The sequence below is a fragment of the Oryctolagus cuniculus genome, chromosome 10 (assembly GCF_964237555.1).
Source record: "Oryctolagus cuniculus chromosome 10, mOryCun1.1, whole genome shotgun sequence".
Taxonomy (NCBI): domain Eukaryota; kingdom Metazoa; phylum Chordata; class Mammalia; order Lagomorpha; family Leporidae; genus Oryctolagus; species Oryctolagus cuniculus.
The window spans coordinates 54853571-54925659 of NC_091441.1; the positions used below are offsets into that span (position 1 = coordinate 54853571).

General features: G+C 41.4%; 1 pseudogene; it reads left to right on the forward strand.

Annotated features, from left to right (window-relative positions):
* The first annotated feature begins 44222 nt into the window (after positions 1–44222).
* LOC100344826 (eukaryotic translation initiation factor 1A, X-chromosomal-like) lies at positions 44223–49135 on the forward strand (annotated as a pseudogene).
* The last annotated feature ends 22954 nt before the right edge of the window (positions 49136–72089 follow it).

The window sequence follows — 72089 nt, forward strand, 5'->3', positions numbered from 1 at the left end:
CCTAGGATCTTTGAGTTTATCTTATTGAGCATCCCCAATTGAAGAAATTGAGGTCCAGAGAGATGAGAACTTGCTTGAGTTGAACCGTGTGAAACTGCTATTTTTATTTGTTAAAAATGGTCAATTTCATTTGTTGACATTTAAAAAAGTGTACATTACATATTAGGATACAGCACCCCTCCTAAGGGTGATAAAAACAAAAGAATTAATGTCTAGTGTAAAAATTAAAAATTAAACACCAAAAGGGCTAACTACCAAGTTGTAGAAGAGAGATTGTGTTCTTGTGGCTTTACCAGTTACACATGATCAGGGATTACATTTGATTTTTTTTTTTTTTTTTTTTGACAGGCAGAGTGGACAGTGAGAGAGAGAGACAGAGAGAAAGGTCTTCCTTTTGCCGTTGGTTCACCCTCCAATGGCCGCCGTGGCCGGCGCACCGCGCTGATCCGATGGCAGGAGCCAGGAGCTTTTCCTGGTCTCCCATGGGGTGCAGGGCCCAAGCACCTGGGCCATCCTCCACTGCACTCCCTGGCCACAGCAGAGGGCTGGCCTGGAAGAGGGGCAACCGGGACAGAATCCGGCGCCCCGACCGGGACTAGAACCCGGTGTGCCGGCGCCGCTAGGCGGAGGATTAGCCTAGTGAGCCGCGGCGCCGGCCGGGATTACATTTGAATCATAGGGGAAGATATAATGGCTTGCACTGAATATCAGGTTGGGAAGCTTGTAAAGAAATAATGGATTGATTGTGTTTTAAATCAATGAACTATGAACATTTCCTTACTGAGCTTTCAAAAAACTTGGTTTTAGAAGCTCATGCCAATTTAGCTGCTGTGGCTGTGTTTCAAAAGGCTAGAATTTCTCAAAACATTCTTGTTCCCTGAACCTTCTAGATCCTACCTAAAATAAAGAAATGTAATTAATTGAAAGTGAGGATTATTTTGTTTACTCTGTCCTGTCTTCATGGGAAGCTAGCCTTACCATGGAACTGCATTTCATTTTCAGAATGAGCTTTCAACAGGAAGCCGTGTGCTCATGCATGCATGACAGGAGAGGAATGTGCCTTGAGATGATATTTGCACCCAAGAAAGGGTTTTGGCTCAGGGATTTCTTTGGGAAATCTCATTATGATATTTTCCCTCTTGACACATGTGGTACAGTTGGCATTTTTCTTCAAACATGCATGCAATTCAACCCAAGCCACCCAGTGACCTTTTTCTCTTTTTTATCTCTTGTTTCTACAGTCTTCCCATCAAAAGAAATGTGACATTAGGTTTGGGGTCAGAGAAATTATCATGACTTGAGAAAATTCAGAGGTTTCTAATTTTAGAATCAGGGCCTATGAAGAACCACCCATAGATGAAATGGAACACAAATGCATTTTCCTGGACAGAGTAAAAGTGTTTTTCTTTGTTCTTTACTTTTGGATTATTTAATTAGTTCAGTTCTTACCTTTGCCTCAAATGCTCAGTTAATTGTTTCTGCTCACTGTTTTTCTTTATGTTTACTGAAAAAAAAAATCAATACTGAGAAATGCTTTAAAAATGTCTCATGTTTCTAATATTATTTTTGTTGTTTTTTTCTTTTATAAATTTCTTTTTATTTAAAATTCACCCATAGTAGTTGTTTATCTTTGTGAGTTTACATATAACATTTCAATACATGTATGCAATATGTAATGATCATATCTGGGTAACTGGCATACTTATCATCTCAGACATATATTTTATCTATTTTGGGAACAGTCAAAATCCTCTCTACTAGCTGTTTTACAATATTCAGTTAGTGATTATCAATCATAGCTTTCATAGTACTCTATAGAATATTCCTATTATCCAACTGTATCCCTGTATGCATTAAGTATCTTCTGTCCGAACCTCCCCAGACTGTAGTAACCGCTAATCTCTTCTCTACTTCTGCTTCAGCTTTTCAGTTCCACATATAAGGGAGAACATGTGGCCTTTCTGTGTTTGGCTGATTTTACTTTACAGGGTTTCCTCCAGTTCTATCCATGTTGCTGCAAATGACAGAATTCCATTTTTTTAATAGCTGAATAATATTTCATTGTATTCAAATACCACCGTTTCTTTGTCCATTCATCAGAAATGGGTATTGGCTGGCGCCGTGTCTCACTTGGCTAATCCTCCGCTTGCGGTGCCCGCACCCCGGGTTCTAGTCCCGGTTGGGGCGCTGGGTACTAGTCCTGGTTGCTCCTCTTCCAGTCCAGCTCTCTGCTGTGGCCCGGGAGGGCAGTGGAGGATGGCCCAAGTGCTTGGGCTCCTGCACCCACATCGGAGACGGGGAGGAAGCACCCGGCTCCTGGCTTCGGAATTGCGATTTGTGCAGTGCTGGCCGTGGCGGCCATTTGGGGAGTGAACCAACAGAAGGAAGGCCTTTCTCTCTGTCTCTCTCTCACTGTCTATAACTCTCTCTCTGTGTCTTTCTTTCACTGTCTAACTCTGCCCGTCAAAAAAAAAAAAAAAAAAAAAAAAAAAAAGAAAGAAAGAAAGAAATAGGTACTTAAGTTGATTCCACTTCTTACTACTGTGAATAACGGTGCAATAAACATGCAGAAAATGCAGAGGTTTCTTCAACACTGATTTCAATTCCTTTGAATATATACCTACTAGTGGGCTTGATGGATTATATGATAGTCCTATTTTTAGACTTCTGAGGGAACTCCATAATGGCTGAACTATTTTACATTTCAAGCAACAGAAAATTCCCTTCCCTCTGCTTCCTTACCAGAATTTAATTTTTTGTGTTTTCTAAATGTCATTCCAAACGAGGAGAGATGATGCTTCATTGTAGTTTCGTTTACATTTCCCTGATGATTAGTGATACCAAACAGTTTTTTCATGTACTTGTTGGCTAGTTGTATATTTCTTTTTGAGTAGTGTCTGTTCAGGCAATTCACCCATTTTTAAATTGAATTATTTGTGAGGTTTTTTTTTTGTGGCTATTGTTTGATTTCCTTATCTGTCTCTCTCTCTCACTGTCTAACTCTACCTGTCAAATAAAGAAAGAAAGAAATAAACAATTCAAATAATTAAAACAAAATAAAAATATTAATAATTCTAATCCATGAGCATTGGAGATCTTTTTTGTGTGTGTGTGTGTACTTTTCAATTTGTTTCTTTTTCTTTTTTTTTTTTTATTTGACAGGTAGAGTTACAGACAGTGAGAGAGACAGAGAGAAAGGTCTTCCTTCCGTTGGTTCACTACCCAAATGGCTGCCATGGCCGGCGCTGCGCTGATCCAAAGCCAGGAGCCAGGTGCTTTTTCCTGGTCTCCCATGCGGGTGCAGGGGCCAAGCACTTGGGCCATCCTCCACTGCCCTCCCGGGCCACAGCAGAGAGCTGGACTGGAAGAGGAGCAACCGGGACTAGAACCCGGTGCCCATATGGGATGCTAGCGCCACAGGCGGAGGATTAACCAAGTGAGCCACGGCGCCAGCCCCTCAACTTGTTTCTTTACTATTTTATAGTTTTCAATGTAGTTATTATTTACTTCCTCACTTAAATTTATTCCTAGATACTTTATTTTATTTTTTGTAGTAAGTATGAATTAGATTACTTTCTCAGAAATTTTATTAGTTTTGTATAAAGAAGCACAAATAGTTACATGCTGACTGTGTATTTTGAAAGTTTATTGAGTTTGATTCTCAGTTCTGTTTTTTTGGTGGAGTCTTTAGGTTTTTCTATATATAAAATCATTTTGTCTTCAAAGAGGGCCAATTTGGCCTCTTTCTTTCCTATCTTGGTACCCTTTGCTTGCACTTCTTTTTCTTGTCATACTGTTCTAAGACTTCCAAATACTATATTGAATATGGATGGTGAAAATGGACACCCTTGTTTTGTTCTTTTTTTTAAGATTTTATTTATTTATTTGAGAGGTAGAGTTACAGACAGAGGGAGAGACAGAGAGAAAGGTCTTCCATCCGCTGGTTCACTACCTAAGTGGCTGCAATGGTTGGAGCTGGGCCCTTCTGAAACCAGGAACCAGGAGCTTCTTCTGGGTCTTGCACATGGGTGCAGGGACCCAAGCACTTGGGCCATCTTCTGCTGCTTTCCCAGGCCATAGCAGAGAGCTGGATCAGAAGTGGAGCAGCTGGGACTAGAACCGGCACCTATATGGGATGCCAGTGGGCAGGCGGAGGCTTAGCCCACTAAGCCACAGTGCCAGCCCCATTGTTTTCTTCTTGATCTTAGAGAAAACCACTTCAGCTTTTCCTCTTTTAGTATGATGTAGTCTTTAGATTTGTTGTATATGTATGGCCCATGTTGTGTTGAGGTACAGTCCTTCAGGACCTCATTTAAAAATTATTACTTTTTTTTATCATGAAGGGATGTTGAATTTTACTGACTGCTTTATCTTTTGATTTGAATGTGTCATTTTTATCCTTCATTCTGTTGATATATTAAGTTTTTGATTTGCATGTGTTGAACCATCCTTGCATCCATGGAATTATCTTTTTGATGTAATACTGGATTTGATTTGCCAGTATTTTATTGAGAATTTTTGTATCTGTGCTTCTCAGGAATATTGGTCTGTAGTTTCCTTTTTGTTGTCATGCCCTTGACTGGTTTTGGTATCCTGGTAGTAGTGGAAGAATGAGTTTGGAAAGATCCTCTCTCTTTCATAGCCTTGGAAAAGTTCGAGAAAAATTTGCCTTAGTTCTTTAAAAGTTCAGTGACATTCAGTAGTGAAACCATTGAGTCTTGAGCTTTTCTTTGTTGGAAACTTTTTGTTACTGATTTAATGTCTTTACTTGTTGTTGGTTTGTTTCAGTTTTCTATGTCTTCATTGTTCAGTTTTGGAAGGCTATATGTGCCTAGAATTCCATCCATTATCTCTAAGTCTTCCCATTTGTTGATATATAGTTGTTCATAATGATCCCTATGAAACCTTTACGTTTTTGTGGTTGTTTATGATTTTATTAAAGAAACTCAGATTTACTGGGCAGCCTATCTGATTAATTTTAAAGACAATAAAAAGGAATGTTTTATGGCTTCTTGCAAATATAGTCTATGTTTGTATGCACAATTTTATGTTCCAATAGTGCAGAACTTTCTGTTTTGTTCACTGGCAAATCCCTAGTATCAATATTCTGCTCGAAACAGCAGGGGCTCAATAAATACTGATCAATAAGTATGGAAATAGAAATATTGACCTTGAGCTCTTTAAGAGGTAGCTACCTAGATTTATAAGAATTAATTTATGAAATATTCAATTATGGGGAATAGAGAAGACATAAAAAATTCTTATTCTGATGTAAAACAGAGAGGCAAATGCCTATGGGAAGATTTAACCCCAAGTCTGGCCTTTCAAATATGGGTGTCTTTCAGCCTTAAAATCTGAAGGAAATTGTAGAGCTCATTATAACAGGTGAATTACTTTTTGGCAAAAGGTCATCCAGCCTTCAATTAATCACCACTCATATGGTGGTTAAAGAATTCTTAGTAGTGAATAGTCTATTTTATGGGAAAATTCTGATTGCTAGAGTGTTTTTTCTTTCTGAGCCAGACTTACTTGTCTGTTATTTCCATACACTGGCATTGATTCTTCTTTCTGAGACTGCATGTGATATGTCTGATGGGGGACCAAGCCAGACCTGATTTAAGATCTGATATCCTTTATGTTGGCACTAGTGTAGATTTATTTTGGGATAAGGCTCAAACTAAATAATAAACCTTCCCAATTTTTGCCATATGATGTCTGAATTAGTATGTTTAGCACCACCTAGTGTTTTTATCTCATTGTTTATGGGCATATAAACTGATAACACTTCTTTCCAGAGCTGTTTGTCCCTACATGTGAAATTGGCCTGTTGAATCCAGAAATTCCATTTTTAGAAATTTACTTTGGCCGGCGTCATGGCTCACTTGGCTAATCCTCTGCCTGCGGCGCTGGCATTCTGGGTTCTAGTCCCGGTTGGGGCGCCAGATTCTGTCCCGGTTGCCCCTCTTCCAGGCCAGCTCTCTGCTGTGTCCCGGGAGGGCAGTGGAGGATGGCCCAAGTGCTTGGGCCCTGCACCCGCATGGGAGACCAGGAGGAAGCAGCTGGCTCCTGGCTTCAGATTGGCGCAGCATGGCAGCCGTAGTGGCCATTTGGGGGGTGAACCAATGGAAAGGAAGATCTTTCTCTCTCTCTCTCTCACTGTCTAAATCTGCCTGTCAAAAAAAAAAAAAAAAAAAAAGAAAGAAAGAAAAAAGAAATTTACCATTAAGAAATACCTCCAAAATTGTACAAAAATAGAAAAATAAAGTGCCCATAGATGATCTGGGATACCCATTACAATTTTTTTAGGAACTTTCTTTTTATTGGTTAACTCATTTTTCTTAGGAACATGTATAGGTTTAGTATTTTTTTAAATTTATTTTTCAAGGAATACAAATTTCATAAGTAGAACTTTAGGAATGTAGTCATTCTTCCTACCATACCCACCCTCCCATCCACACTCCCACCTCTCGTCTTCCTCCCTCTCCCCTTCCCAGTCCCAGTCTCCATTAAGATTCATTTTCAATTACCTTCATTACAAAAATTTAAAAAAAATTTAAGTGTTCATCAATAGGAAATATCTAAAAAATTGAATATATTTACTCAATGGAAGAGAGTCATGAAAAGTAATGAGATAGAGCTAGGTATGATTATATCCAGTTGAACAATGTCCATGTTATATTATTAGTTCTTTGGGAAATTTTTTAAATTTCAAAAGTTTTAAATTTACATAACAAAAATTACAGTGTTGTACAAAGAGTTTCCATATACACCACACCCAGCTTCCTCTATTATATTTGTCACAATCCCTAAACCACTCTCAACTTCCCCTATATTTTAATCCAAACTCCCTGTATCCCTTCCACCACTCCCAGCCTCTAGTAATCAACATTATGTATTTATACAGATTTTTTTTAGCTTCCACATATGAGAGAGAATATGGGGTATTTGTCTTTCCATGTCTGACTTATTTCTCTCTCTTTTTTTTTTTTTAGACAGGCAGAGTGGACAGTGAGAGAGAGAGACAGAGAGAAAGGTCTTCCTTTGCCATTGGTTCACCCTCCAATGGCCGCCGTGGCCGGCGCGCTGCAGCCGGTGCACCGTGCTGATCCAATGGCAGGAGCCAGGTACTTATCCTGGTCTCCCATGGGGTACAGGGCCCAAGTACTTGGGCCATCCTCCAATGCACTCCCTGGCCACAGCAGAGAGTTGGCCTGGAAGAGGGGCAACCGGGACAGAATCCGGTGCCCCAACCGGGACTAGAACCCGGTGTGCCGGCGCCACAAGGCGGAGGATTAGCCTAGTGAGCCGCGGCGCCAGCCCTGACTTATTTCTCTTAATGTGATGTCCTCTGGTTCCATGCATTTTGCTACAAATGACAGGATTTCATTCTTCTTTATGGCTAAATAGTATTCCAGTGTGTATGTGTGTGTGTGTGTGTGTGTGTGTGTGTGTGTGTGTGACATTTTGTTTATCCATTCATCTGATGATGGACAACTTCCTTGATTCCATATCTTGGCTATTACAAACAGTACTGCAAGGCTGAAGGCATGGAGAGAGACAAAGGACTAGAAGGCCTTTTTAATGAAATACTAGCAGAAAACTTCCCAGGTTTGGAGAAAGAAAGAGACGTCCAAGTACAGGAAGCACACAGAACTCCCAATAGACATGGCCAGAAAAGATCCTCACAACACACATTGTAATCGAACTCACCACAGTGAAACATAAATAGAAGATTCTCAAATGTGCAAAAGAAATGTCAGATTACTTTCAGAGGATCTCCAATTAGACTCACAGCAGACTTCTCATCATAAACACTGCAGGCTAGGAGAGAATGGCGAGATATAGCCCATGTCCTAAGAGAAAAAACTGTCATCCAGAATATTATACCCTGCAAAGCTCTCATTTGTGAATGAAGGTGAAACAAAGACCTTTCATAATAAGCAGAAATTGAAAGAATGTGTCACCACTTGTCCAGCCCTGCAAAAGATGCTTAAAGATGTGTTACACACAGAAACACAGAAACACGGTCATCAATATGAAAGAAGGTAAAGGAAGAAAATCTCTCAGTAAAAGATCAAAGGAAGTTCAAAGTATAAATTAGGGATATCTTTGGAAAAATGGCAGGGCAAAGTCATTATTTATCAATAGTCACATTGAATGTAAATGGCCTCAACTCTCCAGTTAAAAGACACAGACTGGCTGAATGGATTAAAAAAAAAACCATCGGCCAGCATCGCGGCTCATTAGGCTAATCCTCTGCCTGCGGCACTGGTACCCTGGGTTCTAGTCCTGGTTGGGGCACTGGATTCTGTCCCGGTTGCTCCTCTTGCAGTCTAGCTCTCTGCTGTGGCCCGGGAAGGCAGTAGAGGAGACCAGGAGGAAGTACCTGGCTTCTGGCTTCTCATCGGTGCAAGTGTGCTGGCTGCAACGCACAGTAGCGGCCACTTGGGGGGTGAACCAACGGAAAAAGGAAGACCTTTCTCTCTGTCTCTGTCTCTCTCTCTCTCACTGTCTATCTCTGCCTGTCAAAAAACAAACAAACAAAAAACTAGTGCTGCAGTAAATACAGTGGAGCAGGTATCTCTCTGATACAATGATTTCATGTCTTTAGAATATATATAGGAGTTCTGGGTTGCATGCTGATTTCCATAGTGACTGTACTAATTTTACATTCTTACCAACAGGATATAAGAATTTCCTTTTATCATTTCCTCACCAGCATTGTTTCCTTTTGTCTTTTCTGAGAATAGCCATTCTAACAGGGGTGAGGTGATACTTCATTGTAGTTTTCATTTGCATTTCCCTGAGGTTAGTGATATTGAGCATTTTTTCATATATCTGTTGGCCATTTGTATTTCTGTTTCTGAGAAGTGTCTACTCAGATGTTCATTTCTTAACTAGTTTGGTTCATGATATATTACTAAATGAAAAAATAAATATCAGAAAAGTATGCATGACATTATTTAATTTTTTTAATTAATAGCATAATAATATGAGAGTACAGGGCCAGCACAATGGCACAGTAGGTGAATTCTCCACCTTTGTTGCCAGCATCCCAAATGGGCACTGGTTCTAGTCCCAGCTGCTCCTCTTCCAATTCAGCTTTCTTCCGTGGCCTGGGAAAGCAGTAGAAGATGGCCCAAGTCCTTGGGTCCCTGTACCAACATGGGAGACCAGGAAGATGCACCCGGCTCCTGGTTTCGGATCGGCACAGCTCTGGCCATTGTGGCCATTTGGAGAGTGAACCAGCGGATGGAAGACCTTTCTCTCTGTCTCTTCCTCTCACTGTCTGTAACTCTACCTCTCAAAAAAATAAATAAAATATTTTTTAAATTATGAGAGTACTTCATGGAATGTAGAATTAAAAGTTCATGGAAAGTAGAATTAAAAGGTACATTTTTTTGATACAAAAAATTTTATGGTTTATTTATTCGAGAGAGAGAGAGAGAAAGAGAGAAAGAGAAAGTGAGAAAGAGAATCTGTTATCTTCACTTCCCAAGTGTCTGCAATAGCCAGGCTCTGCCAACCAAAGCTGGGAGCCTGGAACACCATCCAGGTTTCTACGTGTAGCAGGAACACAAATACTTGGACCATCATGTGCTGCCTTCCCAGGTACATTAGCAGAAAGCTGGATTGGAAGCAGAGTAGCTGATATGGCATGTGGGCTTCCCAAGCAATGGCTTAACCCACTGAGTCACGATGCTGATTCCTCCAAAATATCTTTTTTTTTTTTTGACAGGCAGAGTGGACAGTAAGAGAGAGAGACAGAGAGAAAAGTCTTCCTTTTTCCTTTGGTTCACCTGCCAATGGCTGCTGCAGCTGGCACACTGTGGCTGGTACGCTGCGGCCGGCACACCGCACTGATCTGAAGCCAGGAGCTAGGTGCTTCTCCTGATCTCCCATGTGGGTGCAGGGCCCAAGGACTTGAGCCATCCTCCACTGCACTCCCGGGCCACAGCAGAGAGCTGGACAGGAAGAGGAGTGAACGGGACAGAATCCGGTGCCCCGACTAGGACTAGAACCTGGGGTGCTGGTGCCGCAGGTGGAGGATTAGTCTATTGAGCCATGGTGCCGGCTCCCAAAAAATCTTGAAATCCATGCATATTGGGTATTCAAAAGTTCATGGAAAATATGTATTATGGAAAAACGATGCTGGGATTTTAAAATTATTATTTTTAATAATAATTTAAAAAATTTGTAAAAATTTTATTTATTTATTTGAGAGGTAGAGTTATAGACAGAGAGAGGTCTTCCATCCTCAAATAGCTGCAATGGCCAGAGCTGGGCCAATCTGAAACTGGGAGCCAGGAACTTCTCCTGGGTCTCCCATGTGGGTACAGGAGCCCAAGCACTTGGACCATCTTCCACTGCTTTCCCAGACCATTAGCAGAGAGCTGGATCAGAAGAGGAGCAGCTGGGACACAAACCGGCACCCACATGGTATGCCAGTGCTGCAATCAGAGGCTTAGCCCACTACTATGGCAGAGTGCTGACCCCTAAACTTATTTTGCACCAAAATAAACTTATATTTTAATTCCATTTCCTATTAATTTCTTGAAGTAAGTTTTTGTTGTCCATGTTGGAATATCATAGACAATTTTGAAAACTTGTATACCAAATGATTAATACTAGTGTCTGAGGGATAGCATTATGATGGACTCCTAATTTTTACTTAATATATTTCTGTATTCATTAAATATTTTTAAATGGGCAGATGTTATCTCTATATAGAGAATAAAACCAGACATTTAAAAATGTCACTTGAGGGGCTGGTGCTGTGGTTTAGTGGGTTAAGCTGCCTCCTGCAGTTCTGGCATTCCATGTGGGTGCAGGTTTGAGTCCTGGCTGCTCCACTTCCAATCCAGCTCTCTGCTAATGCAGCCAAGGATGGCCCAAGTCATTGGGCACCCACATGGAAGCCCTGGAAGAAGCTCCTGGATCCTGGCTTTGGCCTGACCCATTCCCAGTTATTGTGGCCATTTAAGGAGTGAACCAGTGGATGAAAGATCCCTCTCTCTCTCGCTCTCTCTCTCCCTCCATCCCTCCCTCCCTTTCAAATAAATAAATAAATCTTTCAAAAAAAATGTCACCTGGGCCGGCGCCACGGCTCACTAAGCTAATCCTCTGCCTGTGGCGCTGGCACCTCAGGTTCTAGTCCCGGTTGGGGCACCAGATTCTGTCCCGGTTGCTCCTCTTCCAGTCCAGCTCTCTGCTGTGGCCTGGGATGGCAGTGGAAGATGGCCCGAGTGCTTGGGTCTTGCACCCACATGGGAGACCAGGAGGAAGCACCTGGCTCCTGGCTTCAGATTGGCTCAGCGCACCGGCTGTAGCGGCCACTTGGGGGGTGAACCAACGAAGGAAGACCTTTCTCTCTATCTCTGTCTCACTGTCCACTCTGCCTGTCAAAAAAAAAAAAAAAAAAAAGTCACCTGAAAGAATTGTAGATTATTAAGACTGGAGTAGACCTTGAATTAAGTAGGAAGAATCTTTAAAATTAATATACTCTGGCTCCTTAATTTTAGATTTTTAGTTTTTTAAAAATATTTATTTGTAAGAGTTACAGAGAGAGAGAAAGAGATCTACCATTCACTGGTTCATTCTCTTAAAATGATTGCAATGGCTAGGGTTGTGCCAGGCCAAAGCCAGGACCCAGGAGTTTCATCTGGGTCTACCACATTTGGGCCATCTTTCTCTGCTTTTCCCAGGCCATTAACAGGGAACTGGATTTGAAGTGGAGCAGCTAAGACTTGAACTGGCACTCATATGGGATGCCAACAGGGGTTGACTTTACCTGCAGCACCACAACACTGGCCCCTGACATCTTAATTTTATAGATTAGAAAACTGAGCTCTACGAATGTAAAATAAGTTACCCAAAGCCCCATGGTGGTAGCAAATCCATTTTAAAACCCCGATTTAGCACTCTGAATTATACCACAGTGCCTTTAAAAACTAAAGATTTTGAGAAGAATCAAGTAGAAAAGTATTTACTTATAAATATCTATACTTTTTCTTTTTAAAAAATGTCTCATCTTTAGAGTGATAAAATCTCACAAATTGTGTTTTTAAAATATGGAATATTAGAGATGATTAATATCAGTGTACTCAATCTCAGAAGAAGGCATTAAAGCTGAGTGATTTGTAGAAGATTGTATAGTACAATAGCAGCACAGCTGGAACCAGAACCCTGGTCTTTGGATTCCCAATGACTTCATTAATTTTGCCACATTGCTTTCTACTGCATTAATTAAATATCTATTAGGTACTGCTGCTAAAAATATAGTAAGTGCAGTCCATACCTTCATAAAAGAAAATAAAACGTGCAATAAAATGTACATCCAAGAGACTTCAGCATAGAGAAGACCAATTAAGCTAAGAAAGCTTAATGAATTAACTCTCAAAATTTGATCAAATTCTTTCACCTTACATTAAAAATGGTACATAGGGGAACTTTCCTCCCAATCCTAATTAAATATATCAAGGCATTCTATATAGTTATATAGAATATCACAACCTTCTCAAAGAGAAGTGTTATTAATTCCTTAGGAAATGAAGACACAGAAGCATTAAATGGTTTGTGCATTAGTCACCATGAATAAGAATAACCCCAGAATGCTTTAGTTCTGCATGATTCCCAGAAAACCACACCTTTCATGGATCCAAATTAACTTTGGAGCACTCCTAGAAATGTGGACGTATCTAAAAAGTGAATAGATCATTGCACTTGATTTTAGGTTAAGTCAACCACAAATCTGACTGACTTGACTCATCTGAGCAGAATCCACCAAACTATGGCTTCTAATGTATTTTTCTTCTACCAGAACTGGGGAAACATTTATTATTCTGTGGGTGAGGCTGCCTACATCAGCAGCCAAGTCTACAACAGTTGAATGGAAACCACAAAATTAAAGGTGTTACTGGCACCAAGACCCAAACTAAAAATGCTGATCCAGGAATGACAATCTCTGAACACTTTCAGACAAGTTAGTAACACAATTAAGACCAGCTCCAGGCAGATCCTGTTTGTGTAACTGGCACTAGCACAGAACTTACTGTACAGTGCATATTCACTGACCTTGGCACTGGGGCTGTGTAAGCCCCTTTGTGCCCTGACTGTATTTTATGCAAATTTTAAGACGCAAAGCCATTTTTGTTCCTGGTTTATTTTCTTAATAATCATTAGATTATTCTTCCCTTAGCAGATTATCTTCATAGTAATTAAAATAAAGAAATAAGTAAGTATTTGATCCACTGGTATAGCTTTAAAACATTTTGATTCCTGGAAGAAATGCAGATCATTTCTTCCATTGTCTTCAGGTTTTCAGGTGTTGTAGTTTGGGTCCACCAAAAAGCAGGTTTATTGTGGAGGGAGCAAGAGGAGATAGGGAGAGCCTTAACTCACCAAGAAGACAGCAAAGAAAGGAAGTTTGGGTAGATGGAGTCTCAGTGCAATGCCAAGAAAGATTCGGTCAGTGCAATGGTTTGAATACTCCTAAACTTATGCAGCTAAATGCCAAAGTTATGAGTTGATGGTACTAAGAGAGTGGAAACTTAATCTGATTATGATGTTTAGGAGGTGGGTCTAGTGGGAGGTCCTTAGGTAACTGGGGGTGTGTCCACAGAAGCTAGTTCTTGAAAGAGTATTGGTTATATAAGCCTGAGCTGGGCCTAGCCATTCTTTCTCTGCTTTTTGGCTTACCTAGTGATACTTCCTCTACCTTTGCTCCTTCCTGTCATGTGATCATCTGTGCTGCCTAGGGATGCTACCAGTAATAACACCACCACCAAATATTGAACCAGTGGGACTGCTGAGTCTTGGACTTTGAGCTTCCAATACTGTGAGCCAAATAAACCTTTCTTCCTGAATAACTTGCCTTTGATATTTTATTGTAGTGGTGAAAAACAGCCTAGCATAGCCAGATTCACAGGAAATCCTAGAATCAGAGTCACTGAGGAGTCCTGCAATATTGCCGGAATGGGCTACCTTCATACCTCTGCTGGGCTTGTGATAGGTAGGAGCAGCCCATGAGAAGTATGGCCTCAGGGCAAATGTAGCACTGGATCCGGAGGGACGGGCTCTGAGGCTATTGGTCAGTTATGTTGTCCATATAAGGGGATTTGACATGAGCATTTCCATGACTGCCATAATCTAACTCTTGTGTCACACAAATCTACTTTTTCACATAGGTTTGGGGAGCAACCCCTCCATAATTTCTTAGACCTTATATTTCTGTGAGTGAAATGGGATAAATAGGCAGGCAGCTAGATAGGTTTGTGCGAGCTGGAAGTACCAGCAAGCCACCCCTGCAATGTAATTGTATCCCCATACATGTCAATCAAAATGCCCCCTTCCTGGGATGCCCTTGCTTCATCTGGGACATAAGGGGGATACCATGAAAATGTGCATATTAAGCTCCACATGGGACTTGTGAAGGTAGCATAAAATTCTCAAGTGTCTTCCTGCCTGTAGAGGTACCATCTATCTCATAAAAGGGGCCAAAATTGGGCAGGTGCTCTCTGTCTTTTGCTGGGGGCCACGGCTGGATATGCTCCATAGCAAAGCTCTCACCTCCCTCATCCCTCCTCCCTTTGGGCAATCCTCTGGCCCACTGTCCACTCATGATGAATATTTCTCTGTGTGTGGCAACCCGCACTCACACATGTATGAAAATTCTCTTTCTCACTTTTTGAATAGATTTTCTTATCACCTTGTGTACCTTAACATGTCTGCACTTAGAATGCTTATCTTTTTGCAAAAACAAGAACCTCCATGGCATAAGATTAATACACCTGTGCACACATCAAGAGGACACTTAAAATAAGGATAGTGGCACCATGTTTGGCAGAGTAGCCATGGTCACGGATACGTCACTGAGCTTGTGATTGTCCATGAAGATAGCCTTTCTCCAAGATGATTTTTCAGGGGTCATATTGTGAACTAAATGAAAACGTTATGGAACCACCATCTTTAGATCTTTAGTGATAGCACTAATTTCATCTTCTCCATGAGTTTCATCATCTTCACTATGCAATATTGTTTTTGACTCACTGTGTTGGCTGTGAGGATAGACAGTTTTAAAGATTTCCACTTGGCCTTACCCACTACTATTGCTCTTACCCTGTAGGCCAAGGGCCTAATCTTGGAATTACTTCAATGCCAAGTTGCTGTGGCTGGTATCATAGGAATAATTATAGTATATACTCTGTGGTATTTAGTTCCAGTTCTGAAAATCTGCCCATGTCTGGGAAGGATTATATATGTCACAAGTGTGACTGCCCTTGGCCTCTCACTCTCGTTCTTGCCCATTTTAAAGAGATGTTAAATAGCACCCTTGCTGTGTAACTTTCTTTATTGCTCCTGGGAAAATCATGCTTTATCAACCATCTCCACAACTCTCTTAGAGCAAACCCCTTGGCTGCTTTGATCTAGCAAGTCACGATGTACTTGCAGCTTCCCAACTTCTGCAGTTAAGTGCTGTCAGCTGGTCACTGTTATGTTGGAGTACTTTGTCATCTCCAAGAATATGAAAGAGCCTAGCTCTGTAATGGCTTCTACAATCGTTCCTAGTTAGCAGAGGAGCAGTTATTGAACTTCTTAGTGCAGCTGCCCTTCTTAGTGCATCCCTGATGGTTTTGATGGATGATGTGTGTCTTCTGGGCCTTCTTGGTGTAACTTAACACTCTGGGGTGTCTTCTGGCCTTTCATAATATATGCATTATATCATGCCCACTTCCAAGACCAGGACTACTGTGAAGCAAGAGACCTGATCTTGCATGACCCTGAGTGTGAGTGGCTCCTTGAATGTTGCCTTCCAGATTGATCCCCTGTCTTTCTCTAGTTTTGGCCTTTCCCACTTCCCTTAGCTTCCTTATTCTTTCCTCTAGCATCTAAAGGATGATTTGGATGTTTCAACTTTTCTGTGTGTTGGTTATAATTTTTTTAAAAGTTTTATTATTTATTTGAGAGGCAGAGTTACAGACAGAGAGGGAGACAGCGAAAAAAGTCTTCCATCTGCTGGTTCACTTCCCAAATGGCTGCAATGGCTGGAGCTGAGGCAATCTGAAGCCAGGAACCAGGAGCTTCTTCCAGGTCTCTCACATGGGTGCAGGGACCCAAGCCCTTGGGCCATCCTCCACTATCTCCCCAGGCCATCAGCAGAGAAATGGATTGGAAGAGGAGCAGCCGGGACATGAACCAGTGCCCAGATAGGATGCCGGTGCTGCAGGCAGAGGCTTAGCCTACCACAGCATAGTGCTGTCCCCAGTTATCATTTTTTAAAAATATTATTTATTTATTTGGAAGGCAGAAAAAGAGGGAGAGGATAAGGAGGAAGACAAGGGAATATCTTCCATCTATTTGTTCTCTGTCCAAATGCTGCAAACCAGAGCTAGGCCAGGCTGAAGCCAGGAGTCTGGAACTCAATCCATGTCTCCCCTGTGGGTTTGAGGGACCCAACTACTTGAGCCATCATCTGCTGCCTCCTAGAATGTGCATTAGCAGGGAACTGGAATCAGAAGCGGAGCTGGGACTCAAACCAAGCACTCTGATATGGGACACAGGCATCTCAAGCTGCAGTACAACCTGCTGCACCACAAAGTCTTCTGTCTTTGTTATCATTTTGCTTGGCTTTTTAGAGCAGTGAACTTTCTGATACTTTGGGGTCCTTGCCGGGTTTTAAATTTCGTGTCTCAGGAAAGCACCTTCGTGCCAATGAATTCTTTCTTACCCAACCCAGTCTTACTTTCTGACTCCTTTGATCAAGCACCCTTACAATCCAATCTCAGGGTTACTTTCCTGTCTCCTGTTGGTACATGCTAACTAACTCTTGCAGCATTTCTGGCACGGAGTCTCTTTCTCACCAGACCCAGCCGGTCCTCATGTGGGTAACCAAGAGTGGAGGAGAGGGCAGCTCCCAAGGGAGGCATCTATTTCCTTCCAGAGGAGACATCCCTGCAGCATTTTCCAACACAGATGGAGGTGCTTCCTTTACTGGGGATGAGTAGACCTCCTTTGCAAGCTCTGAGGGCACAGGAGGATTGCACACCTACTGTCTTCAGGAGGCATTCATCCAAGGTTCCCATCTCATTTATCTTGGTACCAGTTTTTTTTTCCTCAATGAGGGATCTGACTTTGTCATAACAGACTTGCTTTGGCTGACCCTTCGGATATCTCTGGAACTCTGCTGCTTTAACTATCAGATACTCAGCTTGTTGCTCTTGTTTTTTCCTTTCCCACAACAAGGGTTAAGAGCCTCCTGTGGAAGCAACTAAAGAGGTCCTTTTAAGTGCTTGTCAATAATCCTGTTTCTCAGTACGCCTCTGCAGGGCATCAATACAAGTCAGCAGCAACCATCAGCCTTGTTGTGTTAGTAGCCATTTTTCTGTATTTCAAATGCTAGAATGGCTGGACCTAAAGGGATGTTTCTTCCCCTGGGACATTTTTGCTGGTCATCTCTGGTGAAATCTTTAGGAATTTGATCCCCAGCTTGACCAGGAACTATCTATTCTCTACATACTGCACAAGATGGATCCTACCAAATCTACTCTTTAGAGAGTGAGACAATCCCAAATCCTCATCTTCCTCTCTGTGTTCTTAGATCACCCCCTTAGCCATCCACCTAAGATAAATGCCAAGATGGGATTAGACATGAGAATTTTACTAGGGAAAGCAGCAGCAGGAGGATGAGAGACTCTACAGCACAACAATGTAGAAGGGAAAGAAGGGAGATAGGAAGATTAGGCCAGAGGGATCTCTAAGTGTGGTGCCAAACAAGATTTGGCCAGGTTCATGGGTAGTCTTCGAATCAAAGTCACAGGGCCGGCACTGTGGCGCACTGGGTTAATCTGCCTGCGGTGCCGGCATCCCATATGGGCACCAGTTCCAGTCCCGGTTGCTCCTCTTCGAGTCCAGCTCTCTGCTATGGCCTGGGATAGCAGTAGAGGATGGCCCAAGTGCTTGGGCCCCTGCACCTGTGTGGGAGACCTGGAAGAAACACCTGGTTCCTGGCTTCGGATTGGTGCAGCTCTGGCTGTTGTGGCCATTTGGGGAGTGAACGAATGGAAGACCTTTCTCTCTGTCTGTCTCTCTGTCTGTAACTCTACCTGTCAAATAAATAAATAAAATCTTTAAAAAAAGAATCAAAGTCACTAATGAGTCCTGCATTTTGCTGAAATGGGCAGCCTTAGTACCACTACGGTGCTGTCATTAGCTAGGAGCAACCCATTAAAAGTATGGCCAGGCAGTACTGGATCCAGAGAGACAGGATCTGGTGTGCTCATCACAACAGGGGGTCTGAGAGGGGAACCTTCATGACAGTCATACACAGCCACTCAGCTGCTGCTGATGTATAATCTTACCAGGCTACACATGTTTTTATTTTATAGTTGAAGATAGCTGAGAGATAAACTGTAGGTAATTTTGGCATATAGTATTTTTTTAAAGATTTATTTATTTATTTGAAAGTCAGAGTTACACAGAGAGAAAGAGAGGCAGAGAGAGAGGCTTCCATCCACTAGTTCACTCTCAATTGGCCTCAACGGCCAGAGCTGCTCCAATCCAAAGACAGGAACAAGGAGCCAGGAGCTTCTTCCGGGTCTCCCATGTGAGTGCAGGGGCCCAAGGACTTGGGCCATCTTCTGCTGCTTTCCCAGACCATAGCAGAGAGCTGGATTGGAAGTGGAGCAGCCTGGTCTCAAACCGGTGCCCATATGGGATGCCGGCCTTGCAGGTGGTGGCTTTACCTGCCATGCCAAAGCATGCAGTGGAGGTGCGGTGGGGTGGGGGGGCTTTGTTCTTATTGTGTTATCAAGGGACATTCTTCAGATTCCTGTATGGCTGAGCTAAATCCAGTAACTTGGTACCTGTCTCTCTTCAAAGACACCTTGGACTTACAATGGAGATAAGGATGAGAAAGGAAGGATCACAACTTCAGTGACCCCTGTCAGGGCAGTAGGAGTTCCCTAAGTCTAATGAATAAACAGCTTTGTGATCAGGGTCAAAACAGAAACTCTGTGCTGAGGTCAACAGTTGGTTTATTCGGGAGTCTGTAAGCTCATGAGCACTATTAAGTTTGAATTTTTAAACTCTAACCAATAGGGCTGTAGAATATATGTAGTTTCTGAAGTTTATTTTTCTTTTGTGATATATTTACCATGCTGTGACCTGACAGCATATCATGAAACATTGTTATTGTACTTTCTTCTCCACTTCTTTTTGATGGTTACTCAACCTAAATGGTGTAAGGAAGGAGATTTTTGGAAGACACCAGCTCCAAGGCAGTTGAAAAGATTGCGTTGGAGAATTAACCACCTTAGCTTTCTAGGAGGGTCTGGCTCTTCAACAGTTTCATTCCATGACCCTCTCTGCCTAAACTTCTTTATTCTCAAACCCCTCCCCAAAAGAAATGCAACTTAATCCAAATTTTAAAAAATCAAAATAACATATAAAGCAAATGAATTCCATGTGGATGTCTTCATATTCTTGGAGTGGGAAGAACAATTGTAATTGTGTGTGTGTGTGTAAAATACTAGTGGAGCAAAATATGTGGAAGAAATTGGATGACTAGAGATTGAGAAAAAGGGGTAAAAGCTATGAAGCTTTTGAGTAGGAAGCTTTGATTTAGAAGTAGTGTTCTCTTTATACGGAAATAGTTACTTGCATCTCCATTGCTGAAATTAGACCCATTTATAATTATTCTTTCCATCTTCTCTCCCCTCCCCTCCTTTCCTACCCATTTTGTGTCAAAGTAACATTGTTTAAGAGAGATTTCGTTTCCCTAAAAGAGGCATCATAGAACAAGTCAAACCATTACTTCCTAATTATCAGCGTTTAAAATAAATTATTCTTTTAAAAACCATTCTAGGGGTGGGCATTTTCCACAGCATTCCATATCAGAATGGCCTAGTTTGAGTCTTAGCACCTCCACTTCCAATCCAGCTTTCTCCTGGTGCATACCTTGGGAGGCAGCAGCTGACGGCTCAAATACTTGGGTCCCTGACACTCACATGAAAGACCAGATTGAGTCCCAGGCTCCTGGATTTGGCCTGGCTTAGCCCTGTCTATTGCAGGGATTAGAGATATAAGCCAACAGTAGATTGAATATTTCTATGTCTTTCAAATAAAATGAAAATAAGTGAATAATTTGTTTTTTGACAGGCAGAGTGGACAGTGAGAGAGAGAGAGACAGAGAGAAAGGTCTTCCTTTTGCTGTTGGTTCACCCTCCAATGGCCGCGCTGATCCGATGGCAGGAGCCAGGTACTTCTGGTCTCCCATGGGGTGCAGGGCCCAAGTACTTGGGCCATCCTCCACTGCACTCCCTGGCCACAGCAGAGAGCTGGCCTGGAAGAGGGGCAACCGGGACAGAATCCGGTGCCCCGACCGGGACTAGAACCCGGTGTGCCGGCGCTGCAAGGCGGAGGATTAGCCTAGTGAGCCACGGTGCCGTGAATAAAAAAATTAAATCCCCCAGCATTCTAATCCAGAGAAAGACCAGCCATCAGGTAAGGGAACATAAAACCATGGCATATTCCCTTGTATCAGGAAGGGGCTGCTAATGAATTTTTCCTAAGAAGCTACAATGGTCTTATATTCAATCTTATAGATCTTACATTCCATCTCACAGAGACCTTAAATGTAATCCCAGTCCTGGTATCCAATAACAACCTCTCTTTTGAGGAGAAAATACCAATTATGAGGTGAGAAAACATCCCATATCTGACTTGAGAAGAAAAGAGAGAATAACCTTTGACAGCTGATGAGTTTTCCCTCAACACTCAGCTTTCTTGATTTTCCTAACTCAGCAGCCATTATTTTTGTTTCCTGTACTGATTTATACTCTTCTTCTCAACCTATGAATTTTTTTAAAGATGTATTTATTTACTTGAAAAGCAAAGTTACAGAGAGGCAGAGGCAGAGAGAGAGAGGAAGAGAGAGAAAATCTTCCATCCACTGGTTCACTCCCCAAATGGCTACAATGGCCAAGGCTGGGTTGATCTGAAGTCAGTAGCCAGGAACTTCTTCTAGGTCTCCCACATGGATGTAGGGTCTGTCTTCCACTCCTTTTCCAGGATTGGAAGTGGAGCAGCTGGAACTTGAACCGGCATGCGATGTGGGCACTGCAGGTGGTGGCTTTAATCACTACGCCACAGTGTTGGCCTCTCAACCTATGAATGTTGAAATGACTCTGAACTCATTTTTGGACTTCTCTTATAAATACACACTTTCCCTGTAAAAATTTATCTTAAGAGCTTTAAATAGCAGATCTATGATGGTGATTGTAAACATTTATCTTCAGCTTAGACCTTTCTCCTAAAGTTGAAGTTCATGTAGATAACTTTTTAAAAAATATCTTCTCTGGAATGTCTAATGGCTATTTCAGACCTAGCATGTTTGTGCACTCCTCACATATCCACAAACAGTCTTTCTCATCTTAATCAATAGCATCTCTTTGCTTCTATTTCAAGACAAAAGCCTCATCTTTGGATCTAAAGTGAGTCTCTTGTAGACAGCATAGTTTGAATTCTTACCATTTCTAGAGATTTATTTATTTATATGAAAGGCAGAATTACAGAGAGAGAGAGAGGGAGATACTGGGAGAGAGAGAGAAAGAGAGAAATCTTCCCTCCTCTGTTTTACTCTTCAAATGGCCACATCAGATGGGGCTGCTCCACTTCTAATCCAGCTCCTTGTTAATGTGCCTGGGAAAGCAACAGAGGATGGCTCAAGTCCTTGGGCCCCTGCACCCATGTAGAAGACCCAGAAGAAGCTCCTGGCTCCCAGTTTGTATCAGCCCAACTCAGGCTATTGTGGCCATTTGGGGAGTGAACCAGTAGAAGGAATCTCTCTCTCTCTCTCTCTCCCTCTTTATCTCCCTCCCTCCCTCCTCCTTTCTGTAACTCTGCCTTTCCAATAAAAAAAAAATTAAAATAGAGTGTTGGGCTTTGTTCAACAGCCATTGAGTTACTTCCATATCAGTTGGATGTTTTATGAGAATTCTTTGTAAGCTTTTCTTAGAGCAATTTTAGAATAACCTTATTCTGAGTTCAGTTTAGTTCTGCCATTGTTGCGTCACTTTTTTTTTTGGAACTTCTATTGAATGTTCATGTACATATAAAGAATTCTCCATTCTAATGATTATAACACAAATATCTTGGAAATCTTTTTGTTGTTTTTATTATTTTTTAACTTTTATTTAATGAATATAAATTTCCAAAGTACAGCTTATGGATTACAATGGCTTCCCCCCCATAACTTCCCTCCCACCCACAACCCTCCCCTTTCCCTCTCCCTCCCCCCTTCCATTCACATCAAGATTCATTTTCAATTCTCTTTATATACAGAAGATCAGTTTAGCATATATTAAGATTTCAACAGTTTACACCCACACAGAAACACAAAGTGAAAAATACTGTTTGAGTACTAGTTATAGCATTAAATCACAATGTACAGCACATTAAGGACAGAGATCCTACATGAGGAGTAAGTGCACAGTGACTCCTGTTGTTGACTTAACAAATTGACACTCTTGTTTATGGCATCAGTAATCACCCTAGGCTCTTGTCATAAGTCGCCAAGGCTATACACAGCAGACCCATAGAATGGCAGATGTCCTAAACAGCACTCTTTCCTCAGAATCAGCCCTTAAGGCACGCGGATCTGGCTGAAAAGCCCATGAGAGTATTACAGGCATGGAAAGCCAAAACACTATGGCAAAACAAACAAACAAACACAAAAAACACAAAAAACAAAACAAAAAAAAACACCAAAAAACAAAAAACAAACAAACAAACAAAAAAACCCTACACGAAAGATCTCCACGAGTGAGATCCCAGTGAAAAGAACAGGTCATCAAAGAAAGAGGTACCTTTCTCTGAAGGGAGGAGAGAACTTCCACTTTGACTACGACCTTGTCTAAATATGATCAGAGTTGGTGAACTCAAAAGGCTTCCATAGCCTTGGCGACTCATGACAAGAGCCTAGGGTGATTACTGATGTTGTTTTTATTACTTTTTAAAATTTATATAAAGGGAACAGATTTCATTTATTTCATATATGCAGTTTTAAGGGCATAATGATACTTCCTACACTACCCTTCCTTGCTCTCACCTTCCCTCCTCCTTTTCTTATTTTTCTTTTAATTTTTACAATGGCATACTTTCAGTTTACTTCATTATCACCAGATTGACCCTCCCCTAAATAAAGAACTCATCAAGTAGTAAGTAGAAAAACTACTGATCCCTAAGAGTATAGACAAGGGCCATAAACAATAATCAAGTCTCAAAGTATCAATTTTGCTTATATATATTACTTTTTTGTACTCTGTATATTAGTTACCAAAAATCAAGAGAAACATATTTGTCTTTTGGGACTGGCTTATTTCACTAAGCATAATGGTCTCCAGTTACATTTATTTTGTTGTGAAATACAGGATTTCATTCTTTTTTACATCTGAGTAGTATTACATCATGTATATATACCACAATTTCTTTATCCAGTCATCAGTTGATTCCATATCTTAGCTATTGGGAGTTGAGCTGCTATAACCATGGAGGCACAGATAACTTTTTCATTTGCTGATCTCATTTCTTTTGGGTAAATTCAAAGGAGTTGAATGTGTGGGTTATATTGTAGATCTATTTTCAGATTTCTGAAGAATCTCCATACTGTCTTCAATAATAGTTGTACTAGTCTACATTCTCACTGACAGTATATTAGGGGACCTTTTCCCCCACACTTGGAATCCTTCTGGACTCAGACTTTTTCAGTTTATTTTTCTCCTGTAGTTCATTACTTTGTTTCATGGACTTTAATCTAGTGTAACTTGATATTCAGAAACAGATTCAAGGGCACCTCATGTATATTTCTCTAGGTCTTTCTGTGTTTATCTTGTACACAGACTTATTTTGTACTTTGTCCCTTGCTTTTCCTGAATTCTATAATTCTATCTCAATTCAGAAATACTGCTATACTCTGCTTGCTATACTACTCTCCATATCGTGGTTAAAAAAAAAAAAAGATAGTCTTTAGACAGGCAGAAATCCAGGATGATTGTTTCTCTTTCCTTGCAGAATGTTCTTGAATTGTCTGGTGTTCAATAATTGAAAATGGCCATTGCACATGTTTTCTTTAGGTTGTGGTAGGGTTAGCTGATTATCTTATCATATCCTGAGCAAAAATCAACTAAGATTCTTGGAAACTGTTTTCTAAGATACATCAAATAATATTTTAAAGAGGAACAGGCATGCTGATTAATACTATGCACTCAAAAATCTGACAGTTTGGTCTTTGCCTAATACTTACCAGGCAACAGACCAGACAAATGAGAAAACTTTGAGCCTACTTTCCTCAGCTTTAACATAAGAGTAAGTATTATCTACCCCTAGAATTGTTCCAGGAATTTAATGGGCAGTAGACCCCATGGATTTAGCACAATGCCTGGTACACATAAAATGCTAAATAAACATTATTATTGTTTTAGGTTAAGTTTCTTTTTTAAAATGACTTACATTAGTTTCTATTGCTGCTGTGACACATTACCACACAGTTAGTGGCTTAAAGCAGCACAAATTTATCATATTATTGTTCTGGAGCCCAGACGTCCAAACAAAGATTCACTGGGTTAAAATAAAGGCATTGTTAGGATTTAATTCCTCCTGGAGGCTCTGAGGGAGAATATATTTCCTTGCCTTTTCCAGCATTACAGAGGTTGCCCACATACTTTGGCTTGTGTCCATCTTTCAGTTCAAAGCCAAGAATGGAAAATTGGGTCCTCACATCACATTACCCCAACATTGTTTTTGGTGTCTTGTCTTGTTCTTTGATTCTGACTCTTTTGCTCCCTTCTTCATTTTTTAAAAAAGATTTATTTATTTACCTGAAAGGCAGAGTTATAGAGTGAGAAGACACGCGTACACACACACACACACACACACACACACAGAGATCTTCCGTCTGCTGGTTCACTCCTCAAATGGCCACAATGGTCAGAACTAGACCGAAGACAGGAGCCAAGAGGTTTGTTTGGGTCTTCCACGTGGGTGCAAGAACCCAAGTACTTGGGCCACTTCTTTCCTTGGCATGTTAGCAGGAGCTAGATTGGAAGTAGAGCAGTAAGGACTTGAACCAGCACCCAGATGGGATGTTGGTGTCACAGGCACCAATGCCAGACAATGCCAGTCCCCTCACTTTTTCATTTATATGAATGCTAATCGAGGTCAGTGCTGTGGCATATCACAGTGGGTAAAGTTACCACCTGCAGTGCTGGCATCCCATACAGGTGTCAGTTCAAGTCCTGGCTGCTCCACTTCCAATCCAGCTTCCTGCAAATGTGCCTAGGAAAGCTGCAGAAGGTGGCACAAATCCTTGGGCCCCTAACACCCACGTGGGAGGCTGGAAGAAGCTCCAGGCTCCTGGCTTCAAATTCAGTCAGCTTCTTCCATTGTAGCCATTTGGGGAGTGAACCAGTGAAATGGAAGACCTCTCTCTGTCTCTGTCTCTGTCTCTGTGTGTCTGTCTGTCTCTCTTTGCCTCTTCCTCCTAAATAAATCTTTAAAAAAAAAAAAGAATGCTAATCATCACAATGGGCCCAACAAGATAATCCAAAATAATCTCCCCAAATCGGATTCTTCACTTAATCAGATTCACAGAATCCCTCTTACTGTGTAGGGGAAAATACAGGGTAGGATATGGACATCTTTGGGAAGCCATTGTTGTATCTACCATAGCATTGTAGAAAGCATTATTGAATATTTCCATTCTTCTTTTCCTCCCGTTAAGTCACTTGTTAAGTAACTACATGTAAAGATTATCTTTAACAGAAAGGTTACACATGGTCAATAAAGGAAAACAAGTTTAGAAAAAAAAAATCAGAGTAGTAAATGACAGAGTCTTGAACTTGGGTTCTAGTCCCAGAACTGTTTGTCAATAGCTGTTTATCTTTGAGAAAATAATTTACCTCTCTAAATTTCTGTTTTATTATAAGGGAAGATAACTTAGAAATCTGTTAGATCCCCCTTTTTCCATAATTTGATGAATCTTATGTATTCTGTGATTTGATTAAAGTAGAATATGAAGTGGATTCATTGTACAGTAGATTGAAACTCATGATCCAGAGTGTCCTGCAGGTTTTCAGGGAGCAGCAGGCCTTTGGTGAAGGAGACCTAGCCTCTGATTTTGCTATCAGAGAAGGACTACAAATCTAATTGTACCTGAGGTAATATAGCCCAAGCAGAACCAAACAGGCCACTACGGGAAGGCCCAGGGGTCAGAAAGCAGAGATGAGAAGAGAAACAAAGGGCTGGCACAGGTTCAGTGCACAAGAAGAATACCTCTAACAGTGTTCCAAGGGATTCCAACCAAGGTGCAGGTAAAAGCCCCATCATCAAACACTTGCAAAGCTCTTCTCTGAGGAATGGGATGGAAAAACAGACAGACAATGACTCAGAGCCTTAGCTGTGTGTGTGGGAGCCACTTGAAATAAACTGTCAAAGGGGAGAGGTAGATTGCAACAGTTTCCTCCAATGGTCCCGTAGGTATAGGGTGGAGATAGAGGTTACAGCCAAAAGTATTGTCAGTGATCAAGGAGGTGCCTTCAGGTAATAATCAGCATGTGGGCCTCTGTGCCCAAAAGGGGGGTGGGGGAAAATGACTCTTCTGGGGTTTTGTCAGCTGCCCAGGTGCCCCACTGAGAACTAGATTTTGTTATGGCAAAAGGGCCAGAAAAGCCTTTCCTCTTGATCTGACCTATCACCTGATAATTTTCACCATGTCTCTGGCTTGAAATTGATAGTGGGTCATAGGTTACATGTTGGAAGCAGCAGGGAGGATGTCAGCCACACTTCACAGTGAATGTAATGAAGAGGTCAAACTCATTTTTCCAGGGTTCTGTCAGATCATGAGGAAGCCCAGACAGCAATGCAAAGTAATGGATCATTAGAAATGGCCCCAATTGTTTGGCTGGAGTTAATATGACCAGTATTACTGAGAACACATATATCCCTGTGCAAGGAAAGGAAAACTTCCCTCCCTGTTGTTAAAGAAAGAAGGGGGTGGAATAGGCTTTGGCATAGCAGTTAAGATGCTCCATGAAATAGCTACATCCCGTATCAGAGCTTCTGGTTCAATTTCTGGCTCTGCTTCCCATCCATCTTTCTGTTAATGTGCACCCTGGAAAGGCAGTTGATGATGGCTCAGGTAATTGGGTCCCTGCTGACCATGTGAATTCCAGAAAATTTTCCTTATAATCTATTTGTTAGTTGTGCCATATATTATATCAAATTCCTGGAACGTGTAACTATAATAATTTTGGGTGGTTTTACCCCCTAGCACTGGCACATCAGATAGGTAGATTTATGAACTATATATTCACAAGGAATTTAGTAAGAAAATTGGTAAAAATCATGTTATCATGGATTGCTCTAACAAGTTGGTCAAACTGTATATTTGGTAGGTAAGAGCAATATTTATATTATCCTTTGCTATGAGAAACAGGAAACAATATTAGTAGTGTAATTTTTTGAATATTTATTTATTTATTTGAAAGGCAAAGTTAAAAAGCAGCAGGGGTTGGAGGGTGGGGAGAGAAAGAGAGAGTCTTTCATCTGCTGGTTCACTCCCCAGATGGCGGCAAAGGCCAGAGCTGAGCAGATCTAAAGCCAGGAGTCAGGAGCTTCTTCTGGGTCTCCTACACAGGTACAGGGGCCCAAAGACTTGGGCCATATTCTACTGCTTTCCCAGGCCACAGCAGAAAGCTGGACTCAAACCGGCACCCATATGGGATGCTGGCACTGCAGGCAGTTGCTTTACTCGCTAAGCCACAGCACCTGCATCTAGTGGTGTAAATTTACTCTAAGCTAGAAAGGGCCTTCTCATGCCTTATTCATTGGCAGAATGACAGACTTCTTTTTGTTGATCCTGCTTCAGGGTTGGTTGCTTCTAAATTCCATTCTCAGTGGGTGGGATGCATGGTTGCAATGTATGAATCTTATTGAGAATTAGAGCCTGTATTCTTTTCTGGAACCTGAAAAGCCCAGTGGGAGGCAGAGGAGTTACAGGAGAGGGTATTACAGAAAAATCTTTCTAGCAGCGGCAGTAGACTGATTTGCCAGTGGCAGTAGATCAGTTTGTAGCAAAAGTTGCAATAAAACTGGGTTCAGAGGGTAGAAATGGCAGCCACATTGCAAGCAATGAAGGTTGCCTGAAGATTGAGTTCCTGGGGGCAGTGTGAATGGCAGAGCATTCAGTCTTCTTTGATAGCATTCATGATCGCCTCACTGGATGAGTTTGGTAGTGTGATTTTGGTCTTTGTTCCTGTCAGTGTAGCTCCAAGTCTAGCTTTCCACCTTCTTATTGATTGTGTATGCTGCCTAATATCTTCTAACTGGGTTATTTTGCGCTTTGGTTCTGCCAGACTTTGATTTCTGCACCTTAGAACTCTGAATCTAATGGTTACTTCTGGGGACCTTGTTACAATATAGATTCCATGGCCTAGACATCTTCAATCAGAATATTTGACATTGGGATATAGAAATCTAGTTATTGAAAATATTATTAGGCCAGCGCCAGCACCCTGGGTTCTAGTCCTGGTTGGGGCACCAGATTCTGTCCCGGTTGCTCCTCTTCCAGTCCAGCTCTCTGCTGTGGCCCAGGAAGGCAGTGGAGGATGGCCCAAGTGCTTGGGCCCTGCACCCACATGGGAGACCAGGAAGAAGCGTCTGGCTCCTGGCTTTGGATCAGCGTAGCGCGCCAGCTGTAGTGGCCATTTGGGGAGTGAACCAATGGAAGGAAGACCTTTCTCTCAGTCTCTCTCTCTCACTGTCTAACTCTTCCTGTCAAAAAAAAAAAAAAAAAAAAAAAAAAAAAGAAAGAAAACATTGTGAATCAACCAAGAGTTTCCTTTCTTTAGCAAATGACAAGAAACCCCAAATTAAGAGAATGGATTGACTCAATAATTAAAAGTCTAGGGAGTAGATATTCAGGCTGTACTAAGTTCAGAGCTTAAGCAGTGCCTTCAGGATTTAGTTTCTCTATTTCCTGGTTCTATCTTCTGTAGTGTTTTCTTTGGTCTCAGATTTAATGTGGTAGCAAAATGGTAGCAGCAACTGCAGATATCCTCTCAGATTGTGTTGCAGTTGGCAGAACTATTATCTTTGTTCTGGAAACTATGGCTTTGATGGAGCTCCATATCTAAAACCATTACTCTGGCCAAGAGGATGCAAAGCTCTCATTAGTTGACCTGAGTCTCTTTGCCCCCTCTGCAGCCCAGACTCTCTTGAGAATACTTTTTCTTTGCAGATACAGTTTTTGTTAACTGTCTTTCCTGAGGACTATTAGGCATCCTCATGTTTGCACTTGTGTTGAATGCTCATTTCTACATTTAACCATGAACAGATTGAATACCTACTTACTAGAGCTAGTAATAGGCAAAGTGGATTTAAAATTGAACAAGATGTAGTCCTTATTTTAAAATAGCATAGATTCTAGTGAGACAGACATGAAATAACCCAGCTAGTGTTTAAATACATTTGATTATGGAACATCGCCAACATCTCCTAAAAGTTTGACATTATTCTAGTGTTGAGTATATAACAGTGAATAATATAAATAAAATAAAGTACTTGTTTTGATAGAGCTTACAGTCTAAGGAAATAATACAGAGACAATCAATAAACCAGTAAATAACATGGGAGAAAGTGATAAGTACAATGGAAAATAGTTAGATCAGATGTCTTTGAGAGAGTAGCAGAGATGTGGAGGAGGTAAAGGGCTGAACATATGGATTTTCACAGGGAAGAAATTATAGGAAGAGAAAGTATTGGGTATAAAGGGCCTGAAGTAGGACCATGCTTGGCCAGTGTAGCTTGAGCAGGATTTGGTAGTTGGAGATTTGTTTAGGAATGTTGTGAGGGACTAGATTATATGCAGTCTTGTAAATAATTGTCATGCCTCTAAGATGCACATAATTTGGGGATTCTGAGCAGAGAAAGGACAAGATACACCTTGTTTTCAAGGAATCCTGTTGTTTGAAGGGAGACAAAATGGAAGCTAAGAGGCTGTTGGAAGGGTACTGTAATAATCTAAGAGAGAATGGGTAGTTTTTAAGAAGTGATTGAATTCCAGATAGTTTCTGAAAGCATTTCTAATGAGATTTGCTGAAGGATTATGAGGTGTGAGAGAGAGAGGAGTACAGTGTGACTCCAAGCTTTTTGACTTGAGCAACTGCAAGAATGATGTTGCCATTTACTGATATAGTGCTGAAGGAGTTGAATAATCTGCCTATTAGATATCCTACTGCATATGTTAAGTAGGCAACTGGGTATGCTAGTCTAGAGTTCTGATTAGATGTTTGGAATAGGACTATGTATTTGGGCGCCATTCTGATAGATAGCATTTAAAATTATGAAATTTGATGAGATCACATAGAAAGTGAGTAAATGGAGCATACAAAGGAGTTCTCCAGGTTTTATTTATTATTTTAAAAAATATTTAGTTGAAAGAGTGACAGAGAGAGGGAGACATAGATTTTCTATCTGGTGATTCACTCACCAAATGGCCAGAACAACTGGGTCTGGGCCAGGTCAAAGTCGGGAACCGGGAACTCCATCCTGGTCTTGCACATGGGTGATTGAGACACAAGTACGTGACTCATCTTCTGCTGCTTCCTGAGGCACATTAGCAGAAAACTAGATCAGAGGCAGGGCAGCCAATACTCGAACTGGTTCTCATCTATGGGACAATGGTGTTGTAAGTGGCAGCTTAACATGCTGTGCCACAATATTGCCCCAACCTGCAGGTTATAGAGCTTAGGCTGATGAGGACAAACAGCAAAGGTGATGGAGTAGTAGCTGTCAGTAAGACTTGAGAATGAAGAAAGGTGATATCTAGAAGCAAAGAGATGAAAGAGCTTCAAGAAGGAAGGGATTATATCACATGCTGCACCTGCACAAGTTCAATAAAATGAGGACTAAGGATTGACCATTGTTTATGACTGTGTAAAAGATATCTGTGACATTGTTAAGAGTAATTTTGCTAGGAGAGTCAAGACTGATAAAGGATTAATAACCAGAAACTACAAAGAGATCAAGAAACTCCACAACAACAGAACAAACAACCCACTTAAGAGACGGGCCAAGAACCTAAATAGACGTTTTTCAAAAGAGGAAATCCAAATGGCCAACAGACACATGAAAAAATGTTCAGGATCACTAGCCATCAGGGAAACACAAATCAAAACCACAATGAGGTTTCATCTCACCCTGGTTAGAATGGCTTTCATACAGAAATCAACAAACAACAAATGCTGGTGAGGATGTGGGGAAAAAGACACATTGATTCACTGTTGGTGGGAATGCAAACTGGTGAAGCCACTAGGGAAGACAGTTTGAAGAACCTCAGAAATCTGAATATAGCCCTACCATATGACCCAGCCATCCTACTCCTTGGAATTTATCCAAAGGAAATTAAATTGGCAAACAAACAAGCTGTCTGCACATTAATGTTTATTGCAGCTCAATTCACAATAGCTAAGACATGGAATCAGCCTAAATGCCCATCAATGGAAGACTGGATAAAGAAATTATGAGATATGTACTCTATGAAATACTACACAGTGGTTAAAAAAAAAAAAAGAAATCTGGTCATTTGCAACAAAATGGAGGAATCTGGAAAACACCATGCTGAGTGAAATAAGCCAGTCCCAAAGGGACAGATATCATATGTTCTCCCTGATCTGTGACAACTAACTGAACACCTAAAAAGAAACCTGTAGAAGTGAAACTGACACTATGAGAAGCAATGACTTGATCATCCCTTGTCCTGACTGTCGAGGAACAGCTGACTATTTTATTCTTTTTAGTATTTTCTTGTTCTAATTAATACCATTCATTGAACTCTTTACTTTACACACAATTGTTCTTAGGTGTTTAAATACAACTGAAAATTGATCCCTGTTAAAAATAAGAATGAGACTAGGAGATGGAGGAGATGTACAGTTGGGCACATGTTCCCTCAGACTTACCCCTAAGGGTAAAGCTAAAAACTTGCCATGGGACTCCAAATCCCATTAAGTTGGCAGATACTAATGCCATCTTACTAGTTAAAGAGATCAGTTTCAGTTCATAACTGATCATAAAGATAGGATTGTCAAAGAGATCACATAAATAAGGCCAAGTGTCTGCTAATAATAATTGATAGAATTAAAAAGGAGAGAATGATCCAACATGGGAAGCAGGCCACACAGCAGACTCATAGAATGACAAATGCCCTAAACAGCACTCTGGCCTCAGAATCAGCCCTTAAGGCCTTTGGATCTGGCTAAAAAGCCCATGAAAACATTTCAGGCAAGAAAAGCTAAGACACTGTGGCAAAAAATGACCTACATGAAAGATCTTTATGAGTGAAATCCCAGTGGAAAGAAGGGGCCATCAAAAAAGTAGGTACCTTTCTCTGAAGGGAGGAGAGAACTTCCACTTTGCTTATGGCCCTGTCAAAATAATGTCGGAGTTTGTGAATTCAAGAGGCTTCCATAGCTTTGACAGCTCATGACAAGGGCCTCGAGTGATCACTGGCGTCATAAATAAGAGTGTCAGTTGTTAAATCAACAACAGGAGTCACTGTGCACCTGCTCCCCATGTAGGACCTCTGTCCTTAATGTGTTGTACTATGAGAATTACCAGTAAAACTAGTCTTCAACAGTACTTTATACTTTGTGTGTCTGTGTGGATGCAAACTGTTGAAATCTTTATTTAATATAGAGTTGATCTTCTGTCTGTAAAGATAACTTTTGGAATATTTTAAGTGGGAGTTTGTGGTTGATGAAATTTTCATTTTCCAAAGAGAAGCTTAGAAGTGGCATTGAAGATTGAAATTGGGATAGAGTGACACCATCAAAACAGAGGATTGTTCTAGGAATCCAGGAGAAAAGTGATAAAGTACTGAGTTTAGGCAAATGATCAAAGAAGGCTCAGTTAGGCAAGATGTACAGAAGGTAGGTTCTACAAGGTTTGATTCTGATTGGAAGTTATGTTGGAATGAACAAGGAAGAAATACAACAGCACTTTCACTTCTTTCTTCAGGTATTACATGAATGTTGACATCATTAGATCTTATAGGAGGAGATTCTAAATTGAGAAATCTTTTAGACATTATGAATTTGCAATTTCAAAAAAGTTTTAGGCTGGAGATTTGGGAATCATAAGATAAAAATGTTGACTAAATCATGGATTTGGATTAAGTCACTTGGAGAAAGAGCAAAAGTTCTTAATTTGAGGTGCAGCTGGAGGAAAACATCCAACTGGACAGTCTGGTTCCACTTTAATTCTATGACTATATGCCTTAAGTGAAACTTCCATGGAAGAATGACAGGTTTATAGCTCCCACTTTTCCTCTTTTCAAACTTATTACAATGCTTTTCTTACATAAAGTGATGAGTTTTGCATTTAATTAACTGAGAAAATAGAAGTAATCACAAGATGACTATCTGAGTTTCTCATCATCAAATCAACTAGCTACCTGGCATTGGTACCTACATGCTCTACTTTTTATTCCTGTGGCAATAGGTACACTCTGTTAGCCATTGCCTCATTCCAGTTGTGTTCTGGATCTTGTCTCCCCTTCTACTCAAGGACTTGGCTACTGCAACCATCCCCTTTCTCTTCTGCATCGGTTTTCTCTTCTTTATTCATCATATCCATCCCCATCCTGTCATGTTACATCTCATCTGAAAAAGGTCTCTCTGAAAAAGACCAAATGGTGAAAAAGGTCTCTCTTGACCCCAGAATCCCAATCTGACTCCCTCTTTCTCAAGTTTCTGGCTCTGTTTTGTAAACATTTCCTTGGGAATAATTTTCTGTGTTTATCCTTTTCACTCTCTCGTCTCCTCTTATTTCTGGAACATACTCCAACCAGGTTCTTCCACCCTGATTCCACTGAAACCAGTCTTTAGTTAGCAAAGATCTCTTTCTTGCTAAATTCAATGAATAATACTAATCTCCATCTTACTCAGCAGCATCTGACACAGTTGATAACTCCATCTTCTTGAAACTCTTTTTTGGTTATTGTTATTGTTGGCTTTCAGAACCTCATGGTTTTCTGGTTTTCTTCATGCCTCATTAGCTGCCTCATTCTTATTCTCCTTCCCTGGGTTTTTATATTCTACTGAAATTGAAAGGATGAAATACTCCAGAACTGAGTCCTCAGGTTTTTCTTCTCTGTTTCCTCTCCTCCCTAGGTGATGTAATGCAGAGTCATGGCTTTAAATAACATCTGGTCAAATATCACATCTCAGACAGGTCTGTCTTCCCTATCAGTCTCCTAGCTGGCTGTGTTTTTTCATGGCAATTATCACTACTTGAAATCATGGACATATATCTTTATATTTTATATTTAAACATCATTTATTTAGTCATTTTATTTGAGGGTCAAATAGACAGAGACAGACTGATCTTTCTCCTATTGGTTTACTCTCCAAATGCCCACAACAACCAGAGCTGGTCCAGGTCAAAGCCAGAAGCCTGGAATTCAATCTGGGTCTTTCATGTGGGTGTCAGGGATTCTAGTATTTGAGCCATCATCTAGGGGGCAAATTAGTTGAAAAGCTGGATTAGAACCAAATGCAGCCCCATATATTTCTTTTTTAGAAAAAAAAAAGATTTATTTATTTATTTGGAAGTCAGAGTTACACAGAGAGAAGGAGAGGCAGAGAGAGAGAGAGAGAGAGAGAGAGGGAAAGAGAGGTCTTCTATCCAATGATTCACTCCCCAAATGGCCATAACGGCTGGAGCTGGGCCAATCTGAATCCAGGAGCCAGGAGCTTCTTTCAGGTCTCCCATGTGGGTGCAGGGGCTCAAGGACTTGGGCTATCTTCTACTGCTTTTCCAGGCCACAGCAGAGAGCTGGATCAGAAGTGGAGCAGCCAGGATTCGAACCAGCACCCAAACGGGATGCCAGCACTGCAGGCAGCGGCTATACCCACTATGCCACAGTGCCGGCCCCACCATATATTTCTTTAAACTTAATTATTGTCTGTCTTCCTCATGATAATAGGGATTTTGTCTGTTTTGTTATTTTGTGTATCTCTAGCAACTAAAACAATGCCTAGCATATGATGGGGTCTTTTAAAAATATTTAATAAATGGGTGCTCTTAAGAGGCTCAATAGCTTTTTTTCTTATTATTCATTCCCAAAAGGAAAGATGCATTTGTTTTAGAGTGAAAACACACAGATATAAGAGCCAAGAAAGACCACCTGGGAATACAGCATTTAAGAGGCAAACAAGAAAAGGGATCCTGAAAAGGAGACTGAGAACCAATAGAAAGAAAAAGGAGAAACCATGAGGTGACATAAGTAAAATATCAAACTAATGAATTAAGGTAAAGGCAGAAGAGCCGCGGTGCCGGCACACCGTGTTCTAGTCCTGGTCGGGGTGCTGGATTCTGTCCCGGTTGCCCCTCTTCCAGGCCAGCTCTCTGCTGTGGCCAGGGAGTGCAGTGGAGGATGGCCCAAGTGCTTGGGCCCTGCACCCCATGGGAGACCAGGAGAAGTACCTGGCTCCTGGCTTCGGATCCAGTGGCCGCAGCGGCCATTGGAGGGTGAGCCAACGGCAAAAGGAAGACCTTTCTCTCTCTCTCTCTCTCTCTCTCTCTCTCTTACTGTCCACTCTGCCTGTCAAAAAAAAAAAAAAAAAAGAGAGAGAGAGAGTATTTAGGTTGGATAGGAAAGGACAAGTGTATTTTCATGTGGTAAGTGAACAACTTTTTGTTATTCAGGAACTGTGGCAAAAAGAACAAAGTAAAGTAAAACCCCAATCTAGCTGATGGGGCTTTGCTTGGAAGGAGAGATTCTGGTGCTTGGAAGGCAAAGTACGAGATGCTGCTTGGAAGTACAGGATGGTTTTGAGGTGTGTGCTAGGATCAGGGCAGTTCTGGTGAGGGTTGAGAAAGAAAAGAGGTGAGCTAGAAATAAAGTGTTTTTTTTTTTTTTTTTTAGAAAATACATAAATAATCATGAACAGAATGTTAGTATAAATATGTACTAAAGGTCAAATATGGTGAAGTGTCAGATAAAAGTGAGGGATATGTTAGTGGGACCTGGAGGAAAGGCAATCCTTGTTAAAATTTGGCAAATGATTTGGCTGCATTTTGATTTTATGATCTAGTTTTTGTGGAGTGTTGAAGTTACAAACAATGAGGAGATTACTAAGCAAAGTATTGAAGAAGTGGTTTGATTCCTCCTGAGTTCTTATAAACTGTGAGATGAGAGAGAGGAATTAAAGAAAGAATTGTTAAGTAAGGCTAGGACCAGAACTTGAAGACTTGGAAAATTCTCAGCCTATCCGTATTCCAAAAAATGGGAAATAAATGTGTTTTGTTTAAGCTCCCTGGTTTATGGTTTTGCTCTGTCAGCTTGATCAGGCCAAGATAGATTTTGGTAACCAGCAGCACCTGGAGAGGGACAACTCACAGCATGGTATCCTGGATATATCCACACTGCCACCCCTCTGCTTAGTTCAGAGTTTTGCTCCAAATAAAAATGGTCTTGAAACTGGTTCTTCAAAAGATCGAGTCTCTTACTTGGCCATTGCTAGGGGACCAATTGTCAAGGTAGTTGATTTCAGAGGGGAGGAAGGTCTTCTGGGATAAGGGGTAGGGCCCAAGTGAAAGGCCATTTGGCCTAGAAATGGCTACTATCTCCGTCTGACTCAGGGAGGAGAATGTAGTATATCTTTCATCCTGCCTTGAAGGGAGGTTTTTAAGCACAGAAATGTGGAAATGGGCAAGTAATTCAAGAGCCTCAGGGTAAGGTAGAGGTGCCAAGACTACCCAGAGGTGGGAGTTTATAGGAGGCGGAAAGACATCCTGAGGACAAGTTTATACAAGAACTGCGCAGGGAAGGACATAAAAGGAGGTGAGGCAAGAAGCCTCAAGATTAACTTGGCATCTTCCAAATCTTTTTGAGAAAATCCCCTACTGAGGCTGTCAAAAAGCCTTCCTGTGCTTTCCTAAGATGCTTGCACTTGCCCCAAGCCTGCTTCCTTGCTGGATGTGCAACCTGAACCAGTCTTTAGATGCTTGGCCTTGGCAGTGTCTGAAGTAAATCATTTCTTGCTCAGCACTTCCTCCTTGGTGGGAGGGGACAGGACTCTTCTGAGCAAGTGCTGGTGTAGTTAATGCAGAGCTGTGGCCCTTCCTGGTAATTTTTGGGGGAACAAAGCAAAATGAACTTCTTTCTTCAGGCATTCTCCTCCCCTGCAACTTGCACTCTCGTTGGAGACCCTGTTGATTCACTAACCACACTAAATGTACAATTCTGTACTTCACTTGTCTATTGAGATACATAAGGCTTCAAAAGAAAGTACTATATTTCAGATAAAGGTGTGTGGATTAGTAAATTTACTGGACTTTTGTCCTTTAATTATTTTTTAGAATTCTCACTAGAGCAGCCATTTAACACTTCTTTAGTTTAAAAAGCATTAATAGGCTTATGCTTCCAAAACCTGCAAAAGGAAGTGTGTTTACTAAATGATGAATGTTATTTAGCCTTTATAAGGAGTTTGCAAAATCCTTAACAAGGAGTACTATGTCCCACTGACTAGGCTCCACAGATGAAGCTAGAAACTTTAACACTATCCCTGTAATCTAGTTTTTGTCAATGCACCAAAATTTTGTGAAATATATCTTGTTATTACTATTTGGTGGTGTTTACTATAAATGTACCTGCCGTACATACCTCAGCTTGTTGAAGAGCAACTAGTTTTCTAATGCTTTCCATGACAAAAGTTATCTAGATAGCCTTGAAATGTGGAGGGCATCTAAACCTAGTATATGAAATCATTCCTATGACCGGTGTTGTGGCTTAGCAGGTAAAGCCACCTCCTGCAGTGCCGGCATCCCATATGAGCACTGGTTCGAGTCCTGGCTGCTCCACTTCCAATCCAGTGCTCTGCTATGGCCTGGGAAAGCAGTAGAAGAAGGCCCAAGTCCTTGGGCCCCTGTGCCTGCACCCACATGGGAGACCTGAAAGAAGTTCGTGACTCCTGGCTTCAGATCAGTGCAGCTCTGGCTGTGTGGCCATCTGGGTAGTGAACCAGCAGATGGAAGACCTCTCTCTTTCTCTCTCTTTGCCCCTCTGTAATTCTGCCTTTCAAATAAATAAATAAATCTTAAAAAAAAAAAAAAAAGAAATCATGCCTAGAAAAGCAAATTAAAGCTAGTAATTTTTGGACAATCTTGTAATATCAAAAGAATGAGATACTTGGAGAATTTCTTCTTACCACCTTATAGACAGTTCTACTTGAAGTAAAATGACATTGTTAGCTGGCTTGCATATGGGATAATAGAGACGATGTAATTTCCAGAGAGCTGATAAATTGTGCTGCTTGTGCAAGAAATCTACTGCTTATAAGCATGATTTTTTTTGCAGCACATATCAACAAATAAAGATGATTCTTCTTAAGTAGTCTGGTTACCTTGATTCACAGTTTTCAAAGTATTTTGGACCAGTCATATCAACTTTCTTAAGAACTTGTTAGAAATGCAGATTCTTGGGGGCCTATGTTGTGGTGTGGTGGGCTAAGACTTTGTCTGCTGTGCTGGCATCCCATTTGCTCTCTGGTTCTAGTGCTGGCTGCTTCTCTTCTGATCCTGCTATGGCCTGGGAAAGCAGTAGAAAATGGTCCAAATGCTTGGGCCCCTGCACCCATATGGGAGATTCGGAAGAAGCTCCTGGTTCCTGACTTTGGACTGACCCAGCTCCAGACATTGCAAACATTTAGGGAGTGAACCAATGGGTGAAAGACTTTTTTCTCTATCTCTAACTCTACCTCTCAAATAAATAAATCTTAAAAAAAAAAAAAAAAAGAAAGAAATGTTCAGATGCCTACTGAACAGAAACTCTAGTTCTGGGGCTCAAAAAATCTTTCTAACTAGTCTTCCAGGTGATTCTGATGCTTGTCAAGGTTTGGAAACCACTGTCTTGAACTCAAATCAGTATAGAAGCTAAAAGTGCTTTTATCAGTCCTAAAAACTAAAGCCTTTATGTTGGGAGATCCTGTCACATTAAATGTACCTGGTCAGATTTTATTTTTTTTAAACATTTATTTTATTTATTTGAAAGACAGAGTTACAGAGAGAGATAGAGACAGAGAGAGATATTTTCCATCCGCTGGTTCACCCCCTAGATGGCTGCAATGACTAGAGCTCCGCCCATCAGAAGCCAGGAGCCAGGAGCCAGGAGTTTCTTCCGGATCTCCACGTGGGTGCAGGGGCCCAAGCACTTGGGCCGTCTTCCACTGCTTTCCCAGGCCACAGCAGAGAGCTGGATCAGAAGAGGAGTAGCCAGGACTAGAACTGGTGCTCATATGGGATGCCGGCACTTCAGGCCAGGGCATTAACCTGCTGCACCACAGTGACGGCCCTGGTCAGATTTTCTATAGAGAAAATGTTTTGTCTGGATAAGATGGGCAACTGCTGATACTTTTTTCTTTTTAAAAATTTTTTTTAATATTTTTAAATTTTTTAAGAGTTCTCTTTTGTAAATCTTTGTTTTAAGACTTTTTACTTGAAAGACACAGTGACTGAGAGAAGGAAATACACAGATATCTTCCATCCACTGGTTCACTTCCCAAATGGCCACAATCTCTGGAGCTGGACCAAGTTGAAGTTAAGAGCCAGGAACTCTAACCAGGTCTCACACAGGGTTCAAGGACCCAGCTTGGGCCATCTTAGGCACTAGCAGGCGGCTGTACTGGAAGCAGAGCATCAACTAGAACTGGTGCTCATATGGAATGCTGGCATCGCAGGCAGTGGCTTAACCTGCTGCACCACAACGCTGGCTGATACTTTCTTTTTCTTTCTTTCTTTCTTTCTTTCTTTCTTTCTTTCTTTCTTTCTTTCTTTCTTTCTTTCTTTCTTTCTTTCTTCTCTCTCTCTCTCTCTCTCTCTTTTTCTTTCTTTCTCTCTCTCTCTTTCTTTCTTTCTCTCTCTCTCTTTCTTTCTTTCTCCTCTCTCCTTCCTTCCTTTCTTTCTTTCTTTCTTTCTTTCTTTCTTTCTTTCTTTCTTTCTTTCTTTCTTTCTTTCTTTCTTTCTTTCTTTCTCTCTTTCTCTCTTTCTCTCTTTCTCTCTTTCTCTCTTTCTCTCTTTCTTTCTTTCTCTTTCTCTCTCTCTTTCTCTCTTTCTTTCCAGGCAGAGTTAGACAGTGAGAGAGACAGACAGAGAGAAAGGTCTTCCTTCTGTTGGCTCACCCCCCAAATGGCCGCTACAGCCAGTGTGCTGCGGCTGACACGATGCACCAATGCGAAGCCAGGAGCCAGGTGCTTCTCCTGGTCTCCCATGGGGTGCAGGGCCCAAGCACTTGGGCCATCCTCCACTGCCTTCCCAGGCCACAGCAGAGAGCTGGACTGGAAGAGGAGCAACCAGGACAGAATCTGGTGCCCTAATCGGGACTAGAACTCAGGGTGCTGGGACCGCAGGAGGAGGTTTGCCTAGCGAGCCGCGGCACCAGCCAATACTTTTTTTCATTGATTAATTCAACAAATGTTTTCTGAGTGCTTGCATACTGCACACCAATCAAAAGCAGGCAAAGACAGAAAAGACCTCTGTTTCATAAGCTACCATTCTGAGCTAAATATATAATGTGATAATTTAGTCGAAGAACTCAAACTGCCTGGCAGAAGACTATAAGAAGAAAGTTTCCATAATAATAATTTGTTGTTGTGGGTGAAAATTGCTCAGTCCTTAGAGCAAATAAATTCTTTCTAGGCTTGCCCTGATCATAGACTAATGCTATGTCACACTGAAATAGCACAACCACGCAAAATGTTAACAAGCCAGTCAATCAGTTGCCAAAGGACTGGATTTTATCCCATACCATTGACAAAACTGACCAGTAGTGTTGGAATTATGTCAATTTAGCATGAAACTGATGTGCAAGATTATGTCTGCAGAAAACCACTGGTGGATGAAAAGGAACTTTTGGAATATGAATGAACCAGCTTGGCTGTTGCCTGATTTTGCTGCTACCTGATATCCAGGTAGCATTTTTTTTTTCAGTGCTTTAGTTTATTTTATAATATACAGAAGCTACCTGTATAAAAGGTAACTGTGTTAACAATAAGAGATGATATAAAGCAAATTTAAGGTTAATAATACATAACTTCATGAAATTTTCTTGGGTGCTAGGAAATAAAGATTAGCTCTAGTTTTCATCAAATTTAGTGATCTCTTTTGAGGCAAAATAGGAAACAAAATATATATTAGATTCTTTATGAATTTCTTGAATTTATTAATATATAGGGTAGCAGCATACCAACCTTAAAAAGAAGACATGTTATTTTTTTTTTTTTTTTTTTTGTCAGGCAGAGTGGACAGTGAGAGAGAGAGATAGAGAGAAAGGTCTTCCTTTTGCCGTTGGTTCACCCTCCAATGGCCGCCGCGGCCGGCGCGCTGCGGCCGGCGCACCGCGCTGATCCGATGGCAGGAGCCAGGATCCAGGTGCTTTTTCCTGGTCTCCCATGGGGTGCAGGGCCCAAGCACATGGGCCATCCTCCACTGCACTCCCTGGCCACAGCAGAGGGCTGGCCTGGAAGAGGGGCAACCGGGACAGAATCCGGCGCCCCGACCGGGACTAGAACCCGGTGTGCCGGCGCCGCTAGGCGGAGGATTAGCCTAGTGAGCCGCGGCGCCGGCAAGAAGACATGTTATTAAAATGAGTTTTAATAAAGAATCTGAATTTATTTATTCGTGTAAAGGAACTAAATTTTTGCATTTCTGTCACCATGAACATCTTTACAAGTAATTATTAAACACTGGTTGGCATATGAAGTGTCTATGAGCAGTTTGTATGTTAACCAGTTACTGTTCTTGCTTCCAAAGATGCATCCTTTCTTAGATATAATAAAAAATGAATGATAAAATAAAACAAAAATTGTTTAAAAAATAAAAATGAGGGGCTGGCATTGCAGCATTGTGGGTAAAGCCACCCCTAGCAATGCTGGAATCCTATATAGGCATCAGTTCTTGTCCTGGCTGTTCCATTTCTGATCCAACTCCCTGCTAATGGCCTGGGAAAAAGCAGCAGAAGATGGCCTGAGTGCTTAGGCCCCTGCTCCACATAATAAGCTTCTGGCTCCTGGTTTTGGCCTGGCCCAGTCTCGGCTGTTGCAACCATCTTGGGAGTGAACCAGTGGATGGAAGATGTCTCTCTCTCTATCTTTTTTAAAAAAGATAAATATTCATTTTTTATAAAATAATTCTTAAAATGTTTATTTATATTTATTTGAAAAGCCAAGCAACTGAGGGTGGGGGAGGAGAGAGAAAGAGATTTTTCCATTTGCTATTTCATGCCTTGAAAGCCTAGAGCAACCAGGATTGGGCCAGGCTGAAGCTAGGAGCCTAGAATTCCATCTTCATCTCCCAGGTGTATGACAAGGACCCAAGTACTTAAGCCATCATCTACTGTTTTTTAGGATGCATTAACAGGAAGCTAGATTGGAAGTGGAGGAGCTGGAAATTGAACCAGCAAATTGGTCAAATATTGGTTGTGTCAGATGATTAAATATAATATTTTTTGCTAAGAGCTAACAAAAGCAAGGCATATATTCTTTTATCCTTTCCTTCATCCTCAAGAAAGAGGTGTTTTTAGTTAAATGTTTATATGTTTGCTTCTCTTTATTGCAAAACTAAATTCTTCCCCTGAGGTCTGGATTCAATCATTCAGAACATGTTGTCATTCAAGATATATTCTTTCTAGAGGTTGGGAATTGTGAACAAAAAAATGCAGCACACTTGTTCTCATGGTGCTTAACGTTTAGCCTGTAGAGAAATGAAAAAGCAATTATGCTATAGCAAAATGTATTAAGGGATAGTCGAGTTCTGTGAGAGTACTTGGAGGGGAACACCTAACTTGAAACTGAGAATTTAAGGAAGCTTTCTGGAAGAAGGAACTTCCATGTGGACAGGGGAAAGATGATTAGGAGCTAGTTAGGCCAAAGAGAGGAGCAAGAATGATCAAGGTAAATTGAATAATGTATGGAAATCTGGTTATTTTTATTGAATTGTAAATATCTCAGCTTGACTGGATTGTAATGTGAGGCATGAGAGGAATGTGAAGTATTCAGAGACCATGATCATGAAGGTACATTTATGTTAGGTTGAGGTGTGTAGAGGCTATTCCATATACCATGGCCAATTAATGAAAGATTTTAAGGGGCACGGGATGTGGCATGATCAGATTTTAAATTTAGTGAAATTGCATTGGACAGAAAGTTGGAGATGATTGCAGTAAAACTGGTAATAGGCATGAAGAAAGTCATATCAGGCCATACGAAAGTCTGAAATGCAACAGGGAAAAATCACAAAATCTCAAACCTACAGAATAATCTTCCCTGACTCCATGCCCCCCTTCCTGGACACATTGGTCAGCCCTACCCACATGGCTTTTCTGGACTCAGCCCATGCTTCAGTTTTCATAGGCTGAAGTCCTGTGTTGCAGGCGGGTAGTTCTGCAGTGGTGGTCCTGCCCTTCTGGCTCCACAAGGTATTGCGACAGACAGTTCTGACCCCATATTTCTGTTCATCGTTGCTCTATTGGGGGCTGTCTATGGTAGCTCTGCCCATTCAGGAAGTTTCTACCTGGATATCCAGCGTGTCTGAGACATCCTTTGAAATCCAGATAGAAGCTTCCATTCCTCCATGGCTCTTAGATTCTGTGTGCCTGCAGAATTAGCACCATGTAGACGCTGCCAAGATTTATGGCTTTTGTCCCCAGAAGCAGTGGGTTGAACAATACCCACCTGGGCCTGCTTGAACCACAGTTAGGATGGCCAAAGTGAATGGCATTGGAATGCAGATTGGTGTGCCAGACAGCTCTGAGCAGCAAACCCTTGGAAGGCACCCCAGGCTGGTTCCCATTCTTCATTTCTAGAGTTCTGGGTCTGTGGTGGGAGGGGCAGCTTGGAAGATCTGTGAAATTCCTTTGAGGTCTTTCTCCCATTGTTTTGATGATCCCTTCTGTTAGTACTAAGCTCTTTAGCTAAGGGTTGCTGCTCTGCCACACCCTTGATTTCCTCTCCTGGAAAGGCTTTCATTCTCCACCATATGGCTGACATAAGCCAGGTAGAGAGCTAGTTATTGAACAGTGGAGTTGAGAGCTTGACAGCAGTCTCTGTGCCTTAGCCATGCACCATTAAAACTCCATCCCTACAGTGCCAATTTAGCACAGCCAATTTCCCGTGATGCACCTGAGCCTCCTCCATTGTGCCAAAGACACCACGATGAACACGTGTATGCTGAACTCCACGTGGAGATGCCATGAAACCTTCTCAGAGATCACCACATGCACTGAACCCCACCCGGACCTCACCCCACATCTATTTTCAGTTAGAGCACCACTCTCTGACCAATAAAAAGAGCCAGTGAACTGCGGTAGGGGTGGTTCTCTTTCATGAGGTTGCTGCATTCACTTCCGCGTATGTAGTATCTCCACCACTTTAAATAAATCCTGCTCCCATTCTTGCACTCCATCTATGTCTCTGCTTTAAATTCTTCTCTGTTGCTGGAATAAATCCACCTGGGGACCCACATTCATCCCTCTACTGCCAACAACATGGCAAGGCCGAGAATTTCCTAAATCTTTCCATTTTGTTTTCCTTTTAAGAATAGGTTCTATCTGTAAATCATTTTTTTTTTTTGACAGGCAGAGTGGACAGTGAGAGAGAGAGACAGAGAGAATGGTCTTCCTTTGCTGTTGGTTCACCCTCCAGTGGCCGCCGCGGCTGGCACGCTGCAGCCGGTGCACCGTGCTGATCCGATGGCAAGAGCCAGGTACTCCTCCTGGTCTTCCATGGGGTGCAGGGCCCAAGGACTTGGGCCATCCTCCACTGCACTCCCTGGCCACAGCAGAGAGCTGGCCTGGAAGAGGGGCAACTGGGACAGAATCCGGTGCCCCGACCGGGACTAGAACCCGATGTGCCGGCACCGCAAGGCGGAGGATTAGCCTAGTGAGCCGAGGCGCCGGCCCTCCAGTGTACATTTCTATCCACATGCTGGTCCTAACCATTTAGGTAATCTCTGAGAAGTTCCAGACTTTGTCTAGATTTCTCTTCTTATGAACTAAAATCACCCTTAATGCTTCATTCATGGCAATACAAGCATTTTCCAAAATTTACTTCAGAACTCTCCCATCCACTGCACACTACACAGTTCCAAAGCTGCTTTTGCATTTTGAAGTATTTGTATAGCAGCAACTCTACTTCTTGATGTGAATTTTCTGGTTCAGTCCATTTTCTGCTATTATAACAAAATACCTGAGACTAGGTACTTTAAAAAAAAAACTCTTTATAGAGTTGAGGCCAGTGCCGCGGCTCACTTGGCTAATCCTCCGCCTGCGGCGCCGGCACCCTGGGTTCTAGTACTGGTTGGGGCGCCGGATTCTGTCCCGGTTGCTCTTCTTCCAGTCCAGCTCTCTGCTGTGGCCTGGGAAGGCAGTGGAGGATGGCCCAAGTGCTTGGGCCCTGCACCCGCATGGTAGACCAGGAGAAGCACCTGGCTCCTGGCTTCGGATGAGCGCAACACACTGGCCGGCCATGACGGCCATTTGTGGGTTGAACCAATGGAAGGAAGACCTTTCTCTCTGTCTCTCTCTCTCACTATCTAACTCTGCCTGTCAAAAAAAAAAAAAAAAGAAGAAGAAGAAGAAGAAAGTCAGAGTCAGAGTTGAGCAAATGAAGTCTGGTTTTGAAGGAGAAAAATTAATTTAACAGTAAAGGAGTTTACTTATTTATTCTTAAACAGTGATGTAGGTTGAGCCGGAGCTGACATAAAACTTGATGGGAAGACATCAGTAGAAAGGCAAGAGTGTGAAGACCTGTGAATGTTAAAGGCAGGATTCAGAAAACAGTGGAGGGGAATAGCCTGAGGTAGGAGGCATCCCTTGTCTATTGTAGCCAGAGGGAAGGATCTGGGAATTCTGAGTTTTGTGAGTTTGTTGAGGACATTTGATGGACCTGATTTTCTCTATTGAATAGGATAAGTGAGCATGAGAGGTGGTTTTGGAGTTGGAAGTCTATGGAAAGTAGATTTGTATTTTCATACTGCAGCCCAAAGGAAAAAATAAAATAAAATAATGAAAAAGTTCGGCCAGTTAAACTGCAATGTGCATAAAAATTTCAGAGATAGTAAAATACATAAAATAAGGATCTGGGAAGAACTCGGCCGCGAGACTCCCGTGCATACTGCTTGGTCCCAGCGCTTGCCTCATCCACGTGCTCCCTCCTGTTGGCCATTCCTCATGGCCCTCGGAGAAGTCATCGCTGCTGCCACCACCACCACCACAGCTGTCCAGAAGGAAATTAGAAACACTATGAGGCCACTGTCACCGCCAAACCGAAGAATGAAGGTAAAGAAGGTAAAGGAGATAAAAACAGGCACAGAGAGAAGAGCGAGAATGAATCTGAAAAAAGAGAGCTGGTATTCAAAGAGGATGGATAAGATTGTGTTCAAGTAATCAAAATGCTGGGAAATGGACGATTAGAAGAAATGTGTTTTGATGGTGTAAAGAGGTTGTGTCACATCAGAGAGAAATTGAGAAAAAAGGTTTGGATAAATATCTCAGACATTAACAAGGTTGGTCTTCAAAACTATCAGGATAACAAAGCTAACGTAACTTTAAAATACAATGCAGATGAAGCTGGAAGTCTGAAGGCATATGGCAAGCTTCCAGAGCATGCGAAAATCAATGAAACTGATACATTTGGTCCTGGAGATGGTGGTGAAATCCAGTTTGATGACATTGGAGATGATGATGAAGACACTGAATAGTTAAATGGAACTCAACATTTTATATTCCAGGTTTTCAGAACATTGTTCTGCAGTTTGGATTTTAGCCATGACCCTTAAAGAAGATTCAAATTTCATTAGCATGATTGCAGTTTGTTAAGGCAGATTGATTTATTTCTTTGAAAACTGATAACGCTGAATGACCTTAAGTGAGATGTTAAGCCCACCTTGTTCTTTTGATGTAATGGAGCTTATGAGTAGAAGACCACAATTATTTAAAAAACAAAATGCATTACTGCCTTTCCTGCTTTGACCATTTCCAGTAAGTAAATAGATGTTTTGAATTAAAAAATACATAAAATGGCATCTTGGAAACAAATGAAATAAGTTCTAGATAAGATGCAAAAGCAGTAAAGAAAATCCACCCACATTAGCAAAACAGAAAATCTGTATGAAACTCATGTTAATTAGCATGAAAAGAGATGTGGCTATGTGATGGCTGTGTAGGCATGAAATAGCAAATAAATCAATAAGTAGTAACAAATAGGAAATAACAAAGACTGGGAAAGAACATAATTTAGAAAAAATATAATCAAAAAGGACAACAAAATTTTTCATGAGTGTTTTGTATATATAAGGATTTAGCAAACACAGGACACAGTTATAATAAGTTCTCAAATAGCAGAATGAAATGAAAAGGGAAGTCATAAAGCTAAAGAACTAGGACCAATAGGGGCAGGCATTGTGGCCCAGTGGCTTAAACTGTCACTTAGATGCCCACATCCCATATCCAGAGTGTCTGAGATCAAGTCCTGCCTCCACTTGTGATCCAACTTCCTGTGAATGCATCAACACAAACGTTGATAAACTAAGCAGATAGTGACTCAGGTACTTGAGTCCCGGCCACCCGTGTGTTCAACCTTGGTTGGAGTAGTTCCAGGCTTCTAGCTTTAGCCTGGTCCAGTCCCTGCTTTTGCTGGCATTTGGGGAGCAAACTAGCAGATAGAAGATGTCTCCCTCTCACTTGCTGTCTCTCTTTTTGTTGCTCTTTCAAATAAATAAAAATGAATAATTAAGCATCAAAAAGAAACAGAACCAACACTATTATAGAACTTATTTATTTATTTGAGAGGAATAGAATTCCCATTGGCTGTCTCATTCAGTAAATGCTTGCAACAGTTGCAGCTTCTGGTGCTGGGCCATGTTGAAGACTGAAGCCTGAAGCCTGAAGCCAAGAACTTAATTGAGGTCTTCCTTGTGGGTGGCAGTAACTTCACTAAGAGATATCACTGCTGTCTCTTAGGGTCTGCCTCAGGAGGAAGCTGAAGTCAGGAGCTGGATGCAGGCATTAAGTTCAGATACTCTGATTATGGGATGTTGGCATTTAACTGCTAGGCCAAATGCTTGCATCTAGAACTAATTTATATGGTAGAGTGATGAGCAGATTACACATAGCTTAAAACTGAATTATTGGGGCCGGCAATGTGGCATAGCTGGTAAAGCTGCTGCCTGCAGTGCCAGCATCCCATATGGGTGCCAGTTTGAGACCCGACTGCTCCACTTCTGATCCAGCTCTCTGCTATGGCCTGGGAAAACAGTAGAAGATGGCCCAAGTGCTTGGGCCCCTGCACCCATGTGGGAGACCCATAAGCTCCTGGCTCCTAGCTTCAGCTCCGGCCGTTGTGGCCAATTGAGGAGTGAACCATCATATGGAAGACCTCTCTCTGCCTCTCCTCTCTCTGTGTATCTCTTTCAAATAAATAAATAAATAAATCTTAAAAAAATAATTAGAGAAAGACAATATGGAGAGACAAAGCTGGTATAGCAGCTTTGGTATACTAAAGTAGAAAACTCAGCAAATAGCATGAATATGTATTAATAAATATAATATAGGGGCCGGCACCATGGTGCACTTGGTTAATCCTCTGCCTGCGCACCAGCATCCCATATGGGCACCGGTTCTAGTCCTGATTGCTTCTCTTCCTGTCCAGCTCTCTGCTGTGGCCTTGGAAAATAGTGGAGGATGGCCCAAGGACTTGGGCACCTGCATGGGAGACCAGGAAGAAGCACCTGGCTCCTGGCTTTGGATCGGCACAGCTCCTGCCATTGCAGCCATTGTGGGGGTGAACCAATGGAAGAAAGACCTTTCTTTCTGTCTCTCTTTCTCACTGTCTGTAACTATACCTGTCAAATAAATAAATTAAATCTTTAAAAAATAAATATGATATAGAAATATATGCATAGATAGTATATATAGAACATATATATTCTGTATAGTAGATTGAATGTCAGAAGACAATGGAGGGATGAAAACATAACCCAAGAATGTAATACCCAGCCAAATTGTCATTCATATATAAAAGTAACAGAAAGTTCTTCCTAAACATCCAAGAATTCAGCCAACATAGTACATTTGAAGCCATGTTGGGAGAAAAGTCTGTTTGATGAAATGTTGATAAACTAAGAATAAATTAATTATCATGTCAGAAAAAGATATGATAATAAAATAGGAAGTTACTATTGAATTTATTTAAATTCTGATCTAAGATCTAACAACTGTAGGAATTTCAGCTGTAGAAACAAATGTGAATGTTATAAAGCCTGACAGCACAACAACAGGAGTCACTGTGTACTTACTTCTCATGTGGGATCTGTCCTTAGTGTGTTGTCCAATGTGAAATAATGCTATAACTAGTACTGAAACAGTAATTTTTCACTTTGTGTTTCTGTGTGGGTGCAAACTGATGAAATCTTTACTTAATATACATTGAATTGATCTTCTGTATATAAAGATAATTGAAAATGAATCTTGATGTGAATGGAATGGGAGAGGGAGCGGGAGATGGGAGGGGTGTGAGTGGGAGGGAAATTATGGGGGAGGGGAGCCATTGTAATCCATTAACTGTACTTTGAAAATTTATATTTACTAAATAAAAAATTAAAAAAATAAAGCCTGACAGCATAAAAACAATAACTAACCCAACTAATGATGTGAGAGGAAGGGAAAGGTGTGAGTGGGAGGGAAATTATGGGGGGGGGGGAAGCCATTGTAATCCATTAACTGTACTTTGAAAATTTATATTTACTAAATAAAAAAATAAAAAAAATAAAGCCTGACAGCATAAAAACAGTAACTAACCCAACTAATGATGTGAGAGGAAGGGAAAGCTTGCAAACTTTCATATCTTGTTTAGGGAAGAGTCAGTTGATACTGTCTATATTAAACAGGTGGTTTAATCATTATTGAATGACCCTGTTGCTCACGTAGCCCCTTAATAATGCCCTATTCATTGTTTGAAAAGCACATCCGAGGGATAAATCAACACAAGCTAACTGTTAATTGAGAAACAAGTGTCAGCTAAGCATTATACCAGGTTACTTTGGGGGATTACCAAGCTGAGAACATAGTTCCTGCCTTTGAATAGCTCCAATTTACTTATTTCCCTTCAACAAGCTCATCTAAGAATTATGCTTATCCTGATAACTGATTAGGCTCAGGTCTGTGATGAATTATCTTGGCAGGATGGGAAGTCCCTACTGGCTTTCCTTGCACACTTCCAGGGGTTTATGTTGCATTTATTTTGGGCTCCAAGGCATCATCATTAGCATCTGTAGCATTCTAGGATTTTGAGAAGCGGATCAGTTACCTTGCTGGCAAGAAGACTGTGTAATGAAGATAGGAGTTTGTAGGCTTTCACATTTGGGACAAGTATAGTACAGGAAATGTAAATGCACTCGATCTTGAATTAACCAGCACTGCCAACTCAGTAGACTTTTCAATATATACAATGATAAACACTGAAGAAGAAGAAAATTGACACTAGGAAAGGCTCTTGTCAGGGATATGAAAATCACACTCAGAGCTTATTCAGGACGTGACAACAAATTCCACCCCATGCTGTTTTACTTCTCTATCACCATCTCTTTTTCCTTACAGTGACATAACTCAATCCCAAGTGCAGAGCAGGTGAATGTTTGCTGGATAGATAGAAAAATACTCCAAAAAAGAAATCAAAGACATTAAATTTTAAATTTGTAGCATTTCACTACTAAAAGAACTTAGGTGCTTTAGTGTTTTGTTTTTGTTTTTTGTTTTTTTTTTGTCGTTTTTTTTTTTGTTTTTTTTTGTTTTTTTTTTTTTTTTTTTTTTTTGACAGGCAGAGTTAGACAGTGAGAGAGAGAGAGAGAAAGGTCTTCCTTCCGTTGGTTCATCCCCCAAATGGCTGCTACGGCCAGCGCGCTGCGCTGATCTGAAGCCAGGAGCCAGGTGCTTCTTCCTGGTCTCCCATGCGGGTGCAGGGCCCAAGGACTTGGGCCATCCTCCACTGCCTTCCCGGGCCACAGCAGAGAGCTGTACTGGAAGAGGAACAACCGGGACAGAATCTGGCGCCCCAACCGGGACTAGAACCCTGGGGTTCCAGTGCCGCAAGCGGAGGATTAGCCTAGTGAGCTGCAGCGCCAGTCAGGTGCTTTACTTTTAAGGAGACTTTTGACATCAATGATTGATAAAGATGTCTGTTTATGAATTCTGGGCAAAACTCAAGGAAGCCTTTACTCATCTTTATCTTACTTATCTTTATCTCCCCATAGTTGGTAGTAATTTTACTAAGGATCCCAAGTTACTGCCATTTGTACTCCTAGAGTCTGGCAGGGTGGGGGTCTTGTGTCTGTCCCATGCTATATTGGCACCATGCTGGTTCCCTGACCTTTGCTTAGCCCCCTTGTTTAGTGTGCTGCTTTGGAAGCTCCTGACGTAGAACTTGGCATTCTCCCTAGATATAACTTTTGACGTTTCTTCTGAGCCATGCACATCTTCATTCTTCAGGAAGGAGGAACTTGTCCCCTTGGTCTGACCTGGAGCCTTGTAAATTTATCAGCATGATTCTTCCTCACTCATATTCCCACTAAGGTGGAAGAACCAGACATCCTGATTCTGAAATGTCTTTGCCCAGGTTATCCTTCAGCTATATAAATAGGTAAAGGAACTGTTCAACTATTTGTTGAACAGTTAGTATGGCAGATGGCAAGGCACGGGGTCACACTGATATGGAGTAAGGTATGCTACATTTGACTTATTCTATTTATTTAAGTGAACAGATTTGGATTCATCATAGTCCTTGGCTCATAAAATGCTACCATCATTTCATGAATGATTCTCTTTATTTATACTTTCAATAATATAATGGCAATGAATTTATGGCTCAATAACAAATAGCTTGCCAATAACTTCTATCTACCTGTGTACTTCTTTTCTGTTTATTTTTAAATTCCCCCTCTCACTGATGACAGTCTGTGAAGCTGTGAATTGAGGTATCTTTTACATAAATACAATCCAATTTTTAAAATAACAAAACCCAAAATTTTCCCTGTGCCAAATTTCCAGATGCAGCCATTCACAAATGCAGTTTCATGAGTTACATGACAGAGAACTTAAGACCTGGTGTAGAAATTCTACCAAGCAGATGTGTGACTAAGAACTGAAGCAGTTATAGCTTTGACCTTGGTTTGTAGGGGCACACTGGTGTGGTATTACAGGACTTGTGCCTGATGCACCAGAACTCATAAAAGACAAAGACAGTAAAAGCTGGTGTGTGTGTTTAGTTTCATAAATCAGAGGGTAATTTAAGGGTGAGAGATACTTTTAACATTTACAAATTAGAACTATTTTTCTCTTGTAAATAGTTCAGAAGATGTATGATTCATATGATTCCTCCTTTATGTTTCTTATTAGCACTGGATTGCAAGCAGGTTGACATCCTTCTAGTCTGTGAGCAATTAGCTCTAACCAGACTTTCTTTTTTCTCCATTAAGTTTCTGGTCATTTAAGACAAATAGGTAAAGGGGCCCATTAGTTTAGTGATTTAGTTGTTTGTTGATCTAGACCAGCAGAGGAATTCCTACCCCCCCACCCCCACCCTGCAGCTGGCTGTAGTGTTATGCTCTTGCCTGAGCATGCCTGGGTCTGGAAAGAAAATTGTGCCTTACTCTGCAAAGTACTTTTCCATCTTGTCACTTCTCAAGGCCTGGTGACTTGCTAGTTTAGAATATTTCACTTAGGCTATAGTTGTTCTTGAATATAAAAAAATACATGACCATGTCTGTAGAATTAAAGCTAAATTTTGTCCTTGCAAAGAAGTTGATTATAAATAAACTGTGAAGGGAAAGCCATGATCATTCTTAACCTTAAACAATATTTTTTTATATTTTCAAGCAGTACAGTCATTAATAATGGAGATTTATTCCTTTGAGTTGCATGTGTAAGGGAGATTTAGTGAACCTTTCACCTCACTGCAATGTCTCTGCTCTTATCAGGCCATTAGCGCCACCTAGCGTATCATATGCACATGGACACAAAGTCAATCTTCGGACAAATCGTCCCAAAATTTTCAAACCTTTGGGGAGGTTCTGGTAGGCCCACCTGGCACAAATTCCTCTATGATTCCTACTTGCAGCATCAATACTATTTTTAATGAAATTGAAAACAGGAAATATAAGAGAAAATGTTAAAGAAAACAGTAAATAAGCAGCAAGATTATGTGGAAGTTGTACAGGGAGCCTGGGGAAGAGAATCAGCATTTGTTACATACTTACTGTGTGCCAGGCTATGTATGCTGCTTACATTTTCTTAGAACTGGGGAAATGCAGTTTGTAATTTTTCTATCTCACCAAACCTTTGGTCCAAATAAATGACAAAGCAGGCTGATGGTGTTTTGTGACTAAAGGCCTTTATCAGAACCTACCAAATCATTGTTGGAAGACTATTCTACAAAGGTCTCTGACATGGCTAGTGAATAGAGGCACTGACGTCCCTTTGTTCCAGACCGTCTTTTCACAGACGTTTTTATAGTGAAAAGTCTTGGAAGTAGTGTCTCCCTCCAGAGCAGAAGTTTGCTTTTGTCCAGCATAATATAGATAGTATCTCCCTCTGGAGCAAAGATAGGCATATTTGCTTGTAGCCCATCATAACATTTGGGCCTCCTAAGCTTGGGTTTGTTCAGCTGTGATGCAGACCCACAGTGTGTGGGCAGCATGAACCTGGCTATCTCCACCTTGCCCCTGTGGGACTCAAGGGGTCAGGAAAACTGTTGCAGACATGAAGATTGCGATGCTTCTTGTGGCTTCAGTAATGAAGTTCTTTTATCTGGCCAGAAATCCTGTATCTTCTAGCAGCATCTGTGAAACCATGGCAGGCTAACTTGTTAGCATCCGGATCTGTTTACCAGTAGGGTAAAATCTCAGACCCTTGCAGTTCTTTTTTTTTTTTTTTCTTTTTCCCAATTGGACATGTGTATAGTGATGTTCATAGAAACATTATTCATTATATCCAAAAGTGAAAATGATCCAAAATGTCTGTCAACAGATAAATAGATAAATAAAATTCAGCACAAGAGTATTCTAAAGTTCATGGGAAATGGAACAAAAAGATAAGTTTATTTTGGTGCAAAAGACCTTGACATCTGTGCTTAGCTTTTTGATAGTATGCATTTTCATTAACTTCTTAAAGACTTCTTAGGTGTGTGGGCTTCAGTCTTTTGCCTCAAAATAAACTTATCGTTTCATTCCATTTTCCACGAGCTTGTTAAAATCTTATCATGTAGCATTTGTGTTACCATTTACAGTGTACATATATAATTCCCTAACATTGGCATTTTAGTAGTGGGGCTGGCGCTGTGGTATAGTGGGTAAAGTTGCAGCCTGCAGTGCCGGCATCCCATATGGGTGTTGGTTTGAGTTCCAGCTGCTCCACTTTCCATCCAGCTCTGCTATGGCCTGTGAAAGCAGTAGAAGATGGCCCAAGTCCATGGGCCGGGGCATCTACATGAGAGACCTGGAAGAAACTCCTGGCTCCTGCCTTCAGATTGGCCCAGCTCTGGCCATTGTGGCCATCTGGGGAGTGAACCAGCGGATGGAAGTTCTCTCTCTCTCTCTCTCTCTCTCTGTCTCTGCTTCTCTGTAACTCTGCCTTTCAAATAAATAAATAAATCTTTAAAAAAAAAAGCAGTAGTAGGTTAGTATGTGTATGCTTGTTAAAATGCAGATGCTCTAGCCACAACTCTGGTGATTGTTTTGAAAAAATAGTATCTATTTATTTATATTTGTTTTGAGAGATAGAAAGAAAGATCTTCATCCACTGGTTCACTCCCCAAGTGCCCTAACACCCAGTGCCAGGCCAGGCCAAAGCCAGGATCCTGTAACTCAATCCAAGTTCCCCACATGGATGGCAGGGACCCAAGTACTTGAGCTATTACCTGATTCCCCCAATGTATACATTATCAGGAAGTTGGAATCTGTAGTGGAGGTAGGACTCAAACTCAGGTACTCCAATATGGGATACAGGTGTACCAAGAAGAGATTCTAATGTACCATATCTGGGCTGGATTTTTGTATTCTACACTTAAAAAAAGATTTTTTTATGTTATTTGAAAGTCAGAGTTACACAGAGAAGGAGAGGCAGAGAGAGAGAGAGAGGTCTTCCATCCGCTGGTTCACTCCTCCATTGGCCGCAATGGCCGGAGCTGCACCAATCTGAAGCCAGGAGACTGGAGCTTCTTCCATATTTCCCATGTGGGTACAGGAGCCCAAAGACTTGGGCCATCTACTGCTTTCCCAGGCCATAGCAGAGAGCTGGATTGGAAGTGGAGCAGCTGGGACTCCAACTGGTGCCCATATGGGATTCCAGCCAGGGCTTTAAACCGCAGTGCCATAGTGCCAGCCCTTGTCTTCTACACTTACAATGTGAATGCTTGTGATTCTGATTCTGGTGTCTGAAAAACTTAAAAAGAAAAATACATTTATTTATTTGAAAGGCAGAGTAACAGAACATTTCTCAAATGGCCAGAACATCCACAGTTAGGCCAGGCTGAGGCCAGGAGCCAGGAACTCCATTCACGTCTCCCACGTGGGCGGCAGGAACCGAAGCACTTTAGCTGTCATCCTCTGCCCTTCCAGGCACATTAACAAGGAGCTGGATCAGATGTTTTGAGAATCCAGAATTTGAAACAGCACTCAGAAATGGGATGCAGTCTTAGCCCATTGCACCATAACACCCATATGAAGAAGTGTGTCTTTGAGACATAGAAGGCTCTCAAGAAAATGAATGACATAAGACAAATAAGTGATTTGTTCAACTGTGATACCTCTGGTAATATGAGTGGGTTGTTTCAAATTAGGTTGCTAATGTTGTTAGTTTTTTTTTTTAACTTTAATAAGTATAAATTTCCAAAGTACAGCTTTTGGATTACAGTGGCTTTTCCCCCCCATAACTTCCCTCCCACCTGCAACCCTCCCATCTCTTGCTCCCTCTCCCCTTCCATTCACATCAAGATTCATTTTCAATTCTCTTTATATACAGAAGATCGATTTAGTATATATTAAGTAAAGATTTCATCAGTTTGCACCCACACAGAAACACAAAGTGTAAAGTACTGTTTGAGTACTAGTTATAGCATTAATTCACATTGTACAGCACATTAAGGACAGAGATCCCATAAGAGGAGTAAGTGCACAGTGACTCCTGTTGTTGACTTAATAATTGACACTCTTGCTTATGGCGTCAGTAATCACCCTAGGCTCTTGTCATGAGTTGCCAAGGCTATGGAAGGCTGTTGAGTTTGCCAACTCCAATCTTATTTAGATAAGGTCATAGTCAAAGTGGAAGTTCTCTCCTCCCTTTAGAGAAAGGTACCTCTTTCTTTGTTAGTTTGTTTAAAGAATAAGTGAAAGCCATAAGATATAGGGCTATTTGTGACTTCTCAGGGTGCAGGCTAATAAATGGTGGCAGAATCAGTTTTATTTTCTTTTTATTTATTCAAGAAATACTTGTTGAGGGCTAAGAATAGCACTACATCTTTCTCTTTACATTGTTTTCAATTCTTGAAAGTAGATTTTCATAAAATTCTGAAAGATATGGATCTACTCTTTCTTAATTCAGTTCTAAAACATTTCATTGAGTGCTCAAAAACAACAACAACAACAACTCACAGTATCATCCTTTTATACGTGTGAAAACTATTGGGCAGAAGTTAAATGAGTTGCCAAAAATCAAAGTAGGAAGTGATCCAACTGAGAACTGAATCTTGACTTTCTGATTCCCACTTTCTAGTCTTTGTACAGAACTACCTCCCAGATAATTCCCACAGAGATCCTAGAAATAGCCATCTTCCTTACTGCATCTTGGATATAATTTGATTTTGATGAAATACGATTTACACATACATTTTCAGGACAAAGGACCTCCTATTGTGTAAGCATGGTGCACCTGTGCAGCAAAGGGAAAAATTGACATCCTTATAATGCCATAAAAATATCCCAAAGGAAAATATGGAGTTCTGTTTTCAAAATGAAGTGGTGTCTGCATGAAGTGGTGTGTGCAATAAGCAGAGCCAAGCATCATTCCAGAGCATCATTCTCCATTCCCCAAGACATGCACATTGAATTGTCTTACCAGCCTTCAAAATGCCCAGTGGGAGGTGGGAATGTAAAACAGCAGTGCAGAACAGGCCCAGTAATGTAGAACAGTGCTGCTGTGTTCATTCTGAAGGGGACTTGGGAACCACACCTTTGGTTTCTTGTTCCCAAGTACCATGCCAACCATTGCTCTGGGTTTCCTGCCTTTCCCAGAGACTCCTCTAGATTTTGTATTTTCCAGGGCACCCAGACCCTGTCTGGCTTTCAATACATGTTCAGTAACAACAATAACACAGAAGTGACTGTTTATTCAGATGGAAATTAACATGGATGAGATAACATTCTGGATTTCTGTTTCCCACCCCTAAGATTGTGGGTATAAGCAACAAGGGAGAGAATAGATTTAATACACATTGCTATAGCTGATAGAGATTAGGAAAACCTACCATATGGTAGGTTCTTTACTGTTTTCAAAATGCTTCCACATGTATTAGCCCCGTTAATTAAAGTGAGGACAGATATTTATTTTATTTTACAAAATAGGACTCAAAGAAATTGTTTTCCCTAATGTTTCAATAATTGAACTTGTTCAAATTTGAACCTGTTTTTTTTTTTTCCTCCCTCTCCCTCTTTAAATTCACTCTAGATAGAGTGAAGTTTAAATTCTCCTCTAGCCAGAAAATGGGTACCATGTTAGAATCGTTGCTCCATAGCAGGGTGCTGTGATGAGCAGGTTGTTTGACTCTAAGCTCTGCCTACTGCTTGCTAGGGTATGAACTTAATCAAGGTGTTTAACCTATCCATAACTCAATTTCTGTGTGTTGGTCAGGACTTTTGGTTATGTGGACAAAGCCTGGAGCTGAACTATCTATCCCTGGACCCTGATGGTTGTAACTGGAAAGGTGAGGGTATAGCAGAGCACATGGAAACCAAGATCTTATGGCAACTGGGCTTCTCTCTGTTCATCCTCTCTGCTTCCCATGGCCCCAGTGTGATTCCCTCCCACTGCAGTTCTGCCTCTCTGTGCTGGATGTCAGTAGTGAAGTGCTGACATGTGCATAGTTTAGCTATGAGAGGAAGGGAGATGTCACCTGAGTTACAATTCACATAAATCTACTCAAGAGTTTCATTCTTCTGTCATGTCACTGAGAGACTGTGGTCAGAAGTTTAAGATACTGTGATGGCCCAGCTTGGGTCACTGGTCTTGGGGAGCACAGGACATGACACTGACTTCACCTATGCCACATGCCTAGAGTGGAGGGCAAATTTCCTTTTTCTTGAACTGGAATGTCCATCTTCTCATGTCCGTGGACACTGGTGTTTCTGATTCTCATCTCTTCAGACTCTGAGAATTACATCAATAGCCACCTGTCTTTGCAGTTCCCCAGTCCCTGAAGTTCTCACGTTTGGACTAAGAATTGTACCACTGGCCTTCTTGGTTCTGCAGCTTGCAGATGGCAGATAGTGGGACTTCTCAGTTTCCATAATTGTGTGAGCCAATTATCATAATAATCCCCCTCTTATATATCTATATATCCTATTCTATTTCTCTTGAGTATCCTGTCTAATATAGTTAGGTGTTTTACCAACATCTTAAATTCAATGGACAAAACCCAAAGCGTTAATCTTCCTCCTCAAACATGTTCCTTCTCCTTATTCAAGTTAATGTTAATTCCTGTTACTCAGTGGTTCAGACCAGAAACATGGGAGTCATCTTCAGCTTTTCCCTCTCCTTTCTCAGCCTAGTCTCATTTAAATAATTACTAGAGCTGTTGGTTTTACCTCTGCAATCTCTCAGATGATTTTTATTCTGTTTTCCCATTGTTAACACTTTTGTTCCTACTTTCATCTCTCTTTTACATGTTTACTTTTATTTGTTTTCATTTACTTGAAAGGCAGAGTGATGGAGGAGAGAAGAGAGAGAGAAAGAGAGAGAGAGAGAGAGAGAGAGAGATGTTCCATTTGTTAGTTCACTCCCCCAGTGCCCACAACAGCCAGGACTGGGTCTAGGTCAAAGACAGGAGGCTGGGACTCCTGGGTCTCTCATATGGATGGCAGGTATCCAAGCACTTGAGCCATCATCTTCTAATTCCCAGAATGCATTAACAGAAGTTGGATAAAAAATGGAGTGCCCGAACTCAAACCAGCACTCCAATATGAGATGCAGGTATTCCAAGTGGTGATTTAACCCTCTGTACTACAATGCCCACCCCTCATCTCTCCTTTTAGACTACTGAGATAGAATTTCATACTGCTTCATGAGGAATTTTTCTATAATGTAAATTTCTTCTCCAATTGAAACTCTTCAGTGGCTCTCTTTATTTATTTATAGAAGATGAACACGAGAAGTCCTTCATGGGGCAGGAGCTAGGCCAAGTGGTTAAGATGTCTTGCCTCCCATACCTGAGAACATCATGCCTATGAAAAGGCACAGGATTAGAATAATTGCATTCTAGGCTGGGATCTCCCATGAGCTACTAGCTATTACCACTGACAAAGTCACATTTTCCTCTGATCTTTGGGGTACACTGGAGGAAATTAATGCATTGAATCAGATTAGTTTTATTAGAGTATAACATGATTTGTAAAGTTATAACATATAATTGCTTAATTTGTACATATAAATTATAACTCTAGACTCTTCTAGAATTTTTTTTATTTTTTTTATTTTTTATTTATTTTTTATTTTTTTTTTTATTTTTTTTTTTTTTTGACAGGCAGAGTGGACAGTGAGAGAGAGAGACAGAGAGAGAAAGGTCTTCCTTTGCCGCTGGTTCACCCTCCAATGGCCGCCGCTGCAGCCGGCGCACCGCGCTGATCCTGGCAGGAGCCAGGAGCCAGGTGCTTTTCCTGGTCTCCCATGGGGTGCAGGGCCCAAGCACCTGGGCCATCCTCCACTGCACTCCCTGGCCATAGCAGAGAGCTGGCCTGGAAGAGGGGCAACCGGGACAGAATCCGGCGCCCCAACCGGGACTAGAACCCGGTGTGCCGGCGCCGCAAGGTGGAGGATTAGCCTATTGAGCCACGGCGCCGGCTCGACTCTTCTAGAATTTATTCTTGGAGGGCTTCATCTTACAACTTTGCTGTTAGGAAGCATCTTGTCATTTAAAAGATTATTAAATCTATTGTGAATAAATTTGATTATCATGTTTAATTTCCATTATTTATACATAAATGGATGGTGAGTGGACTTTACATTTTTATTTTGTTTTTAAAGACTTTCAAAATGAATTTTATATATTAGAGGAATTTTATTTTATTATCCAAATATAATTATTTTGGGGACCAAGGCCGGCGCTGCAGCTCACTAGGCTAATCCTCCACCTAGCGGTGCCAGCACACCGGGTTCTAGTCCCGGTCGGGGTGCTGGATTCTTTCCCGGTTGCCCCTCTTCCAGGCCAGCTCTCTGCTGTGGACAGGGAAGGCAGTGGAGGATGGCCCAAGTGCTTGGGTCCTGCACCCCATGGGAGACCAGGAGAAGCACCTGGCTCCTGCCATTGGATCAGCATGGTGCGTCGGCCGCAGCGCGCCAGCCGCGGCGGCCATTGGAGGGTGAACCAACGGCAAAAGGAAGACCTTTCTCTCTGTCTCTCTCTCACACTGTCCACTCTGCCTGTCAAAAAAAAACAACAACAACAACAACAAAAACCTAAAGTTTAAAGCTTATCACTTACTATTTCCAACCGGATTGGATTTCTTAAGAAAAGGAGATGTGGGTGTTTGATACAGTGGTTAAAATGCTGTTTGAGATGCCTGCAGCCCATATTGTAGTGCCTGGTTTCAAGACCCTACTCTAGTCCTGATTCCAGCTTCCTGCTAATGCACATTCTGAGAGGCAGCAGAGGATGACTCAAGTGCTTGGGTCCCTGCTCCACATGTGGGAAACCGGATATAGTCCCAGGCTCCTAGCTTTGACTTGGCCTGTCTCTGGCTTTTGTGGACATATGGGGGAAGTAAACTAGAAGATGGAAAATCTTTTTCTGTCCATGTATCAGTCTCTGTTGCTCTGCCTTCTAAGTACATAAAAATTAGCTAAAAAAAAAAAAATAAAAAAGAAAGAAAAAAAGTAGGGGAGAAGGAAGGTTAGTATAATGAAATGTGTAAATTTTTTCTTACAGGACTTATTCCTGTAAGATGAAGAACTCTATTTTCATATCTAAGTTTATTTTGAATTTCTGATTGGCAAAAGACTGAGATAAATCCCCACAAGATCTGATTACAACAAATTCTTGGACAAATGCTTATCTCTAATTAATAGTATTTTCATTCACACTAATTATGTGGTTGTATGACATAGCTTTGCAAACTGTTTCATAGCCTGGTAAAACTGAACTGATTTAATACAGTGATTTCCCCAATGAATTTGAGGATAGTCCCAAAGATAGAATCCAGAGAGTCAGCTGATGTTATTTGGGAAAATGGTTGTTACGGTCAATCCAGGAACATGTCATCAGATTTCTTGCACAGTTCTGTTTCTGGGAGACGGAAACCGATCTCTCTCTGTGATTAACCTTTGGCTCCAATAGTTCTTGCAATCCTGTGTCTGTTCATAGACAAAAGGAAACAGCGAGGTGTCAGAGCCTCTGCAGCCATTCCAATCACCTCTGCTCCTCTAGGACCAAAACAGACGTAACTAAGTCCACATTTTTTATGCTGGTTCATTTTTCCTTCTTGAGTTTCTGTTTTACTGTGTAACCAGCAGAAACAGGTCACTTTATGTTCTCTGGACCCAAAGATGAATTCCCACTGATTCCCATGACTCTTGCAGATATCACGAGTCTCCTGTACACTGCGCTCTGCTGAGGCCATGGCATCCCCATGACTGTCCCTCCAGCCCGGTGTTTACCGCTTCAGCACCTGCTCTCCTACATGCTGGCAGAGCATTTGCAGCAGAAACTGCAGGGGAATCCCCCCAGAAATCCTGTCCTGTATGTCATCTTTCACTGATTAGAATCCAAGGAAAAGACCCTCAGTTCTTTGTTACAGAACCAGATTTAACTCTTAACTAGAAATTGACTCTGTGAGCTTTAACTCTTAGGCAGTCACTGCTTGTCCATACCACCAACCTGTTTAGTAATAAGAGAAAAGGACTCCTTTGCTATGGTTTTACTTTTAACCTTCACTTTGGCCCCAAGTCCTAGATATTAAAATGGGATTTAAAGTCTTTTTTTGTTTTGTTTTTGAGTTTGTAGCCAAGCCAGGCAGACGTGTTTGTTCCCTAGTGGGCAATAAGCTGAAGTCTAGATTTATTTTTATTTTCAAGGTCTGGTTTGGAGGCTTAATATGGGATATTAGGTGATCATGAATGTAAAGTAATTGTGCAACCACACATGTCTGATTTATTTTAAAAGAATTATGAAGAGAAAAATCTCAGCAGTACCTTTTGGTTGTACTGGTACATTACTTAATATCTGCTTGGTAAACTCTTTTCAAGTTGAATCTCCCTTTGTACATAATAGGAGATACATAAATGTTGGCTAAGATCTCAAATATAAACTACATTAACATGTTCTATTCAGATATCTGTTTTAGAGGCTTTGCATACTTTTAATGATGGGCTTGCTTTGTAGATTGATTTTCCCTATGTTTAGAGATACTTGTTAAAAAGTGAAACGGAGTAGGCATTTGGCATAGCAGTTAAGCTGCTGCTTAGGATGCCTACACCCCTGTATCAGAGTACTTTGATTTGAGTCCCAGCTGTGCTTCAAGTTCCAGCTTCCTGCTTATGTGCACCCTGGGAGGCAGCAGATGATGTCTTAGTAAATTGGGTCCCTGCTGCCCACAGAGGAGACACTGATTGGGTTCCAGACTTTTGGCTTTAGCTGGCCCAGCCCTGGCTGTTACAGACATTGTCCAGGTTGGGGAGTGGGGAAGGAGCCTGGGAGTAGGGGAGGGGCGGTGAGCCAGCAGCTAGAAGATCTCTCATTGTCTCTATGCCTTTTAAATTAATAGAATAAAAAAATTTAAATGAAACAAGATCTGTATCCCAATGAAGTCTTCCTTTCTTTTGGGTGAATTAGCAAATGAAGCTTCCAGGGAAGACTAAGGTCAGCCCTCACTGCCCTCCCCCACCTGACCCCAGTTTGGTGCTTTGGCTTCAAGCTGAGCTGCCTTTGCAATCCTTGGAAGGATCTCTTGAGTTTGCTAAGTGCCTCCTGTGCATTGACTGACACATTCCTTTGGCAGTGAGTAGGTGGGGTGGGAGTATTTCTATATAGTTTGCTCAGGTTTGGACACTGCAAGGAATCTTAAGAGTTTTGCTTTAGAAAGCAAATAGCTCAGTTTTGTAAACACCAGAGGATCAACAGGAGAAAGTTATCCAAACCCCAGAGGAAAAGCAGGCACTTTTAAGGACAGAACCACCCCTTTCCTCTTTTTCCTTTTAACTTATTTCAGAACCATAAATGTCTTCTCCACTTGGATTGCCTTGCTATACCTACCTGTGGTCAAGCTCTTGCTCAAGTACTAGTGAAACCTGAAAGAACCCAAAGGTGAAAACACAGTCTAGTATCTCCCTCTGGTGGAAGTTTTTAGAAATCCATGTACACTTTTTTGTTTTGTTTTGCCAAATTAAAGGGTGATTTTCAGAAATAAGTTTACAGGGGTCGGCGCTGTGGCATAGCAGTTTAAAGCCCTGGCCTGAAGCACCGGCATCCCATATGGACGCCGGTTCTAGTCCTGGCTGCTCCTCTTCCCATCCAACTCTCTGCTACCTGTTGGGAAACAGTGGAAGATGGCCCAAGACCTTGGGCCCCTGCACCCACATGGGAGAATTGGAAGAAGCTCCTGGCTCCTGGCTTCAGATTGACACAGCTCCGGCCATTGTGCCCATCTCGAAAGCAAACCAGTGGATGGAAGACCTCTCTCTGTGTCTCTACCTCTCTCTGTAACTCTGTCTTTCAAATAAAGAAAATAAATCTTTTTTTTTTTTTTTAACAGGCAGAGTGGACAGTGAGAGAGAGAGACAGAGAGAAAGGTCATCCTTTTGCCATTGGTTCACCTTCCAATGGCCGCCGCGGCTGGCGCACTGCGCGCTGGCACATCATGCTGATCTGAAGCCAGGAGCCAGGTGCTTCTCCTGGTCTCCCATGGGGTACAGGGCCCAAGCACTTGGGCCATCCTCCACTGCACTCCCAGGCCACAGCAGAGGGCTGGCCTGGAAGAGGGGCAACCGGGACAGAATCCAGCACCCCGACCGGGACTAGAACCTGGTGTGCTGGCGCCGCTAGGCGGAGGATTAGCCTATTGAGCTGCGGCGCCGGCCAAGAAAATCATACAATATTCTCAGTATTTTATATAATAATTAAAATTCTTAAGTTACATATTCACTCTAAATCTTCTGTTTCATTTCAAAGAATTCACCCTCACGTTGAAAGTCTACATAAAGAGATCATTGAAACAAAACAGCCTACTGTCCCTCCAACCCTTACCAGTAGATGAAAGAAGCAACTCATCCATGCCTATTTCCATTCAAATGGAGAAGACCCAAGTGTGGATGGTTGAAATTTTGTCATTTGTAATTAACTGCTGGGCAGGATTCACTTGAAATTTTCTTCCTTCACCTTTAACCATAATCAAGAGGAGGCTTAATTTTGGCTTCAATACACAGGTGGACAACTTTTTTAGAGTGAAAGAGTGGATGGGACACTCCAGTGACTTCCTCTGGGGCTCTGTTCCCTGGGTAGCTACAAGCTCTGCATACTTTCCTTGTTCTTAAAAACCCAGTCAATGGCTGCCGCATTGCTCCCTCCCAATGGAACAGTGCAGAACTGTGTCTGCTTTCTTTGTCTTTCATAGAAGCTGGTGTTGGAGCAGAAGCCATTACTTCTCTTCCAAGGAATCTTCTTCCCATGACCAGATTCATAGGCTAGTGTTAATTTTTTACCACACATTTTGCCCTTTGACATTTCTAATGTTAACTGCAGCTCCATTACTTTTTTTACATTAATTTTTCTTTCTGTTAAACGTATCTACTATCTGGTTATAGCTAGTAAAGAACCCACTTGTAGTACAGTTAGGCTTAAGCAAATGTCTTTTTTCTGATACTTAGCCCAGCAGTTAATTACAAATGACAAAATTTCAATCATCCAAGCTTGGGTCTTCTGCATTAGAATGGAAATGAAGATGGACAAAAGGTTTACTTCTTTCATTACAGGTCAGGCGTGGAGGCACTAGGATGGCATGAGTGCCATCTTTCAATTTTAAATTAGTATATGGCAAAATTGACCTTTTTGGGAAGAGTTTTCCCTCTTCCACAACATCAGATAAATGTTAGCCTATAGTATGTAGTGTTTTGAGACTGGCTCCTTTCACAAGTAGCATAATGTCTTTGATATTCCTTCCTGCTATTGCACTCAAAGTGGATACACTTTTGTATGTTTTCTGTTGTGAATTGAATATTTGTGTCTGTCCCCAAATTCATATTTTGAAAGCCTAACCCCCAGTGTGGTGACATTGCTGGTGGGGGATGGTGATTGGACTCATTAGGTTTGGATGAGGTGATGAGGATGGAGCCCCCAGTGGCATTAGCATCCTTATAAGAAGAGGGAGAGACACCAGAGGACCCCCCTCTCTTTGTGAGGATATAGCGAGAAGGCTGCTCTCTGCAAGCCAGAAAGGAGTCTTCACTGAGAACTGAATCCTGGGTGCCTTGCTCTTCGACTTGCTGGTCTCTAGAACTGTGAGGAAGAAATGTTACGTAAGCCACCCTGTCTGTGGTGCTTGTTGCAGCAGCCCAGAATGACAAAGACGGTATCAACAGTTGGTTCCTTTTTGTTGTTCAGTTGTGTTCCAGGGCAAGGGTGTTCCTTCATTTACCTCTTGAAGGTTGTCTCCAGATTTGGTGATTATGGAATTGCTGTCAGCATTTGTGTAGAGGTTTTAATTTTCATCTCTCTAGAGTGACTAAGAGTGGCATCGATGAATAATATAAGTACATATTTAACTTGGTAATGAACTGCCAAACTGTTTTCTAGAGTGGCTGTATCATTTTGAATTCTCATACCATATTTGTACCACCCAGTACTTGGTACTGTCATAATTTTTTTAAAAAATTACTTCTTTTTATTTATTTGAAAGTCAGAAAGAGATGGGGTGGGAGGCGAGAGATAGAGAGAGAGAAACAGATCTTCTACCTGCTGGTCACTCCCCAAATGCCTGCAACAGCCATTGCTGGGCTAAGCTGCAGCCAGGAGCCAGGAACTCAATCTGTGTCTCCCCTGTGGGTAGTGGGGACCCAAATACTAGAGCCATCATTTGTTGCCTCCCAGGGTGCACATGAGTAGGAAGCTGGAACTGGAAAGCAGAACTGTGATTTGAACCCAGGCACTTCATTCCACATGGGATATGGCTTCCCATGCAGCATCCCAACCACTGTGCCAAATGTTGACCCTGTCATAACATTTTTTTTTTTAAATAGAGAGCTCACAGTCTTTTTTTTTTTTTTTTTTTTTTTGACAGGTAGAGTTATAGACAGTGAGAGAGAGAGAGAGAGAGAGACAGAGAGAAAGGTCTTCCTTCATTGGTTCACCCCCCAAATGGCCACTATGGCTGGCACTGCGCCAATCCGAAGCCAGGAGCCAGGTGCCTCCTCCTGGTCTCCCATGCGGGTACAGGGGCACAAGCACCTGGGCCATCCTCTACTGCCCTCCCGCGCCACAGCAGAGAGCTGGACTGGAAGAGGAGCAACCGGGATTAGAACCCAGCGGCCATATGGGATGCCGGCGCCACAGGTGGAGGATTAACTAAGTGAGCCACGGCACCGGCTCCATTTCATGACTTTTTTTTAAAGACTTATTTTATTCATTTGAAAGACAGAGTTACAGAGAGAGGTCTTCCATTCCATTGGTTCACTCCCCAAATGACTGCAACGCCAAAGCTGTGTTGATCCAAAGCCAGGAGCCGGGAGCTTCTTTCAGGTCTCCCACATGGATGCAGGGCCCAGACACTTGGGCCATCTTCTACTGCTTTGCCAGGCCATAGCAGAGAGATGGATTGGAAGAGGAGCAGCTGGGACTCGAAACTGTGCCCATGTGGGATGCCGGCACTGCAGGCTGGGGCTTTAACCTGCTGCACCACAGCACAGGCCCCCTGTCATGACTTTTTAGTTCAGTAATCCTAATAGGTATCTTGTCATATCTTTTATCCTGGTTTTAATTTGCATTTCCCTAATAGCTAATGATTTCACTTCTTTTCATGTGCTTATTTGCCATTCCTAAATTCTTTTGCCAATTTAAGAAAATTGTTTTCCCCTCCTTGTAATCAGGTTTTGAGAGTTCTTTATATATCCTGGATACAAGCTCTTTTGTAGATATTTGATTTGTAAATATTTTATTCCACAATATAGGTTGTCCTTTAGTTCTGTTAACACTGTTTCCAATGGAGGAAATGGTTTCTATTTTTTTTTAGAATTGTGGCTTTTATATAATATTTATATAATAAAATTATTGTTTTAACCATTTTAAGTACAAAGTTTAGTGTCATTAATTATAGTCGCAGTATCAGGCAGCCATCACCACTATTTCTAAATTTTTGTGATCACCTGAAGAAAAACTCTGTACTTACTAAACAATAACTGCATGTTGCCCCTTCTCCCCTAGGCTTGTAACCTTTATTCTACTTTCTACCCATGAATTCGCCTATTCTAGATACCTTATATGAGGGGAGCCATACAATACTTGTGTCTGGGTTACTTCATCAAGCATAATGTTTAGAAGGTTCAATGGTGTTGCAGCATATATCAGAATATCATTCTTTTTAAAGGATAAAGAATGTTCCATTGTATGTATATACAGTATTTTATGTATCTGTTCATCTGTTGATGACCACTTGGACTGTCTCTACCTTTTAATTATTGTGACTAATGCTGCAATGAACATTGGTGTACTAGTATCTGAGTTCCATCTATCAGTTATTTTGGCTACATTCTTGGGAGTGGAATTTCTGTGTCATATGACAATCCTATGTTTAGCTTTTTGAGGAGTTTCAGAGGAAAAGCTTTTGATGAAATTCAATTTAATGATTTTTTAATGTGTTTTCAGCATCATGTATAAGACTTCTTTGCCTATGCTTATGAAGATTTTCTCTTATGTTTTCTTCTAAAAGTTTATAGATTTATGCTTTACAGTTACACTTGATCTTAGCCAAAAGGCCAAGAAGTGATCTGCTTTACATTTAAATCTATGATCCGTTTCATTTTTCTATGAAGTATAAGGTTTAGGCTGAGTTTTTTGTTTTGTTTTGTTTTGTTTTTTTCTGCATACAATGTCAAAGTGTTCCACCACCATTTGTTGAAAAGAATATCCTTTTTCCTTTGAAATCTTAGTGCATTTTCCAGATCAATTGCTCATGTTTGTGTGCATCTTTATTTTGTTCTGCTGATTTCTGGAGTTTCCCTTCTCTGATAATACACTGTCCCAATTACCTTATGTTTATAGTAATTTTAAAATATAGTATAAATTCTCCAACTTTGTTCTCAATTTTCTTTTCTTTTATTTGACAGGCAGAGTTAGACAGTGAGAGAGACAGAGAGAAAGGTCTTCCTTCCATTGGTTCACCCCCCAAATGGCTGCTATGACCAGCGCGCTGCGCCGATCCAAAGCCAGGAGCCAGGTGCCTCCTCCTGGTCTCCCATGCAGGTGCAGGGGCCCAAGCACCTGGGCCATCCTCCACTGCCTTCCCTGGCCACAGCAGAGAGCTGGACTGGAAGAGGAGCAACCAGGACTAGAACCTGGCGGCCATATGGGATGCCGGTGTCGCAGGCAGAGGATTAACCAAGTGAGCCACGGTGCTGGTCCCTGTTCTTCATTTTCAAAAATAATTTTTGCTATTGTATTTCCTTCATTTCTTCGTGTAGATTATGCACCAGTTTGTCTTTAGTCACAGAAAATTCTTCTGGGATTTTGATTAGAATCATGTGAATTCTATAGTTCAATTGGGGAAAATTGACATATATTGACTATATTGAGTCTTTTAATTATTGTTGTTTTTTAAAGATTTATTGATTTTGAAAGTCAGACTGAGAGAGGGAGAGGGGAGGCAAAGAGAAAGAGATCTGCCATCTGCTGGTTCACTCTCCAAATAGGCTCAACGGCCAGGGCTGGGCCAGACCAAAGCCAGGAACCAGGAGCTTCATCAGGGTTTCCCACATGGGTGGCAGGGTCCCAAGCACTTGGGCTGTCTTCTGTTGCTTTCCCAGGCACATTAGCAAGGGGCTGGATTGGAAGTGGAACAGGTGATACTTGAACTGGCACACATAAGGAATGCTGGCATAGTTAGTGGCAGCTGATCCAGCTGCACCACAATGCTGGCCCCAAGTATATTGAGTCTTTCAACTTCTGAATACAGTTTGTGTCTCTGTTTATAGTTTTAGCACATAGAACCTGCACACTTTTGTTAGGTTTATATCTGCTATTTAATTCTTTTGATGCTATTCTAAATAATATAGTTTATAAAATGCTGGTGTTTAGTTGTTCACTCCTGGTGTTTAGAAATATGATTGTTTTTTGGGATTCTAATTTAGAATCTTGAAAACTGGACAGTAGACACCCTGAAAAGTAGCTGACTTGAGATATGTTGACAGTACCTTAGCTGACAGGACTGTCAGGCAAAGGGCACTGATTCTAATAAATTGTGGGACAGACTGGTGGGTGAGTGTGCAAGTGGGCAAGTGTCTGGGAACAGTGGAGGGGAGTGGAACTCATGCATGTGCTCCAAACAGAGCCTGTGTATGATTAGATACCTATCAAATGAAGGCATCATGAAGAGTTCATGTTAAACAGAGATTCACTGAGAAAACTGTTACTGAATCTCCATAAGATGGCTGTCTCTTAATAAGTTAAGAGAGATTTAGCATAGCATTGGAGACAAGGCAGAAATGCAAAAACTGGCAACTCTGACTGAGAGCAGCCACTCAGGTCTCAGCCTCAGTGGAGATGTCACTTCTCCAGAACTTTCATCCTCTCTACTGGATTATATTTGATTCCTGATCTGTTCCGTATGTCATTGGGCCACAAGCAGTACTGAAGGAAGGGATTGTGTTTGGTTAACCAGTGTGCACACAGTGCCAGAATGTTGCCTGCCACTTATTACACATTCATTAATATATACAATAAATTAAATAGGTGCAGAAAAATTGCATTCTTGCTATAAAGCTATCCTACCACCTCTAAAATTCCACAAAAATTATCCATAAACAAAAAAGTTTTCTAATGAAGATAAATATGGTAAAACAGTTTTTCCAGTGTTTGAAAATATTTTGTCAGAGTTGACCAAAGATGAAATGGACTGTTTGGGGAGATGAGTTTCCTGGCATGGGAGGTGGGGGAGTTTGTGTCTAAATTGAATGGCCACATTGAAGAGACCAATGTAAATCTTCTTTAAAGTTCTTTCCAATCCTGAGCATTTTATAATGTTTATTATACTTATTAAATAAATAATAGAACTGAGTACAACATTCAACTCTTCGGTTAATGTAAGGCTCATCTTACATCTCACTGAAAGCATAATCTAAACAAGCCAGAAGCATCCATAGAAATGTTCTAAAGTAATTTGTGATCATTTGTGCCCATTTGTGATAATTCTGTCAATTCCAATGTGATTATTTCTCATGAGTGGTAATTTATCATTGCAACAGAGAGGTGAGTCAGAATTAACCTGTTAGGGAAATAAAGAATCAGTTTCTGAGATCAATGTTAGGGAAACCAACTAGACAAAGTGTCATGTCATGGGAATCACCTGGGGTCTTATTAAAATGTAGATTCTGTTTCAATGGGTTTGGGATGGGCTTAGGAGTCTGCATATCTCACAAGATCTCAAGTGGTGCCAATCTGCTGGCTCACAAACTTCATTTGGGTAGAAGAATCCTAACCTGAAGTGTTGGTCTTGAAGGGCAGATGGGGAGTGAGGGGGGAAAGGACAGGGTGGCAGTTAGCAGTGGTCTGAACTTCAGGGCATTTTAGAGCCACCTGGGGAGCTAAATCCTCAGAATCCCTTTGGGGTGAGATTCAGCCCTCGGTTGAATATTTTTTGAAATCTCTGGGTGACTCCAGGATATAGCAAGGGTTGAGATTCATTGCAGGAGAGGGAGGTGGCAGAACCAGGCAGAAGCTGACATCTGTTAAGGATAGGCTTGTTGAACAGAAAGAAGAAATAAAGGGTTTATTTACGTTACAGGTAAATTCTGTTTGCATATGCTGACCTCATTTTAATACTAGCTTTCAATAGGTGTGGTTTGAAAATAATTTGTACTTTAAAGCAAATCTTTTTCTTTTGTGGTTGAGGAAATAGCTATCCCCTATCACTTCCTCCCAACTGTTAAATTATTAATTTAACAGCCATTGATGGGGGAATGTGACATTAGCTCATGGAATTAGGTAAGGAAAAGATGATAGGGCTCGCTAGCAATGAATATCCTATGCTGGCAGAGGCTTTCCTGTTCTCTAACCTGTTGGCTTTCTGGAGCCATAAAGCTTAGAAAAGTTGGCTCAATTGAGAGCTTCTAAAAAGGTGTGGACATCAATACAGGAATTTTTATTTTCACTCCCCCAAACCAACTTACTACATAGCAGAGAGGACCTGTTTTTTCTGTATCATCATATCTGACCCATTGCTAAACATCCAAATTCAAACAATCACACCCTGGTGAGAATTACACTCTTTTCTTTAGTAATTTACTGCTTCCTTCTCCTGCAAATCTAGTAAACCAAATAACAATGGAGTGAGAGGAGAGAAGGAATTGTTCTCATCTTTAAAATAAGAAACACCATGCTTTGGCATAAAGCAGCACTAACTGGCTTCTGTAAACATCAGCAATCCTGTCACAGACAGCTGCACGCTGATGGAGCCCCCACCCCGGGAAATGTGTATGCAGTTCAGACATACACACTGGACCCAGGCAGCAACAATGGAGAATAGGACCG